The 72,089-nt window shown below is 36.7% G+C and overlaps 1 protein-coding gene across 1 annotated transcript; it reads right to left on the bottom strand.

Annotated features, from left to right (window-relative positions):
- Positions 1 to 17,314: 17,314 nt before the first annotated feature.
- fam20b (FAM20B glycosaminoglycan xylosylkinase) lies at positions 17,315 to 63,299 on the bottom strand. Its single transcript, XM_048208555.1, has 9 exons — positions 63,117 to 63,299; positions 58,042 to 58,187; positions 53,624 to 54,149; positions 50,353 to 50,439; positions 47,208 to 47,317; positions 37,032 to 37,203; positions 25,791 to 25,982; positions 23,297 to 23,356; positions 17,315 to 18,223 (listed from the first exon to the last, which is right to left on the bottom strand). Exons 3-9 carry the CDS (start codon positions 53,998 to 54,000, stop codon positions 17,992 to 17,994), a joined length of 1,230 nt encoding a protein of 409 aa, XP_048064512.1. The 5' UTR covers positions 54,001 to 54,149; positions 58,042 to 58,187; positions 63,117 to 63,299; the 3' UTR covers positions 17,315 to 17,991.
- Between the last annotated feature and the right edge of the window lie 8,790 nt (positions 63,300 to 72,089).

Genomic DNA, 72,089 nt, shown 5'->3' with positions numbered 1-72,089 from the left:
TTTCAAATTTAAGCAAGAGTTTAAATTCACTTTAACACAGTATGATGCTAAAAGCACAGTATATTAACTTAAAGGGTTAGCTCACCCAAAAATGAAAATTCTGTCATTTATTACTTACCCTCATGCCGTTCCACACCCGTAAAACCTTTGTTAATCTTCAGAACACAAATTAAGATGATTTAGTTGAAATCCTATGGCTCCGTGAGGCCTCCATTTCCTCTCTCAAGATCCATAAAGGTACTAAAAACATATTTAAATCGGTTCATGTGAGTACAGTGGTTCAATATTAATTTTATAAAGCAACGAGAATATTTTTGGAGCGCCAAAAAAACAAAATAACGACTTATTTAGTGATGGCCGATTTCAAAACACAAATGAATCAGTGTATCGAATCATGATTCAAATCGCGTGTCAAACTGCCAACGGCTGAAATCACGTGACTTTGGTGATCCGAACAGCAGATTCGATACACTGATTCATTTGTGCTCCGAATCTTACTGAAGCAGTGTTTTGAAATCGGCCATCACTAAATAAGTCGATTTTTTTTTTTAAAGGGTTAGTTCACCCAAAAATGAAAATTCATTAATTACTCACCCTCATATCGTTCCAAACCCACAAGACTTTCATTCATCTTCAGAACACAAATGAAGATCTTCAGATGAAATCTGAGAGCTTTCTGTCCCTCCATAGACAGCTACACAACTGACACTTTGACGCTTCAAAAAGTTCATAAAGAGATTGTAAAATGAATCCATATGAATTGAGTCCAAATTTTCAAAGTCCAAAGAGTCCAAAGAGACTTGATTGCTTTATATGATGAACAGATTGAATTTAGGCTTGTATTCACATATAAACATTAATCAACTCATACATCATTTAGTAAACTGAAGCTCAAGCATGTTTGCTTGACATGCGAGAACCAGTGAGGTTCGTTCTCATGTGTTACGCAGCACGTTTGAGATTCAGCAAGAGTTTTTTTTCTCACACGTCAAGCAGTTTCGTTTGAGCTTTAGTTTATGTTCACTGATCAATGTTTATATGTGAATAAAAAGCCTAAATTAAATATGTTCATCATAAAGCGAAATAATCTTCAGAAAATTTGGACTACACCGGTCAATTCATATGGATTAGTTTTACAATCTCTTTATGAACTTTTTGAAGCATCAACGTGTCAGTTATGTAGCTGTCAATGGAGGGACAGAAAGCTCTCAGATTTCATCTGAAGATCTTCATTTGTGTTCTGAAGATGAACAAAAGTCTTGCGGGTTTGGAAGACAAGTGTGTGAGTAATTAATGACAGAAATTTCATTAACACCTATCATTAAAGGGGCAATCCCACAACCATGGCTTTCAAGCTGGCTAATGACAAAATGCAGAAAGGTTTGCAAAATGCAGGGGAAGTGCCCTTTCACACTTGATTGGTGGTGGCCCTGTTCCTACATTATACTACAAGTAAAGTTCACTCAGAATTAAAGTAGATGTAAAATGACAAAACGTATCAGTTATCAACATTTATTTAAGCTTCGATAGTTTCTAACTATTAAAGGGTTAGTTCACCCAAAAATGAAAGTAATGTCATTAATTACTCACTCTCATGCCGTTCCACACCCGTAAGACCTTCATTCATCTTCGGATTAAGATATTTTTATTCAATCTGATGGCACAGTGAGGCCTGCATAGACAGCAATGCCATTGAAAATCTCAAGATCCATAAAAGTTCTAAAAACATATTTAAAACAGTCCATGTGAGTTCACTGGTTCTACCTTAATATTATAAAGCGATGAGAAAACAAAATAACGACTTTTTTCAAAAATATCTCGTGATTGCCAATTTCAAAACACCACTTTGGATGCTTTACGAATCGAATCAGTGGTTTGAAGTGCCAAAGTCATGTGATTTCAGCAGTTTAGCCATTTGATAAGAGATCCGAATCACTGATTCGAAACAAAAGAATCGTAAAGCAGCTCCGTCGCTTCATAATATTAAGGTAGAACCACTGTAGTCACATGGACTGTTTTAAAATATGTTTTAGTACCTTTATGGCTCTTGAGATTATCGGTGGCATTGCTGTCTATGGAGGCCTCACTGAGCCATCAGATTCAAAAACTTTTGATTCATCGGAATCAAAATATCTTAATCCGAAGATGAATGAAGGTCTTATGGGTGTGGAACGGCATGAGGATGAGTAATTAATGACATTACTTTACTAAAGATGAGCGTTAACTGAAACGTTAAGGTACATCTATTAATAGTCCTTAGTCAGGGTAGCACCATATATTCAATTTTTGACAAGAATGAAAACAAGGCTGTGAGAGATAGAAGTACAGTGCGTTCAATTGATTGTACTGTTGTTTAACAATCCAATTGTTCAGTTGACAAAACATCATTCCGTAACAAAAAGTTGCAAGTTGTGAAAATGACATACAGTACAGGACTTTTATATAGTGCTTGCCATTATCCCTCAAAGTCTCATTTTTATCAGTGTTAAATTCAGTATGTAGTATTCTAACATAGTAATTCTAATTCAGTATTCTAACCTGACTACGGTCTATGACCGTGAATGGGAACCTTAGTCACCATACCTTGTACAGGCAGTTTAAATGTTAAATTAAAAATCAGCTAATAAATTATTAGATAATATTACAATTCTGGCCAATGCCGATAATCATTTTCTTGTTAACTAATAAATGGCCGTAAATATAACTCTATGCTATTTTTTTGTTAAAGGTGCAGTGTGTAAATTTTAGCGGCATCTAGGGGTGAGGTTGCAAATTGCAATATAGAGAAGCTACGGTGGCCAACACAGGACAAAAATGTCTTCGTCTGAGACAGCAGAGAGTAGCCAGTCAAGCAAACACGCTCTATAGAGCAGTTTGTCCATTTAGGGCTGCTGTAGAAACATGTCGGCGCAAAATGGCGACTTAAACCCGCGGTGTATGTACACAGATACGGCTCATTCTAAGGTAATAAAAACAACGGTTCATTATGTAAGGTCTTTATACACCACTGAAAACAGTTATGCATATTATATTGCATTTCTGTCAATAGATCCTCCTAAAATGTACACATTGCACCTTTAAGATAAAATTATTTTAACATTTATTTATAACAAACTTGTTTTAAACGTTTCAAGTGTATAACAACATTACAATGTACAGTATTAAAATAGATATTCATTTAACATTTATTAACAGTATTATGTACAGTAATTATGAATGTTTTTAAAGATGTATTTTTGTGTAAAGACAGCAAAAATAATCTAAATATAAAAACAAGTGCACAATTAAATACAAAAAGCTCTAATATCAGTCGATTGCAATTTTGCCAATATGCTACATATATAATGTTCAAGGTTTGATGGCATATCACTTGTAACAAGTATATGATTAACACTTTAGTTTGAGGAACTTCCTAATACCACAATGAACACATAGGTGTTGCCATTATTCAGTCCAAACAGACTCTCCATTTTTATCTCAACCATGAATCATGAGCAGTTAGTCAGATTACAGAGCAGCTACAGAGAGTGCAAGTGATCAAAAAAACAAACAAAAAAAAACCCCACCACATAATGAGTTCAAAAGTCACTTTTTCATATTATGTGCCATAGAGGCTTAATGTTTGACTTTTATAATAACTGACTTTCTTAAAAACTGAATAATCAACTTTGAGTTAATCAAGATTGAGTTTTTATTAAGAGAATGACCGTTAGAATTGACTATTTAAAGTGCTCCTCAGAAATAGTTTCAGGGTAAGGGAAAACGTGTTTCTTCCTTCGCATGACTCAAGTGCTACAAATTTGAGCCTGATTCCTTGGCTTCAGCCATTCTTATTGTAATAAGGGCTCTTCTGAGAATAAGCAGGGAGAGCTGCCTATGAATCACTTCTTATGCTTTCTCCCAAGTACTCCCTCTCCGCTGCTACTTCATAATAAACACTACGTTTAATGCAGCGTTATCTTGTTAAATAGTTTAAATTATTGCGTGATGATGAACGTCTATACTCACTTCTACCCCACAACCTCCCTGTTACAAAGCCACATACGAGACGTCAGGTGTCATATCAAAGCTTGATATTTTCCCCCAGCGTGTAGTGGGCATACACCTGTTCCACTTTTAAAGAAATACTTCCGTTTCAGATCGATATCAGCAACTCGAAAAACTCTTGAAATGTTAAGACATTGTTTTATTCAGTTCTTTCATGATTCAGTACTTTATTATATAATTATTAAAAAATATTTCAAAATAGTTATTGAAAAAAACAATATACAGTCAAACCAAAAATTATTCAGATGTTTTTTGATATATTTTTACTAGTGGGTGCTGGACACTATAGTTCATTTATGTAAGTGAGGACAGCAAAATAAAGTAAACTGTGACATATTATACTCAAAAATTCTTAATACAGAGGACTACTAGTAAAATTAATAGAAATTTGGAACCAAAAATTATTCAGACACTTTGACCTGACCATGTTTTGCTTAAGTGTTATCTGACATAATTAAGATTTTTTTTTTTTTTTTTTTTTCAGTTTAACGCTGAGATTTTGTCATATTTTATTACCATTTTTTTTTAAACTATAGCGAATAAACTATTAATGAATGAAATGTTCAAGGTGTCTGAATAAATTTTGGTTTGACTTTTGGTTTGTATATATATTTTAAATATTCTACATTAATTTTTAAATATATAAAAAAAAAAGATTATTTAATTTAATTATTTAAAAAAAATCAAAAACTATTATAAAAAAAAGTTTAAAAACCAATTTAAAAATATTCTACAAGTTAAATATTTAAAAAAAAAAATTCTACATTATTTAAAAAAAATATATACAAACCAATGGTTGTTTTAAATGTTTATGATTATAAAAATGATTAAATAAATAAAAATTATTGTTAAAAATAAAATAGTTAAACAAAAAATATTCCAAAATAATTATTATTCAAATAGTCTGCATTCACATTTGATTTTGATCATATGTTGATATGTTGTGTATCGATATGCTTTGTGGTGCTTGGGTGACGTTTTACTGCACTGAAATTTACTGTTTGTTCTGCTACAACTTCCCATCAGTGGGCTCTCAACAGACCACCGGGCTTTCCCCATGCAGTGTATACGTCTCCACCTGTACTAAGAGAATGACCTCATTAGTCAATATCAGCCGTTATCTCAGGCGAGCCCCCTTCCCACAGCCCACAGAGAGGTGGGTGGTCAGGCTCGACAGCCTCAGATGAGCAAGTGCTTTTGAGGTGTCAGATATTTAGGACACCCAGTCAAGTTCAGAGGTGACTGGAGGGAGAGATAAGATTCACTGCGGCAATTGAAAAGACGACACAAGCCACACGTGAACCAACAGAAGCTGTCTGGAAATCCCATGGCCAAGCTAAAGGACAGAGTATGGCAACAAGCAAACAAAAATCAGATTGTGTTGTGATGCGATGTGATGTAAACACTATCAGATAATGAGGTTTGAAAGCAGAGAGGAGTTTTATAACAAAGTGGCATACTCTCTCATTAGGAATATCCAAAAACCTTTCAATCATAACTCTCGACAGTTTCACTGTTAGTCAGTGACTATACGAAATGATTAATTTTAGGCGACTCATGAAACATGAGTCTACTTTTGCAGTTCGTACCAAAAGTTTCCAGTAAACCAACAGAGAGAGATGATGTTGGTGATACATTGGCCCCAAAATGTATTTGATCAAAATATTAAGTCAAAGTCTCACAACTAACAATTTTTTTCCAATGATATAAGGGTGAGTAAATGATGACAGAATGTTCATTTTTAACTTTGAACACGACCCAACATTTGACAACCACAAAGTTTCCAAAGTGTCAGTTGTTTTTAGAGTTTAACTTGAAACTTCTATCCATTCATGCATTTTCTAAACCGCCTGTCCTATGCAGGGTTGCGGGGATGCTGGAGCCTGTCCCAGCCAATGGCAGGATAACTCCCTGGAGTAAGGTAGCTGAATTAGCTCACGTGCAATAGAAGAACAGACTGGTGTGACGTTTTTTTTGTTTTTTTTTTCCCCAAACAAAATCAAGCCTAAACAAACAGCTTGCCAAAGCAAACTTTCCGGAAAAAGAACTACCATTGGTCTGTGGCAGTTGACCCTTTGCCAGGAGTTTGATTGACAGGCGATCTAACCAACCATAATGCCGAATCCGCTGTTTTGTCCGACAAAACAGTCGGGAGTTGGTAGATGACATCAGTGGACTTGAACTTGAAAAATGGTGTGTACTAACATCTTTCCACAGTTGAAACAAGATTCTTTTTGATGTTCATTCATGTTTATTTGATGCTATAAATTAGCCTAATTAGTAGAAAGACACGATCAGTTCATGAGCTGCTTGAACTGAGGTGCCACAGCGATCTTTCAGTATACGTTAAAGAGCCAAAAAATGGTAATTATTGTTTCAATTTCTTTAAAAATTTCAAAATTTTAAATTTGAGACTGTTTCATATCAAAAGTAACCTTCTCTGTCTTGTCACGTTGTCAGTGTCCTCTTTGCTCCGCAATGGATTTTTCATTGCGTGAGAACATGATGTGTGGCGTGAGAGCGGCATGGCTTGTCGGACATGGCAACAGTAACCAAAGGGGTGGGTCTTTGCGAATGGTCAATTACATAATAGATAGGTGTGGCTCTGAGACTCTGCCTTCTTTGACATGGAAATCATCTCCGGTTCATTTCTTCTGTTCAGTCTGTCGAGGTCCGATGCAAGTAAATACATGAACACTCTGGAGAGCAGCTTTACAGTAGAAATTGAAGGCTGCTGTCACTTTAAAACCTCATGTATGAATCTAATATCCACCTTTTTATTATGAGAGTAACTTCCGTTAAACTGTAAACAATTAGTGAAAGGTTCGCTCTATGAATAAAATTGAGCGTTTTCAAAAACTGGGCACAAAGAGATGACATTACTCACCCTTCTTCAGTCAAACTGACGGATATGGATTATTTGTAGAGCAACATTATGATTTTTATATAATTCATCATTTTATTGCGGTTTGGCTGTTCGTCCACACGCAAACGCAGTATCCGGTCACTGAAACCAAACATTTTTGAAAACTCGTGCCAAGGTGAAGATTTACAGAAACTCCGGTTGGGTAGATGGTGAAACCAGAGATTTCGGCTTGTGACGGTGGAACCGGAACAGGTAATAATCTTTTTTTCAGGCTTCTGATTGGCCAGCATGGCTTTACGGTTAGGGTTATATCACCACCTGTTGGTTTGGCATGCTCTTGACAGCGTTTCATAGCGTTTTTGTGTTTTCATGTGGACGCAATTTTTTTTTTTTTAAACAGAGGGAAAAACTACCCGTGTACGTGTGGACTAGGCCTTCCACATACACCCTCACCTTGGACAATCATGAGTTTTTTGTTATGTTTTTTCAAGCTTACCAAAAGCAGATGAACATCATACAATTATCGGAGGGGATTTTAACTTGGGTCAAGATGTATCCCTTGACAGGTCTTACTCTAACCAAATCAGCCAACATTGTGCTGACCTGCGCATCTCAACTGATCAACCATCCTTGGAGATTTAAAAACCTTCAAAGCAAGGCTGTTTCATTCTTTTCCCATGTTCATCATACATTTTCTAGAATTTTCTTTTTGGTAGATAATAAATTGTTACACTGTATTACCACATGCACTTACCACACATTAGCGGTATCTGATCATGCCCCAGTATCTATTGACAGATTAATGTCCACAGATTAATTTTTACTTCAAACTTAATCAGATTCCAGACCTTATGGGAGGCTTTCAAAGCAGTTATTCATGGCCATCAGGTATTTTCATATTCCTCACAAGCAAGGAAAGCCGAAAGACTTAGACAGTTTGATTGCCTCTTATGCCTCTTCACCTTCACCTTCTCTCTATGATAAAAGAGTTCAATTACATTCAGAATTCAACCTTCTGTTAACAGATCTAACAGACAACTTAAATAATGTAGACAGCACTTTTTTGAGCATGGAGACAAGGCTGGGAAGCTCTTGGCTTACCAGGCTTGATTGGCTAGCTCTTTGAGATGGATTTCAAGTATCAGATCCCTGACAGGTGAATTAGTTATGGATCCGGTCTTAATAGACTATTATGCTAGACTGTACACTTCAGAAATACCTCCTTATAATACTACAAATGTACATCTGCTCAACTCGCTTGAATATCCCTAATATTGCTAAGAATCTAGACGACCCAATTACAGAATCAAAGATACAGGTATTGATTAAATCCATGAAACCTGGAAAATCTCCTGGCCCTGACGGCTTTACTGTTGGCTTTTATAAAGCTTTTTCTCCCAGCTTTTTTCTCCCCAAAGCTTTTCAATGACTCCTCTAAGGCGGGCTGCCCTCTTCCTACTTTATCTGAGGCTTCTATTTATTTGCTCCTTTATAAGGATAAAGATCATACCTCCTGCGGTAGTTATAGACCAAAATCACTTTTGAACGTAGATTTTAAAATTCTGGCTAAAGTTTCGTGTTTCTGCCTTGAACGTGTATTACCATCTTTAATTTTTTATGACCAGACAGGCTTCAAGACACTCATTTTTTAACATTGAGACTTTTCAACATTCTCTTTTGCTGCCTATCTGACTCACCTGGAAATATAGTGTCTCTAGATGCTGAGAAGGCCTTCGATAGGGTGGAATGGGGTTATTTGTTTTTTACTTTTTAAAAGTTTGGGTACAACTCTTACTTCATCTCCCGAATTCAACTTTTTTACTCCTCCTCTATGGCATCTGTACATACTAATAGTATGCAATCACCCCCTTTCTCTCTTCAATGTAGGACACGACAGGGAAGCTTCCTCTCTCCCTTCAAAAAAAAAAAAAAAAAAAAAAAAAAAAAAAAAAAAGGATTTTTGCTTCTTTTCTTTTTTTGTTAAATATTATTTCTTATTTTGCTTTTGTCCCCTTTTTTTGACAGTTAAGTTAATGGATTGGGGTGGGGGGTGGATCATGCAAGGGATTAATAATGGACAATATCTTACGGTCTACTGTTTTATATGATGTCCTATTCTGTTCTGTAAGATTTGGAGTGTAGAAATAGAGCACTAAAACGGAAGCAATCCTCAGGAGAGGAAATACAAAATGTTTTTAATTAGACAAATTAATTAGGAGACCATCGTAAAGCCTCGAGAGGGGAAAAGCCAAAACAATAAACCAAAATAGCCAGCTAACAAATTTAATCTCTTACCTTGAAAAGAAACGGGACCAAAAATAATCAACATAACCTTACCTCCATGGCTTACCACAAAACAGGTGAAAAAGGGAGAAAAATAAACAGGGATCCTCCTCCCTACATGGGTCTCTGGGCAGAAAACTAGAAGGGTAGCAGTCTTGGATGTCTCCCTCAGTTGCAAGGGCATAGTTTTAGTTTGAACAATGGGGGGTTGAAGTGTGAAGCGTTTTAACAGGGTCCGAGCATATGCTCCCTTGTGAGGTTTATTTATTTATTTGTTTTTGCAAAATGGTCCAAGCATGCAAATCGGTTAATAATAACTGCAATAAAGTAGCCTATATTTAACAATCACTTGTTTACAAAGTGCCATGGGAAGTCTTTACTTAAAATCTTCTTATAATGAACGTTAATTTCCTGTCTCAGATAATCTCCTGGATTATCTGAAAGCCACGTTTTTCAGATGGGGAAAACCACTTGTTTAGTCAATTTAAGAAGGTCCATATTTTAAAGCTCTTTCTTACTTGTACTCTGCCTTAAAAACAGTTCTTGTAATTGTTTAACTATAGCATTTCTTACAATAAGGATTTAATTACAAGTAAGACTTTTGATGGCTACTCATTACCATGATTAGGGCAATGTTAACTTTTGTATTTCTATTTTTATCAATAGTATGTGTTATGAAAAATATCAACATTTACAAACTATGGCTACATCATGCTACAGTTGTAATATCTTTAGTGAAAAATATATTCCCTTAAGAGATTATCTATTATAAATTCTACAACTAGTCTAAATTTATCCCAACAAATAAAATAGAACATGATAAATTCTAGTAAATGTGGTCATCAGTTTAAAAAGCTTGCAGGATGATATTTTCCCCTCTTTTCATCAGTCGTTTCAGTGTCAGTTTTAGATCATGTTCCGACTTTCTCCATAGCATTTTACTACATTCTTAATAGAATTCAAATGGGTTGCACATTTTATCATTAGCGCCATGATAGAAACGGCTCATGCAAATTTTATCACACTGTTGGAGCACTCTGGTGAACGCACCTACGGTGATTTGCTCACCCCTCAAGCACAATTAAACAACTCGGCTTCAGTCACTATATTGCACAGGCAATTGATCCGTTTAGTTCATACAGCTTATAAAAGCTGTGAACGCGTGATGTATTCTATCAATTAATAGTCTGATTCTGCGTTTCGGTAGGCTCATCTTAAAGTGGCTCAACGGCATTAACAAAGCTGAGACTTCTTTTTCAATTGTACCGTATCTCTGTTGACTACCATTGAACTTTTCTGAAAAGCAACCAACAGGTAGTTCCACATTTGTATCTGATTTATGTAACAGTACGCAACAACTCCTCTTGCATCGACTTGATACCTGTGAAAAAAAATAGTGCCGTTAAAATTGGGGCTTTACATAAGATATCTTTATCTAGTCTAAAAGCAAGTTGGCATTCTGGTGTCCAGACAAAGTTTTGGGATGGTTTTATGAGATCTGTCAGTGGTGTGACTAATGTGGCAAAGTTATGACAGACTCCCCGATAATAACCCGTCATTCCCAAGATACGGCGTGGTTCTCAACGGTTAGAAGGTTGTGTAAACTATTACAGCAATGATCTTTGCATTCACCGGTTTCACTTGCCCTTGACCTACTTACTTTTCAAGGTAAGTAATTGTGGCTTTAGCGAATTTGCATTTTGCCAGATTCACAGTTAACAATGCTCTAGCCAAGCGAGTGAAAATGTCCTTAAATCCATGTCCTCCTCACACGTAGAAGAATACATGACAATGTCACACAAGAACGCTTCACTGTCAGATATGTCCTGCAACACCAGACGCATTAGGCACCGGAAGGTAGTCGGGGCATTCCGCATTCCGAACGCCATGACCAAGTATTGACCAAAAAAGTCTGAAGTCACAAAGGCAGATATTTCGGCAGCTCGCAGAGTTAACAGCACCTACCAATACCCCCTTCAAAAGGTCAAGTTTTGTTACAAATTTTGCTGGCCCGACCTTATCGATGCAATCATCGATTCTTGGAAGTGGAAAGGAGTCAGGCTTTGTTACTGCATCGATTTTTCTGCAGTCTGTACAAAAACGGAATGACCCATCAGACTTAGGTACTAACACGCAGGTTGAACTCCAAGCACTTTGACTTGACACAGCCAACCATTCTGTAAAATACTTAACTTCAGATTTCATGAGCTCTCGTTTAACGGGGTTCACTCAATAAGGACTGTTGTTTAATTAGACTCGTGTCACCCACATCAATATCATGAAATAACGTCAGAGAAAATACTAGGAAACTCTCCAATTAGAGAGACATACACTTACACATCAGTGAAAGAATGTACTGATGCCCTGATAGTGATTTGGGCAACGGGCCCACGCAATCCAAAATTAATCTTTCAAACGGCTCCCCCATAACCGTATAGGGTGTAAGGGAGCCGGACGAATGTATTGGTTAGGTTTACCTGCAAGCTGACATTCCACTACACTAGATTGTAAACCAGGCCAGTAAAAAATACTGAGATATGCGCAGGAATGTTTTATTCTCTCCCAAATGACCGGCCATTATGTGATCATGAACTTTAACTTTAATACTGCTGCTCGAAATGAAGAGTGCAATACGATATGGTACCTAGGGGCCAAGTTAGCCTTCTCATTCACTGCCGAATTCCACTTGCACATCAAAATGTCTTCATCCCAGTAGCATGAATTTCATGCATCCCAGATGCAATAAGGGATTGAGAGAGGTTTACTACCTCCCCGAATTTACTCGTTTGCGAGCGCACAACGGCACAGGCTGGGAACCCGTTACTCGGATACTGCAGAGATATAGTCGAATCACACACAGGGTGCTTAGTCACTATTGGGAAAGGAAAAACTTACCGCAAGATCATTACCAAGCATAACCGTTAACTTTGTTTCCTACCGCATGTGCTACTTTCATTATTCTACATGCATTCTTCTGTTTTCAGGCTTTGCAACCAGCTATAAAATGGTCAGGTTCAAGGCAATAGAAGCAAGAATGCATCTTCTCTGCAATTTTCTCAATGCTTTTTGGAGCGGTTTTTGACCGTGTCTCTAATTTTTGAGTGTTTGTGAACAAGATTTAGATTTGGCACCATTTTTACACTCCGATGTTGACGTTTTCCGAAAGTATTCTTCTAAGTTAACACATATTTATCAGCCAGAATGGCCACCTCCGCTAAGGATGCAATCTTCTGCTAATTAAGATGCACCACTAAGCTTTCAGAAAGACAGCTTTTAAAATCTTCAAGGAATATTAACTCCTGAAGTCCTTCAAAAGTAGTGACTTTTGACGCAGCGCACAATTTCTCTAATATTGTTCTCTGATCTCTGGCAAATTCCAGTTAAGTGTGTTTATCAGATTTACTATAACCCCGAAACCTCTTTCTATATGCCTCAGGTACAAGTTCATAAGCCCTGAGTACAGCAGTTTTTACAAGATCTTAGTTCAGAGCAACATCAGAACCTACGTATCCCTTGGCCAGCTTAATTTCCGAGCAACACATTCAAAAGCTGTGAAATAAGTGTCAACTTCTTTTTCCCTGAAGGTCAGAATGAGATGAACATATCGGTTTATATCAAAATGTTCAGAGTTAGCAGCACCTGTAGCCTGAGAGGTTTGAGCATCTTACTCTCATGCTTCATGCTTACTAACGAGGAGAAGTTCAAATGCAGTGAACATCCCTTAAATGCAGTGAACGATTTTCATGCTTCTGCCGTTTAATTTTAAGTTTTTAACTTTTAACTTCAACGCAATCATTGGGTCAGGTTTACGTTCAGAGTTTAAATTTCCACTCTTTCCTCTGCTTCACTTTCAACCGGAGGTTACTTTGGCAAAATGCCAAGAGCAATCATTTTAGTAAGGTCAGATTTAATCATTTGTGTTGGTGCAGACGACACAACTGAAATTTTGAAAGTGTCCGCAAGCTGCAATAAATCTTCCTAAATTTATCCAGCTGCTCAACAGTCGGATTACCAAGAAATGCCTCAACATCAGGCTACTTCGTAATTATAATGATAGTTTTCACTTTATCAACTCAACTTTTCTTTGGGAAATCTTCTCCGGTTAATTTCTTCTGTTCAGTCCGTCGAGGTCAGATACAAATTATGTGCAAATTATGGGAGTAACTTCTGTTAAACTGTATAAAAAATAAAAAATAAAAAATTTAAAAAAAAAAAAAAAATCAGTGAAAGGTTCGCTCTTAACACAAACAATAATAAGCACTCAAAAACTGGGCACAGTGAGATGACATCTACTCACCCTTCAGTCAAATTGACAGATATGGATTATTTGTAGCACAACCTTATGATTTGAAATGATTTGTTTCAGTCTTTTTTAGTGGAACCTTCAGTAACACTTTAGCATAGAGAACACATATTCACTATTAACTATGACTTTTCCCTCAATAAACTCCTAATTTACTGTTTATTAATAGTTAGTAAGTTAGTTGTTAACTTTAGGTATTGGGTAGGATTAAGAATGTAGAATAAATTAATGCAGAGTAAGGCATTAATATGTGCTTAATAAATACTAATAAACAGCCAATAGTCTAGTAATATGCATGCTAAAAAGCAACTAGTTAAAAGACTCGAAAATAAAGTGTTACTGAACTTTCCCAGACCGGAAGTGCCTCCCTGTTATGAGCTCTGACAAAACTGCTCCACCACAGTTTCCTGTAAGCGCCGCAAAAAATAAATTAAAGAAAAACACGGGTTTAAAAATAGAGCACCTCAAGCTAAACAGAGGTACCAAGAGTCTCATCTCCTACTCTGACTTAACTAAACACGAAAGAAATCCTCAGGACAGGAAATACAATAAAAATTATGTTTTATTTAGACAACGTAATAAGGAGACCAACAAAAAGCTTTGGGAGGGGAAAAGCCAAAACAAACAAAAACAGCCAGTTAAAAATTTTAATCTCTTGCCTTGAAAAGAAACAGGACCAAAAATAATCTACATAACCTTACCTCTCTGGCTAACCACAAAACAAGAGAAAAAGAGGGGAAAAACAAACAGGCATCCTCCTCCCTATATGGGTCTCCAGGCAAAAAACTAGGTTTACACATAGGAAATGATCAGCAATGCAAAAACAACTGAATATTTGACCTGGGAGATGAGAACTTGAGGATTGAACATCCAGACGGCTTTTAAATAAGCTCTGCAGGAACACCATCACCAATCCGCTTCTGACGACAATAACTGGCTGCACCTGTGCATTATTAGAAGAGACAAGCGGGAGAAGGAAACAAGGAAAAAACAAAACATGCACAGCACTAAACGACATCACTTAGAGAAATAAAAACATTACGTAGCACTCCCACAATCTAAAACGCAGTAAGATCGTTAGGAAAAAGTTGGATACTGGCATGTTTACATTCACTCAAGACCAATGTTCCCTCTAAGCTGCGCGCGTGCGCGGCTGCGCACTTCTGATGCCGCGCAGAGGACAAAAATCATGTGTGGGAAAATCGGGGAAAATCCATTCGATTGTAGTTTAAATGAGAAATAAGTGCAGTGCTCTGGTCAACCGCTATAGAGTTATTGTCGCTATAGAGTTAGAACCGGTTTACAGGTTTCATAGAAAGAGAACGATGTGAGCGTGTGTGAGCAGCCGCGGGCCTGAGCCAAATCAGTCGCGGTAAGAATACTGTCACGTTAAATACTTCAATAAGAGAGAGGGAACGCGAAACGAAAAGAAATGTGAAATAAAACGTCATGTTTTAATGAAAAGTGGTGGAAATAACAGATTATTGGCACAGAATGAACAAAACTCTGAGACATTTACAACTACACCCACCACAGGTGAAGCGTGCAAACTCAAAATACATCAGTTATATACCTCCGTTTAAATAGATTATTGTGTGTGATGGTGGTGTGGGTTTCAGGGATGTTTAGACAACTATAAAAGAGTTAACGTTCATTTTTCTTAAAAATATTTAGCTATCAGATCTGTTTAAATGCTTCAGTTTTCATATTATAATATATTAAAACAAAATGAAGCATTTAAACTGATATAATACTGTATATCAGTTTAAATCCTTCAAGATTATAATATATTTTATTATATTATAATGTAAGCCTAATAAAAAAATGATCTCACAAGGGGATTGTTTAGAGCTCCTTGCCACTAAAAATCTTGAAACCTCCTGGTATAGAAAATCTGGGAAATTCATAAGCAATAAACATCTAATTTTGATAGTTTAACACTGTCTGTTGCTAATAATTTACAAAACCATACCATAATGTGTACAAAAACACATTATGGTTGTCCCAAACCATCAGTGTAACTGCTTATATTATTATAAAGAATTTAACTTTCCTTTTTAAATGATTTTTTAAATAGAATTTCTTGGTAAAGACTGGTACAGTTAACAAAGCAATGTGAAAAAATCTCAAGTAACCTAAAATGTGCTTAATTTAGTGACTGAACTGCTTGTTTTCAAAAATATGATTTAATATATCACTAAGTTAAACCAAGGGTCAAATAAAATAGAAATGGCACATTAAAAAGTTAGTTGCATGATAAAACCTTTTTTTTGCGTGTGTGTGTTTACGTTCATTGTACAGGTCTGATATAAAGAATGTTTTTGCTCAGGTGGCCAAAATGTGCGCTCAACATAGAAAAGTTTTGCTCAGCGAGAAAAAAAATTAGAGGGAACATTGCTCAAGACAAGGCTGTGTTTATGACCATAGACGTGCACAAAAACCCCCCAAAGTGGGCTTTTCTTGTCTGTGTTCCACTACTTCTATAATACATCTGCTAGCGCACACACAGAAAGCTTAACCGAATGAAGCACAATAATCGTTTATCTCCATAATTGTCTTTCCTTAATCATTGGAAGCTAAAACTGAAATAACCCTACTCTTCTACAAGTCTTTGAGATTCTGCAGGAAACAGGAGCACCTGGAGGAAACTCAACTCAAGTCAACATGGAGAGAAGATGCAAACTCTACTCAGAAGGTCCAGCAACACCCTATCCTATCCCTAAGCCTAAGGTGCGTTCGACTTGAAGCAGTGCTGCGCAGACCTATTGGTTTATGACATTAAAGTACCGTGAGAGCATTTCAAAAGCATATGGAGCCGTCTGCTCTCTAATCGCTCTTGCGGTACTTTGATGTCAAGTGGAACACTCCTCTAATTAGGTTAAAGGTGCTAAAGAGGATCTTTTCGTCGACTGAGAAACCAAAGAATGTTAGTGAGTTTTTGAAATGAGCGCATGCGTAAGAACAACCCCCCTCCTTCACAGCTCATTTCGAGGGAACGCCTCCCAAAACTCGCGCACGAGTATTGGAACACGAGTGTTTACCACCGGCATTCGCTGTGTCGTGTTAGTGGATTCATTATGTCGGACTCACCGCAGGTAACTCGTAATCTGCAGTTGTTACTCCTGTCTCCTGACAAAAACATTGCATGCGGCGCCTGTGGAGTGTGGAAAGTTACTGGAGCGCGCAGCCGCACACGTCTCGCACAAGGAACGTAATGGCAGTGATTGACAAGCCAGAGGGCCAATCGTTTACGCAATGATCGCGTAAACGATTGGCTGATGTTTTTAAGGCCCTACCTCGTGCACAGATGATGTATATTAATATTATTCCTTTCAGTGCACCTAATAAAGAGTCTTTTATCAGTTAGTAAAGACAGTTTCAAGTAATATTGCAAAAATGTATAAAACAAAACATCCTCTTTAGCACCTTTAAGCTTCACCCATTAGGTCTTCAGAGGTGGAGCTGGACTAGGTCATGCTCCACCCATTACATCCAGAGAGGGTGAGCTCTGCAGTGAGCACCACTTGCTCAGAAAGGCCTCCTGGTTAAGTCAGGACTCAAACTGGGCACCTTCTTGCTGTTTGGTGACCGTGTTTGCCACTGAGCAATCGTGCCACTCCCTAACAAACACTTAAAAAGTGTGCTTGTGCCATTCACTTTAGCTGTTCATACAGCAGCAAACAGAAGATCAGCATCAGTATAGACTAAAGAAATTCTGCGGCAACAGCATGATGCTTAACCACAGGTTGCTGTCCCTCTCATTTGTATACGGACTTGTATTGGGGGGGTGGTTAGTTCATACACACAAACTTTTGTAAGTTTAAATATTAATTTTTAATGTTGAAAATGTCTCACAGCAATATCACAATGCTGTTCTCTTCATCATCTTTTCTGAACATCAGTAGCAACAGCCGCCCAGCTCTGTACAACACTGTATTCATCCTGAATCTATCATAACTTGATTTAACTTTAGATCAATAATATTATTACTCCGCATTATTCAAAAGCTTATTCTGTATTTACAATCTGGGTAAAGAGATCATCAAAAAGTCTGTTAATAGTCTTCTGGATCTATCATGGTCACTTTCCAGCTTCCGGAGTCTAATTAGGCCAAATATCTCATTCCAAGTTCCATATCTGTGAAAGACCGACTGAAAAATCGTTAATCCATCCTCTTGCAAATGGTCTTGGATGGCCACAATTAAAAAAAGAAAAAAAAAAAAAAAAAAAAAAGGAACAGTTACAGGAAACAGGTGTAGTATATTCCACCTACATGGTGTCAAGGCCTCTTCACTTCTTCCAGAGAGCAAGAGAAAACGGTGTCTTGGCATCTGTGGTCTGTCTTGAATGAATCCAGTGAATCAAACTCCTCCAAGTCGGCTCCTAAGACTTCTTATGGCCTTCGGGTCTCCGGCTCCGTAGCAGGAAGGCAAAAGGAGCCTGTGCATCAAGAGTCAAACACATTATCACTTCCCTTGTTTCTCCAGTGTGTTTAAGGATGAGGCAGGTTCATGCGGTCCTCGATCAGTGTGTTGTCCGCGCCCTGCGTCTCCATGCATTGCCGCACGGTGGCCAACACTCCGTTGAGACGGCGGTCGAGCGCGGCGAGATGCGGCTCCGTCAGCACTGGAAAGGCGGGATCGTGGGCCGTGGCCTGTCGCATAGCTGAACTCAACACTCCACCTTTCAGCAGGTTCAGCCTATTCCAGGTGGAGACGCGGACCCTTTTGGATACAATCAGAAAGAGACAGAAATAACCTATCAAATCCTTGAAAAAAATAAAATGACAAGATGCAACTAAGGAACATCACCAAGGGACACTGTTGCTCTTGACATCTCTTACTGAAAATGAATGATTTCCGTTTGATTTGTTGCTTCAAAATCGGTGTCAGTGGGAGCAGTATTTAATTCAGATTTAGTCAGGGCGCAAGTCTTTAAAAACAAAAAATAAAAAAATTCTCTCATTAATTACTCACCCTCATGTTGATCAGCGAACATAAACAGAAGCTCAACCGAACCTGCCTGATGCGCGAGAACAAACCTCTTTCGGAAGCTCAAACGTGCTGCGTAACGAGAATGAACCTCATTGGTTCTCGCACGTCAAGCAAACATGCTTCAGCTTCTGTTTGCCACAACTGATGTGTGAGTATGTGTAATGCACATGTACTGTTAAAGCAGCATAAGGCTTTTCATTTGTTAGTCAATCAATAGCCACGTTACTATTACCCTTTAAATTACGCAAACTGAAATTGCCATTTGAAACATGTCAATTTCTCAAAAACTCGCAAAGAAGTTTACACGCTCACTTGAAGTGGTTTTTCAGGCAATTCGAAAAAGGAATATCTTGCAAAACTGCAATGGAAACAGTTTTTTCACATTTACAGGTCACCTGACGTATGTAAATTTAGATCATTCTTTAACCCTCTGGAGTCTGAGGCTGATTTGGGGCTTGGAGAAGTTTTGACATGCCCTGACATTTGTGCTTTTTTCAGTTGTTCATAAACATATAAATGACAAAAGTGTCATTACACTGTATTCAGCACAAACTAGGCTACAATAATATATGAGGAACATGTATGTACATGTTTGTATTTTTGAAGGAATAACGTTTATGCGTGGTTATTGAAAAAACAAAAAACTTAAGTCACTGAAATAAGGCCAAAAAAAGTATATTAAATCTGTGTTCACAAGACTTTTGGGTATTGGAGGTTGTAGACTAGAGTTTTTGCTTCAGAATTATGTAAAAATTATGCTGCCTACTCCTTCATATAAAACAATATATTGATTTAGTTTTTGTAAGACACTTTTTGTCAAGAAACAGTATGCGTGGAGGCGTGAATCTGCATGAATAATGCTTCTCATTTACACCTGAGAAGACAAAAGAATTGCATAATAATGACCTGAAATGACTTGCATATTAATGAGGCCTTTCAGTCAGGTAGGCTGTGAAAAAAACCCTCTGTAATAATGTCTCAGCTCATCATAAACAGCAATACTGTGAAATATTATTACAATTTAAAATAATGGTATTCTATTATATTCTTTAAAATAAAATGTATTTCTGTGATGCAAAGTGTCTGAACAATTATGTTACCTCTATGGCATTTCATATAGGCTTTTAGCTTAAAAGCATGCACATTTGGAGAAATATTGATGGATTCTTATATATTTATGTCAATTTTCTATACTGAGAAGTAATATTTATTGTCATCACCATGAGTGCTGGATACTGTTTTTTCAATTCATACTTGCAGCCGGAGGGCGCTCTGTACACCTTTAGTCCACAAATTATTCTAAAGAAGAAGAGGACATTTCAGGAATGGTGTTTTAATTCATACTTGCAGCCGGAGGGCACTCTCTGTACACCTTTAGACCACAAATTCATATAAAGAAGAAAAGGAACTAGGAACTAACGGCATGTCTTATAGAGATCACTAACCGTTGCTTTAACATCCAAATAAACACTTTTCTAGACAATAAATACACGATTGAGACGATGAATGCATGTATTGCCTCTGAATTTGCGTCTGAATAGCGCTGGCTCCGTGGGCGTGGCCGCATTAACGAAAATAATGAGCTGAATCGTGGATTTCTGACATGGCTCTCTTTTCATACAGATTACATAAACACAGAATGTTTGTTTTCGATTTGACTTGCACAATTTAAAACCTGACATTTCAACGTTTCCTTAGACGTAAGTGTCATTTTTTTTGTCATTAGTATTCATAAGTTACAGTTCGTTTTCTGAGAACTATCAGATTGGACTTCGTTCAGAGGGAGAGGAGAGATCACGCATCATGTTAGTTTTCTTTATTTTACAAAAAGCACAACATTGTGTTTTTACTCTGAGTGTAAACAAATAAAAGAAGACATTCTATAGTTTCAATTGATATATTACTTATGTCTCTATGACAAGAAATGACGGAGTATTTTAAGTCTGTTTTGCTGCAATGTGAAAAAAATCCTGCAAAACGCGCCGGCGCGTTTTCAGACCTCAGGGAGTTAAAGAGGGCACGGTATGTTTGGACAGAAGATGAGAGTTCTTCATTAAACTCATAAAAGACAAAAGTATTATGGGACTACTGGATCCTAAACAACAAAGAAATGCCACAATTTGAATTTATCAAGACCTCGAAGCAGATAGGAGGGAGAAACACCCAGAAACACCTCATACGTGGCCACTCTCAAATATAAGGGGCTTTCTTTGCCATAAATGCTTGGATAACATGCCTACGTCTCCTTTGATTAAATATAATGGCTAGTGCAGTGGCTGGTACATACGTAAACCTACCAACATCCATTGCCATGATTTTTGGAATGACTTATTGCAGGAGGAAAAGAAACACTTTTTAGTCGCATAACAATCAGTTAATGGAAACAACATCATTTCGCAATAGTTTTTATCGATATTTGGAAAATATCGCAAAAGTTTGGCACAATTCTGTAATGGAAACACGGCTACTATCTCATTAAGGAGATAATGAGTATGTAGAGCACTAAGGCATCCAGGAGGATAATTGAAGTATCAAATATCTGCAAGAATGCCTTATTCCGAAGAATGCTAAATTAAAAGTTTGGGGTTTTAAAGACATTAAGACATATTTTTTATGCTTTTGAAAGAAGTCACAAAGTGCTCACGGAAGCTACAGTAAAACAGTGTAAAATACAATTTGACAATGGATTTCTATTTTAATATATTTGAAAATATAATTTATTTCTGTGATGGCAAAGAAATAAACTGATGACATTCAGCATATGCTGATTTGGTGCTCAAAAAAAATTTCTTATTATTATCAATGTTGAAAACGGTTGTTCTTAATATGCATTTTTCAGGATTCTTTGATTAGTAGAAAAGTTCAATAAAGAACAGCATTTATTTAAAATAAAATTTCTTTCTAACATTAAACGTCTTTACTGTCACTTTTGATGTGTCCTTGCTGAATAAAAGTTTTCCAATTTCTGACCCCAAACCTTTGAACAGCAGTGTATATATTTTGAAGCAATGTTAAAATGTTTCACATCACTTAGATGTGGCTGGTATTAAGTAAAATGTTGATATTAAATACAGCATGAATATCAAGTGGAAACAAAAAATTAAATTGGACTAAAAAACCCAGAAAAACAGAAAAGTCACTTTTCTTCCCAATTCCACACAACTGATGGTATCATTCGTATACATTTTAAGCTAAAAAACAAAAAAACGACCGTGTGAACTACCCACATAATCACGTTCCAGAGGAAACCTTGACTCATACACGTTAACACAAAAACTCTCAAAATCAGACTCTTAAAGCTTGTTTTGTGTAACTGAAGTTCAACAACATGTTAGTGGCTAGACCACTGTTTATATTTAAAACACAGACCGGGAAGCATTCATCACCACAGCTGACAAATGAAGACCGAGGTTAGGGACTGTCTGAGGCCTGTCATTTTTAGAAACCAAAAGTGGTTTTATAAGAGGAATTTAAAGTCACCCAGAAATCAATACTGACAGTTTTTATTCTTTTATGGAATATTGCAGTATTTTTTATAAATGATTTATCCGTGCACATCAACATTATTATTTTTTTTTTTTATAATTCAATGGCCCTTGCAATCTTTAATAAAAATAACTTCCCCTCCCTCTTGCAGCGACATCTCTTCTATGATGACGTGTTTACTGGTGCTAGGGCGGGACAACCTGTCACTCACACGAGATCCACCAAGAGCAAACCACAACCATCCAATTCATTAGTTTTCATATGACGTCACACCCTTATAAGAATGCCCACCTGGAGGGCAGAACAAGGCTTTCCTCGATTGCATGCCAGTGATTTTTACCAGGTTTGTATTAAGTACTAATGAAATAAGATACACCACATTGATGATGCATACTATTTACAGGCAAGCAGATGAACCCAGAATATAAACGTAAAACACAATTTCTCAATGAGTGTTTTTCCATAGAAAACACTTAACCATTTAACACGTTGCATTCATATTCTGGGCTCATCTCACCAGTATATAGTATTCATCATCAATAAGGTTTATACCTGAAGTATATACTAAGGTGTATACGTTTTAGAACATCTCACTGTTTTTAGTGATTAAAATACTGAAGCAGGTGCTGTATATGGATAACAAGCGCCCAAAACTTTTAAAGCATTTTATTCACATATTTTTGTTTTTCTTTGTTGAGATGGAAAATTGACAGCCATGTAATGCAGTTCTATAGATGTTTTGCCCGCCCGGTCTCTGTGCCAGTCATGTCACTGAAAACTATGAATTACCAATGGACAAAATCTAGTCCCTCTCTACATTGAAGATCAGATTTTTTTACGGAGACACACACACACACACACACACATATATATACACACACACGTGTCTCCGTAAAAAAATCTGATCTTCAATGCCTGAACTATATGCAAATTTAATATGTTTAATATTTAATATGACGTCAATAAAAGCAACAGACGTGCTGCATTTTATCTATCATCAGCTAACTTCAAGATCAAAGAATGCAATTGGACAAAAAGAGCGGAATCTGCATCATTTAGTCACACTGCATTTTAATGAAGAGCTTTGAGCATCTGCGACTTGCTTTCAGTTTCATTTGCGGCAGTTAGCACGTCGGCTTGCTCAAGACACACAGCTACTCATCTGTGGCGACACGTGTTGCAGTAGAGCCGTCATGTAAGGCTACTACATGTCATTACAGGGCATTTACACCTGGTCGTTTCACGATCGGATAGATATACGATCAGATAGACATACGATCAGAGAAAAGTGATCACTGTGTTTGTGTGAGTACTCACATGCAGCACTGATAAAGAGGGGCGAGAATACTCCTCTCATCCAGAGCGGGATTCCCAAAACTGCAGGAGAAAACAGTTTAAAATTGTTGTTAAAATTTGTAAAATTATCTTGCATCATGCCCAAAAAACAAAACAAAAAGCTTTCTCTAGATCACTGCTTTTCAAACGTTTTCAGGTGTAATACCAGTGTAACAGACTGATGTCTGTTGTAGACTTGTACATTTTATACAGGGGTGCACATAAGTTTTTCATTCTGGTTCTCATGAGAGCACCTGGAGATTCGTTTTGGTGCTCACACTGAACAAAGTGTGACCCATTAAATATAACTATAAAAAAAATAGATAACTATTGCACTTTATTTAGTTAGCTTTTTTAATAAAATAATAAAGTGTGATAATACCATTATATTTTAAAATAAAAAAAGATTATTAAATAAAAATACAATTATTTTATAGTACACTTAAAAAAATTCAATGCTAATATTTAGCTGTTCAATTTTTTTCTTGTTTACTTTAAAAATAATAATAATAATACAAATTTGAATGAATTTTCAACATTTTCAAACCTAAAATCAACAAGCTTTTATTTTGCCGGGTTGACAGGAAGGACAGTACAGTATATGCACTGCCGAGTGAAGCACGTCAGTGAATGTCAGTTATATATATAAAAAAAAAGTGTGAACCACTTGCAGAATCTGTGAAAATGTGAATAATTTTAGCAAAATAAGAGAGATCATACAGAATGCATGTTATTTTTTATTTAGTACTGTCCTGATTAAGATATTTTACATAAAAGATGTTTACATATAATTCACAAGACAAAAAAAATGCTGAATTTATTAAAATAACCCCATTCAAAAGTTTGTGAACCATTGATTCTTAATTCTGTGTGGTTACCTGGATGATCTACAACTGTTTTTTTGTTTTGTGATGGTTGTTCATGAGTCTCTTGTTTGTTCTGAGCAGTTAAACTGAGCTCTGTTCTTCCAAAAAATCCTCCAGATCCTGCAGAGTCTTCAGTTTTCAAGGATTTTTTTGCATATTTGAATCCTTTCCAGCAGTGACTGTAGGATTTTGAGATCTGTGTTTTCACACTGTCCTCAATTGAGAGACTCAAACACAACTATTAAAAAAGGTTCAAACATTCACTGATGCTCCAGAAGGAAACACGATGCATTCATTTTAAATATCATTGTTTTTCTTGTTTTTAGTACTGCCCTTCGGAAGCAACAGAAGATACTTGCATGTTTCCTGGAAGACAAATTAAGTACAATTTACCATATTATTATAATTTTTTATTAGTTTTCACCCCCACATCGTGTTTCCTTCTGGAGCATCAGTGAATGTTTGAACCTTTTTTAATAGTTGTGTTTGAGTCCCCCAGTTTTTCTGAAGAACAGAGCTCAGTTTAACTGCTCAAGACAAACAATGGACTCAAGAAAAACCATCAGGAAACAAACAAACAAACAAAAAAAAAACGGTAACCACACAGTATTAAGAACCAATGGTTCACTAACTTTTGAATGGGGTTATTTTAAAGGTCTCGTTTTTCGTGTTTTTTTTTTAAGCTTTGATTGTGTTTATAGTGTGCAATATAACATGTGTTCATGTTTCGCGTGTAAAAAAACACAGTATTTTTCACATAATTTACTTATCTGTATACCGCTGTTTCCACTGTCATAAAAACGGGCTGATGACTTCCTTGTTCTATGAAGTCCCTCCTTCAGAAATACGTAACGAGTTCTGATTGTGCCAGCGGTTCCTGTGTTGTGATTCGACAGCAGCTTAGCAAACCCAGAGCAAACCTTGCCCGGAAAGGTCACGCCTCTTACCATTACGTGGAGATGCACGCGCTCAGTGTTATTGTAAACATGTCTTTAATTTTACCCTATCAATTTGAGCCGGAATCAGACCCGGTGATTGAACGACGACGACATGGACATGGCGACAAACACACTCTACAAACGCAACTCTTGTGTATTCCTGTGGGCGGAGGTTAGTCAAAAAACTGTTTTAGTGACGTCATTAAAGAAGGAAGTAGAGGGATGTAGTCCAAACTGGCCGTTCGATGTAGGAGACTTCTGTTAAATAAAATATCTCGCTTGGCATTGAACTTTGAGCTTTAAAATTTTACAGATTTTATTTATACTCTAACAACAACATTACACACTAACTAAAGTTTGAAACATGGGATCACGAAGAACGGGACCTTTAAGAAATGTAGCTATTTTTTTGTCTTGTGAATTATATGTAAACATCTTTTATGTAAAATATCTTACTCAGGACAGTACTAAATAAAAAATAACATGCATTTTGTATGATCTCTCTTATTTTGTTAAAATTATTCACATTTTCACAGATTCTGCAAGTGGTTCACATACTTTTTCGTGCAACTGTATATATAACAAATATTTCTATAATTACTTGGGTCTATCAACTTGTTTGTAGGTGACTAGATCTCTATATTTTTCATCTGTTTTTTTCTTTCTTTCTACCTTTTGGCGTTGTCCAGAAGGATGAGCATACTGGCTCCTCCATCATCTTGGAAACTCTCATAGTGATGGCGGTCAGCATTGCCGATAAGGTAATCAAAAATGGCTGTGTCGATAACATCCAGGAGCCTTGGACCGGCATCATAAGGGGGCATTTTCTTCACGGCCTCGCAGTAGCTCTCATCATACTCCCACCTAACACACACAACACAGCCATTGATCGACACAATCAATAAAAACAGACACATCCTCTTGAACAGTGTTCATCAATTCACTCCATCAGCTCTGGATAAATGTGAATTTCTCTTTTAAGTCTGGGAGAAATCTCATTCTCACTGTGTTCCAGGTGTCTGATGCTCAGCGCAGGTTTATGGGCTCTGAAAACCCATCAGGTCACCTGGCAACGGCTCAGAAACAGAACAATGACCACTGCGCTCTGCAGGGGGCTGATGGGATGTTCAAGAGCACAGCGCTCTGTCAATGTCTACACTGAGTCAGGACATTTAATAAACATACAGATAAAGATTCCATGCGGTTCATGTGAAAAGGAAACGGAAAGACAGCATTTGGGAAAAAAGGACTGATTTTCCTTTTTGAAAATCTGATTTTCTTACCATTTACACAGTAAGACCCAAATGTATGAGCAAAACTTCCCACACCGCTACATCAATAGGGATTTTTAGGGGGCCACCCAAGTGAAATCTAATTATCTGATGTGATTTGTGATGCAACCCTGTTGTTTTTTAAATTAAAAAAATGCTCAATTTAGAGCAACTTAGAGTACACAGATGAGGAAAGAAGAAGGATAACACAGAAAATCTGCAAAATGACACTTCTCTTCCTTAAATAGAGTGCTGCAGAGATGACATTTTTTTGTAGGCCAAGTAGCATTGCCCTGGTTCCCAGAACAAAAAGCCAATAGGATTTTTTGTATTACTGTAGAAAATAAGCTCTGACTGTGACCAACAAAAGTTGGTTTCTTACACATTTTGTTCATCAAGATATTCTTCAAAAATTTACAAAAATTTCTCATGACTTCACCATTAGGCTTCCAACAACTTGTTCAATATTTAATAATTAATATGTACTCGTAAAGTTTAAAGGGATAGTTCACCCAAAAATGAAAATTCTGTCATCATTTACTCACCCTCAAGTTGGTCCAAATCTGTATAAATTTCTTTGTTCTGCTGAACAACATTTTGAAGAAAATTTGTAACCAGGCCGCTTTGGGGCACCATTGACTTTCATAGTAGGAAAAAAAAAAATACTATGGAAGTCAATAGTTTCTCACATTCTTCAAAATATCTTCCGGAACAAAAAAAATTATAAAGGTTTGGAACAAACTGAAGGTGAGGAAATGATGACAGAGTTTTCATTTTTGGGTGAACTATCCCTTTAAGTTGGAATAATTTGCACGAGCACAAGGTACAAACAGAACTGAAGAAACGGACTAGTAAATAGATGACAAGCCACTTGTTAGTAGGCTTGCTTATCATCAGTGTTACTGGTGTTACACAGTGTTTGGCCATACACCGATTACTTTACTTGCCCACTGCGGCCACCCTGTCCTTTTGTTTTTTTAATGAAAATAAAAACCATTTAGTTCAGTTGGACATCAGATTCTACTGAAAGTGTGTGCTCCGCTTCATATACAGCACGAGCTGCAGAGTCGCAGCACAGTGCAGCAAGAGTCAGATTTCACTTATGTGACGAGAATGGTGGTGGAGGATTTGGTGCGCAACAAGATTTGCAGTGACATGCATATTTGACATCCCTACCCCACCATGACATCCCTACTTGTTAGCAACATCCTTTTTCAAAACAAAACACATAAAAGTCTAAAACACAAAATTAAAAATAATAATGAATGTGGTGTTCCTGATGTATTTATGTCATAGAATAAAATATGAAAATATCTTGAGCTTGTGTTCACCACAGACCTTATTTCAGGTATTCAACCAAAAACCCATTTTTAAAAAAAAAAAACAACCCAGTGAGTTTGAGATGATGGAACCAGCAGTGCAAAAATACTACCTTAAATTTCCAAGTTTTAGGTAAACCTGAACATATGAACAAGGACATATTTTGTACAAACAGATAACCGTAATGCATTTCAGTACCCACCCCCCTCCCTTTTTTCAGGTTTCAGAGAACTACAGACCAAAATAATTTATGTGTTTTTTGCTATTTAAATAGTAGTCACAATATGAACTGATTAGTAATAGCCAAACTAGACTCATGTTTCAATAAATGGCTACTAAAACCAAAAGTTTCCAGTAAAGTGTCAAAGATAGAGATAAGGTTAATTATATGTAAAAGGGTTTCGTGCATTTTATACTGATCTGTAGCATCTAGTAGCAGCAAACAGAGGAAATGCCCTCAATATTTTCCAAGAGCTCTTCAACCATGGGTCCAAGATGAACATGCACCAAAACACTATCGACTAGAAAATGCCATCAAAACTTTTCTGAAGTCACTCAGTTCCCTTCACAGATGCATTCATATAAACTCCCACCCTCAATTCAATATTTATATTTTTCTTCCAATATTTCAAGCATCACAAACAGTGAGCTTGCTGTGCCTGGTACAGTGTTTGTGCTCTCCTCTTTACATCTGTATTCAGAGTGTCCCGCCTCTGGTCTGTTAATGTTCTGTTTACAGAATTTGTAATATTTTCCACATAGATGACATTTTGGGAAATTACTGCAAGGCAGTTTGTGTGCAAGTCCAAAGAAAACAAAAACAAAAACAGTTGACTGGTGCATCTCTATTTAAAATTGAATTAGAGCCCGCCATGAAAAGACAGGAGGAAATGAGACTGGGAACATTCTAGAGACCAGGGGCTGGATTCTCTTTTTAAGAAAGAAGCTAAGAAAATTCTTAAGATAAATTCTAAGAAGTTCTTAAGAATGTTCCAAAGTGCAATTCTTAAAAAAATGTAAACAGTTCTGAAATATTTCCTTAAGACTTGATCTTAATTTTTACTTAAGAAGAAATTGAAAGGTGTTTATTTGATTTAAAGGGGGGTATTGCTGAAGACTCACTGGACGAAACACACCTCAAAGCTCGTCACTGCCTGTAGTTTATCGTAGATATAGTAAGAACGCAGATTATTTTCGTTGTGATTGTTCGACTGGAGTTAATCACTCAGCATCGTGTTTTTAATGCACCGTTAAAATTGTTATTTTAAAAGAGCCTGTCTCAAGATGCAGCGTTCGTTCCCATTCATTTGTTGTCTTTTTCATGCTCTTTGTAGAGTTAATGCATCCTGTATCTGTGCAAGTGGACGATTTACTTTTTTCCTGCATGTCATGTGCGGGTCTCTGTACTAGTTTGAGTGAGCGCATCATATGCATTGTGTATGCGCAAATGATCAATCAGTCTAATTTCAGACTTTAAGTCTGGAACACACCAAGCCGACGCCGACGAACTAGTGGCGACAAAAGCAGACTGCCGGGTTGGCTCACGTCGGCAGCGTCTGGGTCCAAAGTCGCCCTGACGTGCCAAACCAACGCTCGACACCCGACGGCCAAGTAGCACATCCGTTGTGCGCCTGGGTAAGAAGAAATGCCTTTCCGTACCAGCAGGTGGCAGTAGCCGAACAGCCAATCAGAATGACTGACTGACGAGTTCTGACGCCGACTCAACATGTCGAATCAGCCGAAAAAAGCAGATGAGGACCAATTTCAGCCGACAGTGTGGAACACACTGAGAAAACTGGCCAAAACTTGCCAAAAACTGCCCGACGGCCGACCGTCGGCTTTGTGCGTTCCGGGCTTTAGAGTGCTCATCCACATTCATGGTACTAGTAATATGTATTATAATTTGGCTAGCCAGTGTTATTTTGTAATGCTTAATATTTAAAACAACCCAATAAATTTATTAAACATTTAAGACAGGTTGGAGGTTATCCTAACTTTAAGAAATGATTTACTATGATTAATTATTTATTATGATTTTTAAGAACATTCTTTTTGGGAATAGGAATACTACTTAAATTTGATCTTAAGAACAATCTTAAGAAAAAAAGATACAAACATTCCTAAGAAAAGTTTTTGAGAATACAAAATATTCTTATCTTTTAAAGTTTGAAAATAAGAAGAAATCGGCAGTTAAGAAGAATTTTATTCTTAAGAATGTTTCGTGGTGTACGCACAAAACGGGGCTGGAAACATCCGTACACAACTTCCAACGCAAAGGTTGTGATCTATTAAAAAAAAACTTGACGGGAGAATGTGTGCACCAGTAAGTAAACTCTGTGTACGCACATTCTGGAGAAAAGGGGAATTGGCGACACAGATGGTGAGGTGGTGAACTGAAGTCAGATTGTAGAAAGTAAATGTGAGAAGAACAATTATAAGTATTGATGTCTCACACACATTTAATTTCACTCCATACCATATGTTAGATCCACGTTATCATGAAGATGAAATCCAGCAGTGTTATTCGCGCTTGTACTGAGTGATAATTGTTGCATAAAAACCTTCTTGTTAAGTCCAACTTAAATCTTAAATCAAAATCTGCGCTGTCTCACCATCACATTGTCCACTACGGGAGCGCAGGAGGAGGAGATGGCCCGACTGCATGGAATACAGGAGAGCATAAAATACCCTACCATTAGATAACTGCAGAACACAATGTAAATAACTAAATATTTTGAATTAAAATATTATTTGAACAGTGGAAATGAATGAATCAACTCTATTCTAAAAACAATATCTGAGAAGTATTTTATACAATTTTGTTTTTTTGATATATTTATTCTAAAACAAAAAGGATATTTGATGATTTTCAGCCATGTAATACACTGTGTGCAGAATTATTAGGCAAGCTAACTTTCTGATCATATTTTTTTTACCAACACATTTTACCAATTTCAATCCACATCAATCTTAATAACTACTATTAATAATGTTTTTAATCATTTATAAGTGATATATAATTGTTCATGAAGGCGGGAAATGAAAAATGCCTTATATTCAGGTGTGCAGAATTATTAGGCAGGTTTGCTTTTACAGGCAAAATGAGCCAAAAAAGAGATTTAACTTAGACTGAAAAGTCAAAAATGATTAAATACTAACGAGAAGGACGCAATACTAATGCAATACTAGAAATTGCAAAGTTAAAGCATGACCAATGGACAGCAAAATGCTCATTGGGTCAGCGGGGTCATACAAAAACAGGTGGAAAAGAAAAGACACGTTAACTGCAAAAGAGTTAAGAATTAAGGTGAAGAGTTAAGTGTGAAACCATCAGGAACCTTTTAGTCTCCAGCGCCACCATTTTCCAGAACTGCAACCTACCTGGAGTCTCCAGAAGTGCAAGGTGTCTCAGAGACTTAGTTAGGTTAGCTAAAGAATCCTAAAAAATGACCCGCTCTTAATAAGAATCACAAGCTGAAGTGTTATAAAATACATGAAGACTGGGTTTTTATAGGCCTTATAGACAGACAGATTGAGAGTGACTCCTGAAGGACCAGCACCACATCCTCTTTTACCACTGTTTGAAGAATTTATCTTCCAGAATCTGGCAGTAAGTTTTGGAAGATCATTTTTAGTCCATCTCTGCAAGACGGACATTTCAGGATAAGAGAGGGACTAAAAGTAAACTCCCACACCTTACTGCCAGATTTTGGAAGATAAATTCTTCAAACAGTGGTACAAGAGGATGTGGTGCTGGTCCTTCAGGAGTCACTCTCAAGCTGTCTGTCTATAAAGCCTATAAAAACCCAGTCTTCATGTATTTCACAACATTTCAGCTTGTGATTATTATTAAGAGCGGGTCATTTTTTAGGATTCTTTAGCTAACCTAAGTCTCTGAGATCCTGACACCTTGCACTTCTGGAGACTCCAGGTAGGTTGCAGTTCTGGAAAATGGTGGCGCTGGAGACTAAAGGGTTCCTGATGGTTTCACACTTAATTCTTCACCTTAATTCTTCAATCTTTTGCAGTTAACATGTGTCTTTTCTTTTCCACCTGATTTTGTATGACCCCGCTGACCCCATGAGCATTTTGCTTTCCCTTGGTCATGCTTTCACTTTGCAAATTCTAGTATTGCATTAGTATTGCGTCCTTCTCGTGAGTATTTAATAATTTTTGACTTTTCAGTCTGAGTTAAATCTCTTTTTTTGGCTCATTTTACCTGTAAAAGCAAACCTGCCTAATAATTCTGCACACCTGAATATAAGGCATTTTTCATTTCCAGCCTTCATGAACAATTATATATCACTTATAAATGATTAAAAACAATATTAATAGTAGTTATTAAGATTGATGTGGATTGGAATTGGTAAAATGTGCTTGGAAAAAAAATATGATCAGAAAATCAGCTTGCCTAATAATTCTGCACACAGTGTATGTATGGAACAAATGGCATTTATAGTCCATCGTAACATTTTTCCATTTCTTGTACCTTTGATGGTGTTAAACATGGTGTCACGTGGATGGGAACATGCATGGAAATGATATGCAGATGAGGTTAAGCATAGTAAAACTAGGCATCGTAAGCTCCATATATGGTGATTTTGGGGAGGAGACAGCGTGGAGATGCACGTACGCACAATCTTCCACTGACTAGGATTTATAAATGGATTTTTGGTTTTGGTTCTGGCGTATGTGTTGTTTTATAAATCTGAAAACTATGCAGAATATAGCTTTTGTGTGTATGTCAGTGGCGAGGCCAGAAATCTTCAAGTGGGTGGACCTTGGTGAAATAGGGTGGACCCTATATTTTATATATATATATATATATATATATATATATATATATATATATATATATATATATATATATATATATATATATATATATATATATATATATATATATATGTTTATTTACAAAACGTTTTTTGTACCTGCATCAGCAAATTATTCACAGAAAGTAAGCAAAAAGGTTTGCTTGTTGTTTATTTACTCATTTATTTAACAATTCACTTGATTTTATTATCACAGGAAATGTCATGGCCGATATGTGAATCAGTGTCCATCATTTTGCGAGCAACTGGTGATAAAGAAAAATACCACGTCGTAATATTGAAAATATTTCCATTTTAAACCATGAAGGCGAGCTAGTGGATATCACACAATCAATGTGCAAACTTTTGGTGAGAACTATGCGGGTGAAGAAGTCTCAAACTCCAGTCAATTATTCACTACAGAAACTGAAAGTAAAAACCGACTAAGCTCTTGGCATCCGAAGCTGAAATAACGGCGCATATTCTCTTAGAGACAATGAGAGATGAATTTTATTTATTTTCTTCATATTTCTCTTGTGGCCCATAGTGAGAAAAAAAATAGTATTTTTGTGAATCAAGATGTATTTCGTGTTAAACAAGTTGTTCTTTAAATGAGGAGTAAGCTATCTAATATTTTATTGTCATCGCAGGACGTCGGTTATGCGGTGATGCTTTATGATATCGCAGGGCAAATGAATTGCAATTTTAATTTAATAATAAAAGAAGCATTATAATAAGAAAAATAATTTAATATCCCGGCATGCCCGTCCGCTATATGCCACTGTGAAGGGATAAACGGCGTTTGGGCACGGCATCAAATCGATTAACTGTTTTATCCAAATCCTGCATGGACCGTTCAGTGTTCAGTATTGTCTCATGATGTTTCTCATGTGTTTTCAGTTGACGCAAGCAAGAAAAGTTTACTAGACTGTGGACTAGTTTTGACTCTCTGCGCAGCCGGATTTTTATGGCCATGGACGGTGCGCGTATGCATGCAACGAACGAATACTGAACCAAAGCTCGATTTAATTTCATTGTCATCACTTCATTTTTAAATTGTTTAACACACAGGTGACAATGCTACCATAGAATAAATTGTTACTGTATAAATTGTTACTGAAAAAGGCTAATAACAGTTAAAATGAAACAAACCGGCACACATAAGGCTATTATAAGCACGAGTCATTCAGACGCTGCATAGAAACAGCTGCTGTTGCGACTCTGGAAAGCTGAGTTTACCGAGGTGAAATAAAAACATATTATGTATTTTTAATAATACATTTTTCAAATTATATATAGGCATCACAACAGATATGACTATTTCCAGACTAAAGTAGAGTCTGGAAATAAAACAAAATATTCTGGCACCTTTGATTGGGTGGGCCAGCCATCAATCTGGGTGAGCCAGTGCCGCCCTGGCCCTTCTGTAGCCTCGCCACTGGTGTACGTACATGTTTAAGGTGAAATCTACAGAAAGTTTCATAAATGAGACCCCTGAACATTGCGGTAACCTCATGGTTTTTCCTAAAATAATAATGGTAATAAAAAATAAATCTAGAAAGGTAAGCATGATATTCAGGGGCCGTATTCACAAAACATTTTTCTCCTAAATAGCAGTAAAAGTTCTTAGCTAAGAGTTTTCTCTTAAATTCCCTATTCACAAAGCTGCTGAGACCAACTTTTACTAAGGAATAGACTGAAGTCTTAAGAGTAAGGGCGGGGTTGACCTCGTTGCTATGGAGTAAACACACAGTGATTGGCTGATGGGGGAGGAGTCAGCGATTTAATCATAGAAATATTGTAGAATGAGGTGTCGTGTTTCCATATTAAAATAATGGTTTTAAAATACAAATGTTGCCCTATTCAAATAAAGGTTTTAAAATACAAATGTTGCATTATTCAAATACATTTTTAATAAAAAAGTTGCCATAGTCAAAATAAAATGTTGCCATATTGTTGCCATAAAGGTTTTAAAATGTAGGCTAAGTGTCACTAATTAAACTAGTATATACAGTTAATTGTCCACCTCTTGGAAGTTTTTATCTCAAGGGAATGCAGAATTCAAGCGACAAATTACGTTTTATAAACAAAGTTTGGGAGGAACACATTCAAACAGTCTTTCTAATCAGCTCGAGAGGAGGTATATACAGACGAGAGACAGTTTTCTGCATCCCTCCGCCAACCCGCTTCTCACTCTCGGCTGGGGATCTGAGGAGAACTCTGGATTTGGGCTAAATTCCTTGGACAGCACGCCAAATACGCTTATTATATATATTTTTTTACTCTATTCAATCATTTGTTCAAGTCAAATCAAGTGTGAACTCATGAAAACCATTGCCACAGGTAATCAGACAATATTTATTTATTTGTTAAAGTTTTTTTTTTTTTGGCGTCTCATCGTAGATTCAGATCTATAAATCAAAATGTATTGCATTTATGAGGAAAAGGTTCAGCACCCAAGGCTCTATCGCTATTGCCTCAATGGTGTTCAGTGTCTTTGGGTGGATTAGGACTGTTTGTGATTTGCTCTTAGTGATTTAGGAGTCCTCTTGACTAATTTTAGCGTTTCGCAGATTTAGGAGCTAGTTTTAGTGCTAAAATGCTATGTGAAATACTCTTAAAGCAAAAATGTAGGACTCCTAAAATTAGGACTGACACGCCCATTATTTTTAAGAGTTTCTCCTAAATCGGCAAGTTAGGAGCTACTTTTAGCCTTAGGATGTTTTCTGAATACAGCCCCAGGGGCCGTATTCACAAAACATTTTATCTTACCACTAAGAGTTTTTCTTAAAACCTATTCACAAAGCTGCTGAGACCAACTTTTACTAAGGAATAGACAGAAGTCTTAAGCTAAGAGTAAGGGCGGGGTTGACCTCGTTGCCATGGAGTAAACACACAGTGATTGGCTGATGGGGGAGGAGTCAGCGATTTAATCATAGAAATATTGAATGAGGTGTCATGTTTCCAGATTAAAATAAAGGCTTTAAAATACAAATGTTGCCCTATTCAAATAAATATTTTAAATAAAAAATATTGCCATATTGTTGCCATAAAGGTTTTAAAATGTAGGCAAATTAAACTATACAGTTAATTGTGGACCGCCTCTTGGATGTCTTCATCTCAAGAGAATGCAGAATTCAAGCGACAAATTATGTTTTATAAACAAAGTTTGGGAGAAACACATTCAAACGGTCTTTCTAATCCACTCAAGAGGAGGAATATATACACAGACGAGAGCCGACTCGCCTATAGTTACTTCGACAGTTTTCTGCATCCCTCCGCCGTCCCTCACTTTCGGCTGGGGATACGGGAAGAACTTTGGGTTTGGGCTAAATTCCAAGCTCTGAGCCCTCGATCCCCCTGGACAGCACACCAAATACACTTATATATATATATATATATATATTTTTTTTATGCATATTTGGTGTGCTCTCCAAGGGGATCGAGTCAAATGATTGACTCTATTCAAACATTTGTGAGCGTGAACTCATGAACACCATTGCCACAGGTAATCAGACAATATTTATTTATTTGTTAAAGATTTATTTTCGCCGTCTCATCGTAGATTCAAATCTATAAATCAAAATGTATTGCATTTATGAAGAAAAGGTTCAGCACCAAAGGCTCTATCGCTATTGTCTCAATGGTGTTCAGTGTCTTTGGGTGGATTAGGACTGTTTGTGATTTGGTCTTAGTGACTTAGGAGTCCTCTTGACTACTCCTAACGTTTCACAGATTTAGGAGCTAGTTTTAGCGCTAAAATGCTTTGTGAAATACTGTTAGAGAAAAAATGTAGGACTCCTAAAATTAGGACTGACACGCCCATTATTTTTAAGAGTTTCTCCTAAATCGGCAAGTTAGGAGCTACTTTTAGCCTTAAGATGTATTGTGAATACAGCCCCAGGTTTACAATGTTATGGACAGTCTGCTCTAATTAACAAGTTTGGCTCTTTAATCAATTACTATGAAGTAAAAGCCAAAAAGACTTGCTTTTCTTTTGGCTGCTTTTATTACATTTTACATAGCTAAATGTAAAATGCATTGCGCATTACATTTAAAATCACCTGCTCAAAACTATAAACCCAAAACTTAAAGCAGTGTTTGGTTTTGGTTTTGTGTTTGTAGGTTTAGGAAAAAAGTATGTCTCATTTCAGGAAATGTGTCTTAGGTGGTGGGAAAATCAAAAACCCTACAGTTTTCACTGAGAATTTCATTTTTCTGTGCTGTTCTTTCATTTTGATCAGTTCCTGTACTACAGCCAGAATGTGTGAAAATGGCATGCTGGACCATGCTATCCTTGGCTAACCCAAAGACCACAAGTTTAGTAACGCTCAGTGAAAGTCCCCATTGACCATTAGATACTCATAAACAGCCCCACCACAAACTTTCAGGCTGAAACTACGCTGAACCACTAATAAACATATCAGCGTTCACCTGTACAGTCATTTGTGTCAAATGTTAAAAATAGATGGTGAAGGGAGAGAACTAGTGAAAGACAGTTACTATACCTGGCGAGTTTACCCTCTCGATATGTCCGCCCCCACGGGTGTCTGTGTTTCTGTAAGGGCCAGACATCAGGGAGCCACAGGGTAACCGATCCCTCCATTACATCCCCTTCTGCACACGCAGGCTCAGTCTCACGACAGTAATAACACTTCCCATAGAAACATGTATTATTTCCTACAAGAAGAGAGAAGTTATTATCAATTACCATTGATAAAAAAGATGAAAGATGGAAGGAACTGTGCTGCTCGTGAGAGGATTGTTTTGAAGGAAAGAACAGCTGGTTATGAATCTTTTTTTTCCACAGGGAACTCAAAAATACTACTTGACTGAAGCAATACTGTTCAACAATATACCTTATATTATGTGACATTTATCAATGGAAATTCAATGGAAACTGTCCATTCAATGGGTTGTACTTCCTTAAAGGGTTAATTCACCCAAAAATGACAATTCTGTCATCATTTACTCACCCTCATGTTGTTTCAAAGCCGTTAAAACTTTTGTTCATCTTCTGAACACAAATGGAGATATTTTTAATGAAATTTGAAAGATTTCTGTCCCTCCACAGACACTTTGACACTTTAAAAATTTAATAAAGAGATTGTAAAACCCGATCGCTTCATATGATGAAGAGATTTGATTTAGGCTTTTATTCACAAATAAACATTCATCAAAGCACACATCAGTTTTGGCAAACGGGAGCTCAAGCATGTTCGCTTGACGTGCAAGAACCAATGAGGTTCATTCTCATGTGTTACGCAGCATATTTGAGCTTCCACAAGAACCAATTAGGTTCATTCTCGTGTTACGCAGCACGTTTGAGCTTCCGCAAGAACCAATGAGGTTCATTCTCATGTGTTACGCAGCACGTTTGAGCTTCCATAAGAAACAATGAGGTTCATTCTTGTGTTAGGCAGCACGTTTGAGCTTCTGCAAGAACCAATGAGGTTCATTCTCATGTGTTACGCAGCACGTTTGAGCTTCCATAAGAAACAATGAGGTTCATTCTTGTGTTAGGCAGCACGTTTGAGCTTCTGCAAGAACCAATGAGGTTCATTCTCATGTGTTACGCAGCACTTTTGAGCTTCCACACGAACCAATGAGGTTCATTCTTGTGTTACGCAGCACGTTTGAGCTTCTGCAAGAACCAATGAGGTTCATTCTCATGTGTTACGCAGCACGTTTGAGCTTCCACACGAACCAATGAGGTTCATTCTTGTGTTACGCAGCACGTTTGAGCTTCCACACGAACCAATGAGGTTCATTCTTGTGTGTTACGCAGCACGTTTGAGCTTCCACACAAACCAATGAGGTTCATTCTCATGTGTTACGCAGCATGTTTGAGCTTCTGCAAGAACCAATGAGGTTCATTCTCATGTGTTACGCAGCATGTTTGAGCTTTTGCAGGAACCAATGAGGTTCATTCTCATGTTACGCAGCACGTTTGAGCTTCCACACGAACCAATGAGGTTCATTCTTGTGTTACGCAGCACGTTTGAGCTTCTGCAAGAACCAATGAGGTTCATTCTCATGTGTTACGCAGCACGTTTGAGCGTCCACACGAACCAATGAGGTTCATTCTCATGTGTTATGCTCATCACGTGTGTTATGTGTTATGCTCATCATTCTCATCACGTTTGAGCTTCTGCAAAAACCAATAAGGTTCATTCTCGTGTGTTACGCAGCACGTTTGAGCTTCCGCAAGAACCAATGAGGTTCATTCTTGTGTGTTACGCAGCACGTTTGAGCTTCCACACGAACCAATGAGGTTCATTCTCATGTGTTACGCAGCACGTTTGAGCTTCCACACGAACCAATGAGGTTCATTCTCATGTGGTACGCAGCACTTTTGAGCTTCCGCAAGAAACAATGAGGTTCATTCTCATGTGTTACGCAGCACGTTTGAGCTTCTGTAAGAACCAATGAGGTTCATTCTCATGTGTTACGCAGCACGTTTGAGCTTCCGCAAGAAACAATGAGGTTCATTCTCATGTGTTACGCAGCACGTTTGAGCTTCTGTAAGAACCAATGAGGTTCATTCTCATGTGTTACGCAGCACGTTTGAGCTTCCGCAAGAACCAATGAGGTTCATTCTCATGTGTTACGCAGCACGTTTGAGCTTCCACACAAACCAATGAGGTTCATTCTCATGTGTTACGCAGCATGTTTGAGCTTCTGCAAGAACCAATGAGGTTCATTCTCATGTGTTACGCAGCACGTTTGAGCTTCCGCAAGAACCAATGAGGTTCATTCTCATGTGTTACGCAGCACGTTTGAGCTTCCACACGAACCAATGAGGTTCATTCTTGTGTTACGCAGCACGTTTGAGCTTCCACACGAACCAATGAGGTTCATTCTTGTGTGTTACGCAGCACGTTTGAGCTTCCACACAAACCAATGAGGTTCATTCTCATGTGTTACGCAGCACGTTTGAGCTTCCACACGAACCAATGAGGTTCATTCTTGTGTTACGCAGCACGTTTGAGCTTCTGCAAGAACCAATGAGGTTCATTCTCATGTGTTACGCAGCACGTTTGAGCTTCCACACGAACCAATGAGGTTCATTCTCATGTGTTATGCTCATCACGTGTGTTATGTGTTATGCTCATCATTCTCATCACGTTTGAGCTTCTGCAAAAACCAATAAGGTTCATTCTCGTGTTACGCAGCACGTTTGAGCTTCCGCAAGAACCAATGAGGTTCATTCTTGTGTGTTACGCAGCACGTTTGAGCTTCCGCAAGAACCAATGAGGTTCATTCGTGTTACGCAGCACGTTTGAGCTTCCACACGAACCAATGACGTTCATTCTTGTGTGTTACGCAGCACGTTTGAGCTTCCACACAAACCAATGAGGTTCATTCTCATGTGTTACGCAGCATGTTTGAGCTTCTGCAAGAACCAATGAGGTTCATTCTCATGTGTTACGCAGCATGTTTGAGCTTCTGCAGGAACCAATGAGGTTCATTCTCATGTTACGCAGCACGTTTGAGCTTCCACACGAACCAATGAGGTTCATTCTTGTGTTACGCAGCACGTTTGAGCTTCTGCAAGAACCAATGAGGTTCATTCTCATGTGTTACGCAGCACGTTTGAGCTTCCACACGAACCAATGAGGTTCATTCTCATGTGTTATGCTCATCACGTGTGTTATGTGTTATGCTCATCATTCTCATCACGTTTGAGCTTCTGCAAAAACCAATAAGGTTCATTCTCGTGTGTTACGCAGCACGTTTGAGCTTCCGCAAGAACCAATGAGGTTCATTCTTGTGTGTTACGCAGCACGTTTGAGCTTCCACACGAACCAATGAGGTTCATTCTCATGTGTTACGCAGCACGTTTGAGCTTCCACACGAACCAATGAGGTTCATTCATGTGTTACGCAGCATGTTTGAGCTTCCGCAAGAACCAATGAGGTTCATTCTCGTGTGTTACGCAGCACGTTTGAGCTTCCACACGAACCAATGAGGTTCATTCTCATGTGTTACGCAGCACGTTTGAGCTTCCGCAAGAAACAATGAGGTTCATTCTCATGTGTTACGCAGCACGTTTGAGCTTCCGCAAGAAACAATGAGGTTCATTCTCATGTGTTACGCAGCACGTTTGAGCTTCCGCAAGAACCAATGAGGTTCATTCTCATGTGTTACGCAGCACGTTTGAGCTTCCACACGAACCAATGAGGTTCATTCTTGTGTTACGCAGCACGTTTGAGCTTCCACACGAACCAATGAGGTTCATTCTTGTGTGTTACGCAGCACGTTTGAGCTTCCACACAAACCAATGAGGTTCATTCTCATGTGTTACGCAGCACGTTTGAGCTTCCACACGAACCAATGAGGTTCATTCTTGTGTTACGCAGCACCTTTGAGCTTCTGCAAGAACCAATGAGGTTCATTCTCATGTGTTACGCAGCACGTTTGAGCTTCCACACGAACCAATGAGGTTCATTCTCATGTGTTATGCTCATCACGTGTGTTATGTGTTATGCTCATCATTCTCATCACGTTTGAGCTTCTGCAAAAACCAATGAGGTTCATTCTCGTGTGTTACGCAGCACGTTTGAGCTTCCGCAAGAACCAATGAGGTTCATTCTTGTGTGTTACGCAGCACGTTTGAGCTTCCACACGAACCAATGAGGTTCATTCTCATGTGTTACGCAGCACGTTTGAGCTTCCACACGAACCAATGAGGTTCATTCATGTGTTACGCAGCACGTTTGAGCTTCCGCAAGAACCAATGAGGTTCATTCTCGTGTGTTACGCAGCACGTTTGAGCTTCCACACGAACCAATGAGGTTCATTCTCATGTGTTACGCAGCACGTTTGAGCTTCCGCAAGAAACAATGAGGTTCATTCTCATGTTACGCAGCACGTTTGAGCTTCTGTAAGAACCAATGAGGTTCATTCTCATGTGTTACGCAGCACGTTTGAGCTTCCGCAAGAACCAATGAGGTTCATTCTCATGTGTTACGCAGCACGTTTGAGCTTCCACACGAACCAATGAGGTTCATTCTCATGTGTTACGCAGCATGTTTGAGCTTCTGCAAGAACCAATGAGGTTCATTCTCATGTGTTACGCAGCACGTTTGAGCTTCCGCAAGAACCAATGAGGTTCATTCTCATGTGTTACGCAGCACGTTTGAGCTTCCACAAGAGGTTTGTTCTCGCACATCAAGCAAGTTCGGTTAAGCATCTGTTTGTTTGCTGATCAAGGTTTATATGTGAATAAAAGCCTAAATTACATCTGTTCAGCATATAAAATGTTCATGTCTCTTCAGAAAATTTGGACTAAACTGCTCAATGCACAATCTCATTAGAAACTTTTCAAAGCCTCAAAGTGTCAGTTGCGTAGCTGTCAATAGAGGGACAGAAAGCTCTCAGATTTTGTTTAAAATATTTCATTTGTGTGCTGAAGATGAACTAAAGTGTTATGGGTTTGGAATGACATGAGGGTGACAGAATTTTCATTTTTGGGTGAACTAACCCTTTAAGCCTTGTTCACACCACCAGCATACATTTCAACAGAGAGCTGGCGATTTCCGACGACGAGTGACAGTTGGTGGCAGGACATAAGTGATACGACAAAGTGGAGAAATGTTTACACTTTAAGCAAATTAAGAGCTACTTTCAGGAGTGACAGCCAATAGGAGTGAAGACTGTCAGTAGACTTCGACCATCTGAAGTTCAGACAAAACAGAACAGCTATTTTACAGAGTGATTTCACAGTTCTTTATGATTTTGTCAGTAAACACATACAGTACATGAATAAAAAAAAAATTAATTCATACGTTGATAGTTCCTAATTATGATATAATGAGCAGTTGAGCATAGATGCAGTTAATATTAAAACAGTGTTCTCTTCCTCCTAATGATCTTTATTAGGGTCAAAAAAAAATAATGATTTGTCAAATTCACAAGACATTTTGGCAAACGAGCCAGTTTAAATTCTTTTTGATAGTCATCTGGTTAATGATTTAAAGGGGACATCTCATGAAAATTGGTACCTCTACCAAACCAGAAAATGTGAAAAAGGACAACCCAGTAACTTTGTTTTGGTAAGCCTTTCTTTTCAAGCAGTGAAAAACGAGCCGCTCAGATTTGGCTCCCCTAGTGACGTAGGAAGGGGATCTTATAATATTACCGCCGCTTAATTTGCACGTTTCCTCCCATGGCGCCGCTATTGTTTTCACAAGTGACAACCGCGTACCAGTTCTAATGCCATGGCAAAAGTTCGAGCAAAGCATGCTATTTAGAGTCTCAGCCTCAGAAGAGAGCAGTGGATTTATTTTCAATGAAAATCCCCCAGAAACAGTAAGCAAAACCTGCTTGTGTGCGCTAATCAATTCAAGCTACAGTGCTTTCTCAACCTTGGACAGTACAAAGTCAGTGCTGACTTATATGTTTGTACTGTACATTTTACCAGTGACTGTTTTGAGGACAATTCACAATACGATACTCAGGGTTTTTCCTGGCTCTAAATGAGGCGGAGGTGGTAAAATCCTGACCACAAAACACTTTTACAAGCACAAATTTAAGTTAGTTTAATATTAAGAGAATAAGATTTGTATTTTGAGAACACTATCATATATACAGTGTTTTCCACAGGATTGTGTGTTTTCTCTGGTGGTTGTACCTCTGTCCTTATAGGGGGGTTCGGGGGCATGCTCCCCTGGATGAAAATTATGTACATTTTAAAAGATAAATTCATTAATCTGGTGCACTTTGAGAGTTCAAAATTAAGAGCTCCAAACCATGTTCAGTGTGCAAACTGAACAAAGAAAAAGTTTTTACCTGAACTTTAAAGGGGACTCTATAGGGCTTGTATGACATTTAGGTAGGCTGCTTTTAAATAAGTACCTAAAATAAAAGTTCTTTGACAAAATTACATTCCTTAATAGCCTATGAACAGGTTTTACTCCCTTCAAACTAAAATTGTTTCATTACATCATTGTTGGAAAACACTCATCAGAATAACTTCTGTTAAGCTTGTGTATATCTCATCCACCCGCAATTACTTGGAATGTTATTTTGTATTACTTGGCCGGCCTAACCCGCCGGATTATCCGATGCGGATATAACCGCGATCCATACATCACTTTTGTGCACTTTCGCAGAATGTCCTGAGCGGCTCCAATCGAGGCCAGCAAGTTGTAGGGCCGGAATGAAAGTGATTTTCTGCAGTGGGGACGGGCGGAACGGTTCGAGAACGGACACAGGCCGGGAAGCTGCAACGGAACTGTGATAAAGGGGTGTCTGAGCATGTGACTGCCTGTCTGAGTTTTGTGAACACCTGGAATGAAATTTGACGGAGGCGGCCGCCTCGTAATTCTCTATGCAGGAAAAACCCTGTACTGGCTTTGACCAAAAACTTTTGCTCAAAGGTCAGGAATCAACTGTTCTAGAAATCAGCAAGGACCCTTCAAACTGTAAGTAACGCATTTAATTTTTAAACCAGTAATGACAGTTCAATTCACAATGAATAATCCTAGTATTTTTTCTTCAAAGAATGCTCTCTTTATAATGGCTGAAGCTGTTGATTTCTGGACACTTGCCAAAACTCCCATTATAGTGACGCTCTTACACAAAAAAAAAAAAAATGAATCTCTTACTGTATTTAAATCGTGTTTGCATCGTTAGTTACAGTGAAAGCATTCCGTGAAATAGCAGAAATTGCGTTGCAATGACGAGATCACTGCCTTCACACGATTAACAGACTGTCATCTGCTCAATGCTCATCACTGCAACCTTCCATGTGATAGGGAATAGATCTAAATATAATGCAATAGTCAACACTTTTCACAAATCGTTAATCTCAACAGCTGTAATAGTAAAAACGTGGTAAAAGTATCCAAAAAGATTCCATATGTAATACTTATTTCCACTGCAAAGATGTCATCCAATCACAGCAGTGGGTGTTCAAGTCTTACAGCAGACACGCCCCTTCAAACAGGGTGCTTCTCAATATCCCTCCTTGTTTCCTCGCTCCTCCGTCCTCCATCCTATGACCCGGAAACCGATTGAGCTCAGCCATCTTGAAGGACATCTCAATTCTCTAAATGCACCACGAGTAGGCGAGGAACGAGGAGTGAGGAAGCTTCCCAAGGAGTCATGAGCGAGGATACACAGGTGTATCCTTTGCGGAAGTCTTTCTCGTAGAGAAACCTGACGCATGCATAAATTCTCCTCCCCCTTCATATCTGTAACAATAATTTAAATGTATTCTTTAATGTATGTAACTTTACATGTCACATATTTCAACGGGGCATCTTGCTTTATTAATATTTATTATTATTTTTTAAAATAACCAAACTTTAACAACATTTGAGTAGATCCCTCGAGTGCAGCTGATGACGCTTTGAAGTGACGCTAAAGGGAGCAAGGATATATCATTTCACTTGATTCAATTCCTCCGTCCTCACTTCTTTTCCTTGCGTCCTTCCCTCGCATCCTGGAGGGGTGGAGCTAAGACGTGAGGAAAGGAAGCAAGGAAAGGAAACGAGGACGCACAAATAAGAATTGAGAAGCACCCACAGTGTTCAAATCAGAGGGCTAAAATCAGGGTAGGAAAATTGCCTTTTATTTCTAAATTATGACAATTTTTGATGTAAAAATCATATTAACATTTTAAGTGCACCTCAGGAAACATAAAATAATAAAAAATCCATTTCATGACCCCTTTAACATATACAACAACACTCTCCATCAGCAGACAACTAATTCGTAGAACATTATATCTTAGTTTTACCCTCAATATTAATCATCTGTGATCACATTTTCTAACCCTATGTCCAGACGTGCAGTCTACCAATAACACTAGAGCAAAAGCACTATGAACACCTACAAGTGATCTGCATCGACAAAGTCGCTGGTAGTGTGAATAGGGCTATAGAGTCTTGTATCATGAGTAATTTCCATGTTTCCATCACCAGGACACTTTTAGAAAGATGCATTTTCACATCACAACATCTATCATTCATAGCATTCTCTTTTAAGTCACCAAAAATTATACATAATGCCACTTCGGCAAGGGTTGATTATTGTGGTTTCAATGATCAACAAAACTGTGGTTGGTTGTTTTACATGTTGGTCAGATAGTATATAAGGCCGCATTTACACTGCAGGTCTTGATGATCAGTATCCAATTTGAATCCGCAGTTGTATAGGTTTTTTTACTCAAAACTAAAATGCGTTCATCAGTGATTGTATATCAAGAGCAGGGACATGTTTGTGTGTATTTTATTTTGTGGTTTCAATGGAACGAATGGGTAGAGTCTCCACAACGGGGCTGAAGCGTGCATCTGTGCATGAGACGCCATCACTGACAACAGTGGCAGCGAGCACTCAGCATGATTTCAAAAGCAACACATTTCAACGTCAGATTGCCTTTTATTTAACAAACTAACAAAATTAATACTATGCTAGTCAACTAATGTTTCATTTGTTATGCCAGCAGTCATATCACCCTGTTGTTCAAGACTGGTTGCCCACTGAAGCAAAGCAGGGCTGAGCCTGGTTAGTACCTGGATGGGAGAACTCCTGGGAAAACTAGGTTGCTACTGTAAGAGGTGTTAGTGAGGCCAGCAGGTGGTTTTCACCCTGTGGTCTGTGTGGGTCCTAACACCCCAGTATAGTGATGGGGACACTATACTGTCAAAAAGCACCGTCCTTCGGATGAAATGTTAAACCGAGGTCATGACTCTCTGTGGTCGTTAAAAATCCCCGGATGTCCATCGAAAAGAGTAGGTGTGTAACCTTGACATCCTGGCCAAATTTGCCTCTGGCCTCTGTCTATCATGGCCTCCTAATCATCCCCATATACTGATTGGCTTCATCACTCTGTCTCCTCTCCACCAATAAGTTGGCGTGTGGTGGGTGTTCTGGGTCAATATGCCTGCCGTCGCATCATCCAGGTGGATGCTGCACATTGGTGGTGGTTGAGGAGATTCCCCCTTCCATATGTAAAGCGCTTTGAGTGCCCAGAAAAGTGCTATACAAATGTAATGAATTATTATTATTTACTATTGTTATAGGTATTTCCGTACCGCAAAATATAAAAAAAAAAAAGAGTTGTATTTACACGGGGAATAACCGATCGACTAACAAGGCAGGCGCAAATGCACGTATCTGATTCATATCATATATATTGATATATTTCCACAAATAAATAAGGCCTGAAATGGTGAATATCAGAATCCATGCGCTTTTTCCTGCTTACATGGTAGTGGCTCATATTTGGCTCATACTAATACAAGCTCTAAATTGGACTAATCTTTATTATGACAAACAAATGTCTGTCATAATAATAAAAAAAAAAACAACAACATCTAAACAATGAAAGTACTTTGGGTTGAATATGCTAATAACAAAATTCATCCAAAGTGAAGCACTTCTGTTTTTGCTACAATCTCAAAAGTGGTGTTAAGAATTGCAAAATTGTACTGGTATCTTATGTACAATTGAAATTTAGTAAACAAACTAGAAAATTGCTGTATTTTCTTTTTTATCCATTTGGAGCGCAACAATTTGAAAATGTAATATCATGAAATCGCCAGGTGTGGAGCACAATTTTCTGCCCCAGAACCTTCTTTTCTGTGTCGAAATGTATGAAGCGGTTCCAGAATGGAGAACGAAGATGAGAGAATGTGAAAGAAAAGCAAGAAAAGCAAAAGGGTGAAACTGACCGTGCATCAGGAAAGTGCTCAGCAGTTGATCTGTAGCTACTGGCTTTATCTCTGTTCGCAGATTCATAAACCTCCCCACCACCAGGGGTGCTCTCCTAAAGCCCAGGATCCTGTTGGGAGTTATCAAAAATCTCATGACTCATACAGTAACGACACATCAGCATACAGTTGGTTATCACGCTAGGTATAAATGCCATGTAATATGGACAGGTTTTTTTTGTGCACTACATGTGATAGTGTTTCAATGACATAATGAATCATATATTGATCAAGATTACGATTAGGAATTTTCAGTGAACTAATTGTGCACCTATGTCAACTAGAGCAGGGGTTTTTGAACTTGGGTCTGGGACCCCAGGGGGCTGTGTGGGTCAATGGAAAAGTTCAGAAAAATATATTATAATAAATAAATATATAAAATGCAGATTTACATCATCTGACATTATTACTGTTGACTCTAAAGACATCATGAGATTAATCAATTATTTTATTCTATTGGCAGCTACAGTTAAGCATATTCTAATATTCAAATTTTCCAGATAGTATTTTACACATTTTCATTCTCCATAATCATTAAAATAGACTACCGTTCAAAAGTTTGGGGTAAAATTTTTTTGAAAAAAAGTTATCTTATACTCACCAAGGCTGCATTTATTTGATCAAAACATACAGTAAAACAGTGATATTTAACATCATTACTCAAGTCTTCAGTCACATGATCCTTCAGAGATCATTTTAACATGCTGATTTGCTGCTCAAGAAACATTTCTTATTATTATCAATGTTGTGTTTCTTAACATTATTGTGGAAACTTTGATATTTTTATATTCTTTAGTCATCATGGAATGATGGAATGATGGAATAGTTGATAGAAAAAAAAAAATCTAACTGACGCTGCGTTCGTTCGTTTGGCGGAAGCACATCATTTGTTTATATAAAGCATATTTATTTACATTTTTTTCCAAAATAACCGATCGTTTCGCTAGATAAGACCCTTATTCCTCGTCTGGTATCGTTTAAAGCCCTTTGAAGCTGCACTGAAACTGTAATTTTGACCTTCAACCGTTTAGAGGTCACTGAAGTCCACTATAAGGAGAATCCTCCTAATAATTTCTTTTCGACTGAAGAAAGAAAGACATGACATCTTGGATGACACGGGGGTGAGTAAATGATCAGGAAAATTTTATTTGAAAGTAAACTAATCCTTTAAGCCATTGCGTTGTTCTTTTGGCGGTATTTTTAGGATCATTGTCGTGTGAAAGGTGAATGACCTCTTCAGCTGTCTAGCAGAGGGACACAGATATTCCTCAAGAATTTGGATGTACTTGGCAGCATCCATTTTCCCTTCAATCCTGACCAACCACCCAGTCCCCGCTGAAGACAAACACCCCACAACATAATGCTGTCACCACCTTGCTTCACAGTAGGTATGGTGTGTTTTGGGTGGTATGCTGTGTTTGGGGTCAGTAAGTATACTTTTGAACAGCAGAGTAACTAGCTGCCTATATTTTAAGAAGCAATATATTGTATTTGGGGTTCCACATTAAAAAGTTTGAATCTCCCAGCAGAAGAGCATGTTTTACTACTGTATTGACCCAAGGTTTTATTTACAAAGTTTTTCTAGACAAGCTGAGCACTGTAACCAATCACAGACATATCAACTGTGTCCATGCATGCAGAAGTGAATCTGAGGCCTAAAGGGATTTTTTAAACTCTCATGTCTTTCCAAGTCTGCATGCAGTTATTTTTCTTGTGGAACACCAAAGGGCTTCAATTTCAATCCGTTTCTCACACAAAGCTATCGTACTGCTTCAGAAAACATATAGGACACCAACTTCTTTTATGATAATCCAGTGGTGTTTTTGGAGCTGCGTAGCCATGGTCACTAAAAACGTTTGTATGGAAAAGAGTGAACAACTTTCTGTGTGCCACAAAAAAATTAACTTATTGGTTTTGGATTGAGTCATGACATGAGAGTAAATTCAGATTAGACAATGGAAATAAGAAACACTGCCTGACAAGAAGCTTTAGTGAAAAGCAAAGTTGCATGTTTGTGAACAGTCAATAAGCTCATGCTGAACAGGAAGTCATTCTAGTTTTGGTCAGTAATATCGTTTACAAGTATAATTTATTCTAAATTTGATTATCAGGATTTTTATGCTGTGTTGATTTTCTGATGTATAAAACTGAAATTATGTTTTTCAGAAGCTTAATTCCCAGCTTTGATGTTTTGAAGGTGTATACTGAGCATTTCTGGACATGTCCCAGGGGTTAAATGTTATTGAATCCAACAGATTAAATTTTTGTTATATAAGGGTCACATTAAAAATGTCTTAAACATTTTTATTTATCATGCCTTTATGTACTACTTCAAAAGTGTTTTTATGTATAGATTTTATTGTTTTACCCTTGTCCCAAACCAAGACTTTTAATAAAAAAAATGCATTACATAATTACATACAACTAATACAAACTTGATCAAAACAAAAAAAGTGAATCTAAACAAACCATTTCAATATTTGTTGTTTTGAAAATTCAGTTTGATGCACACTCTGAACCACTGATTCAAAACAAAAGATTTGTAAAGCTTCGAAGCTTCATGAAGCAGTGTTTTGAAATTGGCCATCACTAGATATTGTTGAATAAAGTCGTTATTTTGTTTTTTTGGCACACAAAAAGTATTCTTGTCGCTTCATAACATTAAGGTTGAACCACTGTAGTCACATGAACTGTTTTAAATATGTCTTGAGTAGCTTTCTGGGCAGTGTTAATTGTCTTGCTGTCAATGGAGGCCTCATTGAGCCATTGGATGTCATCAAAAATATCTTAATTTGTGCTCTGAAGGCCTTACGGGTTTGGACAGACATAAGGGTGAGTAATTATTGACATAATTTTAATTTTTGGATGAACTAACCCTTTAATCGGACTATTAATAAGCAGTAATTAGGAGTTTATTGAGGCAAAGTCATAGTTAATAGTTAGCTAATAATGAGAATTGGACCCTAATCTAAAGTGTGACCAAAGTTGTTGTTTTTTTTTTTGTTTTTTTTAAATCAAGATAATTATCCCCTAAAACACTGCCCAGTTGGAGAAATGCACAATTCCTGTGTGTGTGTGTGTGTGTGTGTGTGCAGGTGTACATTACCTGTCCAAGTGGAAAGCAGCGATTTCTGCATTATGCCGATCGTACCCTGCATAGGGCTCTCCCTCGACCACATAATCTCTAGTGTACCTAATAATGAGAGACAATAAAGTAGAAATACATATAACACAGGCAGACAATATAAGAGAAAAGCAAAAGAAGACAAAAAGATGAAAACAAAAAATCTTGTTTAGCCGTGTCCTAATGAGCTCAGGCAATGTGCAAGCTTAAATTAAATTATTTGTTTTTGCCTTCATGTCTCAATGTCTGTAGTGTTGTGTTGTGTATACACACCCAAACTGAATTCTCATTGGACAAAATTCCACTGTATTAAATATCAGATGTTTGATTATGTTCTGACTGGCTGTAATCGTGAGGTGTCACACAGCATTTTCACATTCAGTATGGACACTGTTATGATTACAGTAATTAGTATAACTAGTCAATCCACTCCTGACATAAATGTACACACACTCCTTTACTTTTATTACTTGTCCCTTAAATAGCAGGATGTAATGAGCAAATAATAGTTTCAATAACCCAGGACTGATACCTGGACAGCATCCAACACACACAACGCCCACATAAGTCTTAACACAAGACCGATTTTTCAGCACACACTTGTTTGGCAGACTGTACATTATTCTATTGATAAAACTGCATATAATGAAGCGGATATTACACCCACAGAAGACATGTGGCCACGCCATGCTGCCTGGAAACCTGGAATATTTTTTTTTCCTGTTCAGAATTTATTGACTTCATTTAGACTAAGAGTGCTGCTGCCGCCAAAAAAAAAAAAAAAAGAAAAAAAAAAGTAAGGTAAACACGCAGTCAGCACGCAGACAGCATATTCTTCCAGGTCATTTTGAAACTACTGACACTGCAGCAGATTTTTAAGAAGAAAAAAAAAAAAAAGGCTTTATTATAAAACCTTATTTCTTAATCTTGCTCCAGCAAAGTGCAAAGCTCAAAGCAAAAAAATAAAAAAAAAAATAAAAAAAACTAACGCTGCAATCCATTCAATGTTATTCCGACTTTCTAACCTCCTATTTGGAAGATATCCCACATTCCACGTTGAATGGCACACAAGTGGCATGCCCAATTCAGCTGTTTGGGGCCAAAATGTTCAGTGCAAATGGATTGTGTCTGGATGTGAAGCCATTAGAGATAAGGTGTGTCTGATCGATGACCTTAGAGATTAAGGACACCAGGAGAGTTTCCTCACTTATCTAAAGTCCCTGTAGATCCATGATAACTCTAATTGGCTCAGACGAGAGCAGGCAGCTGAACTCACCTGAAGTAATGACAGATCAGCTTTGTGCTTTAAGTGCACATGCTACATTATTCTAGAAATATATTGGTAATATTTTACAAATACCTATGCATCAACTAAACATCTTTTACAATGTTTATTAATGCAGGCTGATGTTAATTTACAAATAATGTACTAAGTTATTAATGTTCATTTTTAATTCATCTAATTTTTATTAATACAACTTGAAATGTTAAGAAATTAATACTTTTGTTCAGCAAGGATGCATTAAATTCATCAAAAGTGACAGTAAAAACTTTTATAATGTTACAAAACATTTCTATTTCAAATAAAAGTTGTTCATTTAAACTTTCACTTTGAGCAGCAAATCAGCATATTAGAATGATTTCTGAAGGATCATGTGACACTGAAGGCTGGAGTAATGATGCTGAAAATTCAGCTTTGAATCACAAGAATAAATTACAATTCAAAATATATTTAAATAAAAACACTGTTATTTTAAATTGTAATAATATTTCACAATATTAAGTTTTTACTGTATTTTTGATCAAATGCAGCCTTGGCGAGCAGAAGACAAAAAATTAAAAACATTTTACTGATCGCAAACATTTGAATGGTAGCCTATATGTAGAAAATACATTAAAAGTTTTGTTTACTTTAAGTTACCCTTAAAGTACCTTACAGGTTCCTTCAGTGAATCACACTGTCGTAAATACTCCAAGCGCAGCTCTGGACTACAATGACTACAACGCTCACCAGCGCAGTAGTTTTGCAAATACAGTACAAGAAAGAGGAGGTGGGTAATTTGCAAATACAGTACACTCGATGGAGGTGGGTAATTTTCAAAATTGTCTTATAAAGTCATAATATATACATCGTTTTTGAATTACCGTAAAGCATTTTGTCACTCTCGCGTGAACATGAGGCGAGATTGTGTCGGGTCGGCACAGCTCAACTTGCAAGTGCTGTATTCTGGCATAGACGTGCCAGAGGGGGTTAGTGCTCGCCTCAAACACACCATTACAAGTCAATTAACCATCGTAAGGACTTAGAAAACTATTTATGAAGGTAAAAAAAAAGTTACTTAGTTCTGCTTTAATGAATCGAACCTCATAGTAAAATTTTATGTATGTCCTAAACCAGACAAATCAGAAAATTCCTTTAAAGTAGGCATGAAACTGAATATTATTATTAATTGATGTTTAAATAATATTATTTGAATTACTTATTAGGAATTAGATATTTTTTGTATTTTTTTCTTTTTTAATTTCTTGTATTGTGTAATTGCCCTAATTATTATTATTATTATTTTTTTTTTTTACTTTATGTGTTGGTGGTGTGTATTACCACAATAGGAAAAAAAGTGAAAGGAAGAGAACATAGAATGAAAAATAAGATCTTTTTTTGGTAAAAAATATGTCTTTAAAGGAAATGTTCATTTGTATAATTGTATTAAATGTGTTTGAATTTAAAGACATAATAAAGTATAAAAATGCATGGGCATGAAACTGAATTTAGTCGTTTCTTCCCTGTTTCACTGTTGGAAACGGCTTCTCGAATGACAAAATGATTTTGGACGGTTGTGGTTTGCTATCGCAACAGGAAATGTAGGTCATTGGCGGTATGTCTTTCAGCTTCACTGCACCTAAACCCAGGCTAACAGTTGGTTTGTTATCAATTGTTTGTGTCACATTTTCCGTTGCTTCCTGTTTGTATTTTTGTTTCATATTCTACTACTCGTTATGCTCTTTGCTTTGCTATAAATGCTCAGACAGGTCTCTGAAAGGTGCAGTATAAATAAAAAGGCCTATTATTACATCTCTTATTCATTCATTTCTTTTTCTATTTCACTCACCAGGTTTTCATTCTCTAATTTGCTCACTCATTCTTCCCCTCACTCTCCCTTTCGCTAAATCACTCACTCCTTTCATTTTAACCTCATTGACATTCTCATTACTTTCTCTCTTTCGTTCCCCATCTTAATCATTTTCTCCTCACCTCTTGGGTTTGAAAACCACTTTCTGTCCTCCGTCGAGCACCAGCAGAGCCTTCAGCTGGGTGCCTTTATAGCCCACATCCGCCCTTTCCACGTGAGCCGTGGCCAAGGCGTTCAGCACGGCGGCTAGCTCGGGTGTTTCGTCCGGGTACACCTCCCGCGGACCCACCCACTGGGCGGCCACTTCCCAGGGCGACTGCAAGGTGTGTGTGAGGCGAGCTCCTTTGGACAGGGCCAGGCTGGCTTCCATCTTGCGGAAAGCCCGGAGATCACGCCGGCTGGCGGCCGATCCCTCCCCTCCATCCAGCAGGAAGACCTTGGCCAGGCCGAGGAGAAAGAGCACAGCGCACAGCACCACCACACGCTGCTTCAGCTTCATCACCTCCCACAGCCAGACGCCCACCGCGGGCCCACCACGCCTGAGTCTGCCAGGAGACACGCACTTACGCCTGGGACATGGCACTGCCCGCTGTCTGACCAACACCACCACCTGTCAGACTGGACAGGAGTGAGGACGGAAGACACTTCCTGTGAGAAGAGAGAGCATGGTTGTCATTTTAACAGAGCACAGTTTTTGACTCAGGATAGGTCTATCATGAGCCAGTGCTGTTATTTATCAAGGCTTTGAACAAAACTTTACTGAATAATGAGCCTCCTTATGAAGCTTTGTAAAATTTGAAGTAATTTGAGCGTAAAATTGACCTTCCTGAAAACTCTCCTCCGGATTCACAAGTCCGAGCGTTGCCTATCAATGACGACATACCTGCATTACGTCGATTTCCGGTTTTATTTTGTAGAAACACTAAAAACACTTTAATTTATTGTGTGTTTTAATAGACAGGTGAGCAGCTGTTTGGATACATTCATTGACAGAAAACTAATCATGTTATATAGCTCAACACAGTAAGACTTGATTAAATCTCGTTTTCTTGATTTACCACGAGTACCATGTTTTACCATGACTAATATTGATCTAGCTTACTGCAGTGTGCAACAAGTGTCTCATAGCAGCCGCCGAGCAAACGCCGAGTAGCATTATAACAACCCCACATACGCTTGAGCGGAAGTGCTCGTCTGCGGCATAATCTCGAGCCGTGTGTCACGCTCGTCTCTCATTAGCAATCGCTCCAGCGGTCTCATACTACAGTAATATTAATAAATCTTTAATACATTAGCTCATCCATGAATATGATTTCTGCCCAAATCCCATCGGATTCTTTTCTACCGGCTGTAGATGTGAAGACAACACCTCCCATGATTCCGCGAAATCAAGGCGTCATCAAGCTACGCCTTTGTTTTGAATAAGCGACCTCTAGTGGCGAAAACTACATAGGGTGCCTTTAACTTCTCCATTGTTGTTCATTCGTTGTACAAGTAGGATATTGGTCAGTGTAGTATTTGTCCCGCCTCTCCTCCACTGTGATTGGACAGCTGGGTAAAAAGAGACAGTGATGAGCATTGCCTATTACTCAAAGTTGAACCGTAAAAAAAAAAAAAAAAAAAAGACAAAATTTCAACTTGTGAAATATTATTATGGTACATAGTGCATCAAAATGCTGTGTCATCAATTTGCCTAAAAGAACAAAGAACGTTCAAATGTTTTACGCACCATTAACGTGTAAATTTCTTTAGTACCAACCAGGGCTGTCACGATATTAGATTTTTCACACCACGGTTATTGTGGCCACAAGAATTCACGATATCGATATATATCGTGATATCTATAGAATCCTTGGGGGGAAAAAATGTATCAGTCAAATTAATTTTTACTTTTTTTATTTAGTTTTTCGTTTTCAGGGTTGCTTCACATTTTTTAAGTCAAAATTTAAGGCTTTTTAAGACCTTTTTTAAGACCTGAAGAAATAAAAATTAATACTAGCATAGTAGCCTATAAATTAGGGCTGTTACCAATCAAATGAAATCATTATCAACAAAATCCATCTTTGCAATAGAGGTGACACAGAATGAGAAGTGGCATTGATATATTTACACAGCATTTACAATTTGTCTACATAAATTTAATTCAATATTTAAATATGGAATTATTTCTAATTTTAACTTTTTAATTAAAATGTAGGTGGCAGCAAGTCACTGTCTTAATGAGTTCATTCATTCATTCAACCGATTTGTTCAAATGATTCATTCATTCAGGAAGGAAGCAAGTGACCGTCTTTATTGAATAGGTCATTTAATCATTAATTAAACTGATTCGTTCAAAACGTGGATTCAGTTAGTATAACAAAAACATTTCTGTCTGTTGCACGACACTCTTGCTCATGTGATATTGTACATCATATCATATAAGTTAATGACAAAAACTCATGTATATTGAATTTTGAGGGCATATAACTGCATGCATATCTACATCACGCTGAGTAAGACGAGTAAAGAAAACACAGTACTTATTAAAAGAATCACCCTTTATTTAAATACATGAACACAGAAAATCGCTGTTAACAGTTTAATATAGCGTAACATTTCCCATTCCATGACTAGTAAAATAATCGCAACTTACTCTCTGTAAAATGGCGTAATCCGCAGGGTGATAGACACGGAGGTGGGTAAAAAGGTTGGTGGTGTTGCCACCCTTCGCACTGATGTAGCCAGGCAAATTCTTTGAAGCTGAAAAACTCTCATACTGTTGAGCTTACTTTATTCGGGTGTGGACAGAGCCTCTCACTCTCTTCTCGGAATAGCTGTGCGCGCTTGCGTCTTCTTCTTGTTTGACAAGTGTCAGCGTTAAGGTGCAATACTGCCACCTGAGAGCTCAACCAGGTACTGGCGCTGGAGTATTTACGTGTCATGATATCATTAGAGTCCTATTCATTTTAAATATTGTGGTTATCGCCAATACCGGTATATCGCCACACCCTAAATTAACACGATGTCGATATTTCATGCATTGAATATCACGGTTATCGTCAATACCGGTATATCGCAAAACCCCTAGTACCAACTAACATTTTGAAAATACGAACATTTTCACGAATCTGAAAATTAATTACAGAACGGCTTTACACTATTTACACAAAAATTTGTTCTGCTCATGTTTCATGAATGAGGCCCATGAATGTGTAGCGCGCCTCCTATCCAATAACTGCGATAATCTTTGTGCTTTGTTACTTTTGATATGAAACAGCTTTCAAATTCTGTCAATTTTATTATGAATTTCCAACAAACATCATTTGAAAGATCGCTGTTGCGCCTCGTGGATTGATCATCTCTTCTGCTTTACTACTAGTAATATCACGAAACAAACATGTATGAACATCCGAGGGTATGTTAAAAGATACAGTACAACTTAACAAAATCTGTATCATGTCATATGTACAGGGATAGAAACTCATAAGGGGTGAAAAAGGTGACAAAAATGTGAGACATCTCCCCAAGAGGCTCTAGACGGGCATACCTAAAGTGGTTTGCAGAACTTCACACACTGGATGTAAAACTCCACGTCTTTAAATAAGAGAAACAAATACATTTTAACAGTCACTGGTTGCCACCTACTGGCATAACAATGTAATAGATACAATCTTAACTTGAAGCGTAACATTATTTTCAAAGGTCATTTACTCCTTTTGATCGTGATTACGCGCCACAGTTGAATTTTACCCGCATTTGGTGGGTGTTCATTTAAAAACCTGTCATTATGAAATTGCATAGAACATCCTGTGTGTGTAAAAGCAAACTGTTTAATTACGTTGTGGTTATGACAGTGTAATAGTAGCGCTCAACTAAAGTTGTATTTTCTAGGAAAATGGTAATGTTAGTGGTGTTATACAAGTTGTATTTGAAATACAAGTACACTAGCAAACCTTAGATTCGGTGGAAATAATGCTAACAACATTACATAAAAACAGGTCGGCCATGTCAGGCTAATTAACAGTCCCAAGCTTGACATATCGTTACTCATGCCAATAAAGGTTACCATAACGCTACTTTATGTGATTTTTATGTTAAGGCATGCAGGCAGATCTCCCAGAGATGGCTCTCTTCAGTCATGTTCACTCTTTCCAGGAGCGTTGCACAGGCGAAGCCATTTTAACCAGCTTACATTTGAACCTTTAATATTAAAGTAATGCACCAAATGACAGGGTTTCCTTTATAGTTTACAGTATTAGTTCAGAGATTTTTTTACATGACAAAAATTGGCATGTACTGTACCTGATATATACTTATCGATATCAAATTGAATCAATATTGGAACTGAATCGAATCAAATCATGAAATTTGTGTCGACACCCAGCACCTGTTGGTACTGTCTGACTGCCGTGAGTCAACACAGACAGACATGACACTGACAGGCGCAGAACAAAATCAGAGCACTTCACATAAGAGCACTCACTGATGCAGGAGAGCTTCCTCAGTTATATAAGACTCACCCGGATGTGTCTGCGTTAGCGTTTCACATGACACTCACCAACTCAAATCCTGCGAACGTATGATTTGGAGTCCAGCCCAGCGTTGTGTTCAGGGTGGGGCTGCCACCTGTCTGCTCAGGTGTGTCTGTCTGTTACTGTCTGGACGAGACTGCTTTCTGGGGCATCTCTGAGCAGTCTTGATCTCCTTAAAGAAAAAGAAAGACAAAAATAAGAACACAAAGCTTCCAGTGCATCAATAATTACAGCTAAACTAGGTGGGTCAATGTAGTATTAGTTTATTCAAAAAGACATTAAAAATGCAAATCATACATGCATTAATTTGAATGCACCTCTTTTATGATGAGCATGTTTTTAACTTCTGGATTAAAATTCAAAGATATATTTTGGGAGGAAAAAGAAATGTCAGGGTGATAAAGCAGATCTAATATCATGTAGAAAAAATGCAAATAAATAAACCATTAAAGGTGCAATATGTAATATTTTATGTCTGCCAGAGGTTGCTAGAGGCCTATTCAAAACAAAGTCATAGCTTGATGACGCCAAGTTTGAGCGCGGAATCTTGGGACATGTGGTCTTCACTTCAACAGCCGGTGGAAAAGAATTGGGATAGGACTCGGGAAGAAATCATGGTCATGGATGTGATTATTAACGTTACTGTAGTATGAAGCAGAGCAGGAGCGAGTGTTGTGGGAGCTGAACGAGGCCGCTGGAGCGATTGCACAACACACGCCTCACGAGCAGTGGATCTTTTATTATGCCACAGTCGCCGGCGCCGCTTCCGCTTTTCAGGTCATGAGTATGAGGTAACACAGCTCTGTTTATCATATTAGATACATTTGAGTGTGTTGAAAATGATGTTATAACGTTACTCTGTGCGTTCGCTCGGCAGCAGCTGTGAGACACTTGTTTGAGACACACTGCAGTAAGATAGATCGATTTTAAAATATTACATTAAATGCTGGATGGCTTGTGTTGATAAATGGCATGCAATTAATTTTAAAGGTGCCCTAGAACGTGTTTTCACAAGATGTAATATAAGTCTAAGGTGTCCCCTGAATGTGTCGGTGAAGTTTCAGCTCAAAATACCCCATAGATTTTTTTTAATTAAATTTTTTAACCGTCTATTTTGGGGCATCATTATAAACGCGCCGATTCAGGCTGCTGCCCCTTTAATTCCTTGCACTCCCTACCCCCGAGCTCGCGACTGCCTTAAACAGAATAAACAAAGTTCACACAGCTAATATAACCCTCAAAATGCATCTTTACAAAATGTTTGTCATGCATGCTGCATGCATGCATCGGATAGTGTGAGTATGGTATTTATTTGGATGTTTACATTTGATTCTGAATGAGTTTGAGGCTGTGCTCCGTGGCTAATGGGCTAAAGCTAACATTACACACTGTTGGAGAGATTTATAAAGAATGAAGATGTGTTTATGAATTATACAGACTGCAAGTGTTTAATAATGAAAATAGCGATGGCTCTTGTCTCCGTGAATACAGTAAGAAACGATGGTAACTTTAACCACATTTAACAGTACATTAGCAACATGCTAACGAAACATTTAGAAAGAAAATTTACAAATATCACTAAAAATATCATGATATCATGGATCATGTCAGTTATCATCACTCCATCTGCCATTTTTCACTATTGTCCTTGCTTGCTTACCTAGTCTGATGATTCAGCTGTGCACAGATCCAGACGTTAATACTGCCTGCCCTTGTGTAATGCATTGAACATGAGCTGGCATATGCAAATATTGGGGGCGTACATATTAATGATTCCGACTGTTACGTAACAGTCGGTGTTATGTTGAGATTCGCCTGTTCTTCTGAGGTCTTTTAAACAAATGAGATTTACATAAGGAGGAAACAATGGAGTTTTGAGACTCACTGTGTCATTTCCATGTACTGAACTCGTTATTTAACTATACCGAGGTAAATTCAATTTTCGATTCTATGGCACCTTTAAAACATATTGTATGGTGGAGAAATTTCTATATTACTGTTAACTAAAAATAAAGCTGCATCTGATTATGCTGTTAGCTACTTGACAAAATAGTGTTTTTCTCTGAGGCATGGTAAAGCATGGTACTGGCAAAAAAAAAAAAAAAAATCAAGAAAATTTGATTTAAACAATAAGACTAAACGTGTTGAGCTATATAACAACAATTAGTTTTCTGTCTATAAATATATCAAAACCGTTGTTCCCTTGTCTATTAAAACATGTAAATATTAAAGCGTCTTTGGTGTTTCCATAGTGTCTGTCTACAAAAAAAAAAAACTGAGGGTAATACGGTTATGACGCCATTGACAGGCGACTCCTCACACGTCCCGGAGCCTTTGTTAAAATTGAAATTTTCTCACGATTTACAATTAGTTGGAAACATTTGGGATGTTGTAAGTACTCAAGTGAACAAAATATATAACACTGGCCTAGTGGTTTTTACATATTTTACTGCAAAATTCTTTTTGCATCTTTAAAGTGTGTGCACGCACTAAAACATTCCTTGAAAATAGTCTAAAAATGAATATCTTGAAAAACTTGTTACATATTTTAAACTAGACTTTAGTGACTTTTCCTTTTTTTTTTTTTTTTTTAACATTTTACACCGAACCTTGTATGCTAACATTCAAATGATTGGGGTTGGTAAAAAAATTTTTTAAAAGAACTCTCTACATTTATTTGATAAAAAATATAGTAAATACAGTAATATTGAAAAATATTATTTATTTAAAATAACTTTTTTTTAAGAAGTCACTTATGCTTATCAAACCTGCATTTATTTGATCAAAAATACAGAAAATACAGTAATATTTTGAAATATGAATACAATTTAAAATAATGGTTTTCTCTTTTAATATATTTGAAAATATAATTTATTTATGTGATGCAAAGCTGAATTTTCAGCATCATTACTCCAGTCTTTAGTGTCACATTATCCTTCAGAAATCAATCTAATATGCTGATTTGATACTCAGTTATTATCAATATTGGAAACCGTTGTGCTGCTTTGCATTATTCATTGATGAATAAAAAGTTACAGAACAACATTTATTCAAAATAGAAATCTTTTCCAACAATATAAATATTTACAATATAATATAAATATAATAATCACATATTTCACAATATTACTGTATTTTTTCTGTATTTTTGATCAAATAATTGCAGGCTTGAGAGACTTCTTTCAAAAACATTAAAAATAGTAATGTTAATGGTACTGTATTTTGAAATATAATTTATTCCTGTGATGGCAAACAAGAATTGTGTGCAGCTTAATATTTTTTTTGTGGAAACCGTGATACATGTTTTTTCAGGATTCTTTGATGAATAGTAAGTTCAAAAGCCTTTGAAAGAAATTATTTTCTAACAATGTGAATGTCTTTTCTGTCACTTTTGATACGTCCTTGCTGAGTAGTGTAATGTATAAAAAAAACCTTGATCGAAAGATGGATTAGATAGACTGTCTTATAACAACAAGCCTGCAACATTCATGACGGATCTCAGGGTCTAAATTAAAGAGAAAGAGCCACCCAAGCAGAAGCATCAGTTTCGGCCCAAACTCTGCAATGCTGAGCCCTGGCAAACTCTCTCTCAGCACTTCCTGATCTCAGCCTGGGGCTTATCTGTGTGTGAGAGCTCTGGCACTCCAAAGACTTCTACTAAACACACACAGACCTTTACTACAGCGCTCTGTGAGCTTATATACAGTATGTGGAATCAGCCCACTCAAGACAACAGCATGCAGCCAATCGTTTGGCAGACATCCACAAAATACATCGCTTTGATTATATAACATAAGACGAAAATCACAATGCAACATTTTTTCCTCATGCTATATAGATGTGTCAATTCCCTAAACATTTCTTTAGACCTGAAACAAATGCTCATCCAAGGCTCAATGATAAAGATGGCCTTAATGGAGTCAGTTTGAGAGTTTCAGGTGTGTGTTTTTAATAATGCATATAAATGGGTTTTCTGTAATGCTCAAAAATTGCGAATTTTGTTGATTTAAATATGTCACCAAGGTCAAGTTATCTGTCATTGAGTTTCATTATAGCTATAGAATCTCCAGCTATTATTGCAGTTCTGGTTCTTGCATTTGTTTGGCCAGCGATATTCCAAGAGTGCCAATTGAACTGAAATTGAGCACAGAGGAGTGGAAGCTGAGTGTTCAAAAGTTTGGGGTCAGAAAGATTAAATGCTTTTAAAAGAAGTCTCTTCTGCTCACAAAGGCTGCATTTAGTGCATACAGTTCAACAGTAATATTGTAAAATATTACTACAATTTAATATAACTTAACATATTTTGAAATGGAATTTATTCTTGTAATTAATTTTCAACATCATTACACCAGTCTTCAGTGTCAGAAATCATTCCAATATGCTGATTTGCTGCTCAAGAAACATTTCTTGGAAACAGTTTGTTTAACATTTGTACGAGTGATCAGTCCAAAAACATGTTCATCATCAGCCACATCCAGGTGAGTATTTGTACACTCATCCTGAGAACCGGACCGCCTGCAGCATATCCTGTACACGCAGGCACTAATGATACACAATCCGCCATTCATATGAGCTCCAGCTAGACGCTAACACACGGTTATCACACCTACTACACAAACAGGTAACGTTAGAGTTGTACATGAAAACAGAGGTGCTTTTACATATAAGATAGTCAGCAAGGTACTACTCGACTGACTGGACCACTGCTGTCATGCGTTTAAACACACCTAATATTGACTTTTAATACATTTACGCAAATAAAATGACATAAAACAGCTTGTTTAATATCCAAAAGTTAATAAAAATGTGTGTTTTCCCTGTCAAATTAAGCTGTCGCTCAATTTGATGTATTTTATGAGCAATAGTGCTAACGGCGGTTAGCCAGCTAGCTCATAATTCCCTCGTTTTCTTCATATTAAAGCCAAAAAAATGACCACAGATATAATCCAACGACAGCTCTGAGCACACTAAGGGTGTCCCCTCTATATATGAGTGTGAGCCGTTGCTGTGAATGAGTTTGAGTCATAGTTTTTAGTCAGAGCAAACCCGCACGGCTAACAAGCTAACAGTGAAACCGTGACATTTAAACGTATCGACTCACCCTTGAGATACTGACGAAACATTCAAACAGAAAAACCCCGACGGTCAGCCGCTCGCACTTAGACACGTTTATCGTCGATATCCAGCCGCCTGTCGGTCAGGCTCCATTCATTTCTGCTGCTGGCGCGATTTGAGTGTCTGGTTCTCTGCGCGTCTCTTCCTGACTGTGTGTGAACACACAAACACACACGAACCCTGCGCGTCTTAAAGTGAACACGGCATATTAGTGTTCGTGGCTACTTAGTTACAACAGAATTAAAAATAAATCGAATAACTATCCTCATTTGGGTTTCAAATGTCACATAAATTAACAATAAATGCAACAACACTTCTATATTGTATACATACTTATATATTTAATACAAATTCAGAATTTATAGTTGATATAACATTGGTTATCTATCCGTCCGTCCGTCCGTCCGTCCGTCCGTCATCTATCTATCTATCTATCTATCTATCTATCTATCTATCTATCTATCTATCTATCTATCTATCTATCTGTCTATCTGTCTGTCTCTGTCTATCTATCCGTCCATCTATCTATCTATCTATCTGTCTGTCTATCCGTCTGTCTGTCTATCTATCTATCTGTCCATCCATCCATCCATCCATCTATCGGTCCAACCATCCATCTATCTATCCGTCCATCCATCATCTATCTATCTATCCATCCATCCGTCTGTCTATCTATCCGTCTGTCCATCTATCATCCATCTATCCGTCCATCATCATCTATCTATCTATCCATCCATCCATCCATCCATCCATCCATCCATCCATCCATCTATCTATCTATCTATCTATCTATCTATCTATCTATCTATCTATCTATCTGTCTGTCTGTCTGTGTCTATCTATCCATCTATCTATCCATCCATCCGTCTGTCTATCTATCCGTCCATCTATCTATCTATCTATCTATCTATCTATCTATCTATCTATCTATCTGTCTGTCTATCCGTCTGTCTGTCTATCTATCTATCTGTCCATCTATCCATCCATCCATCTATCGGTCCAACCATCCATCTATCTATCCGTCCATCCATCATCTATCTATGTATCCATCCATCCGTCTATCTATCCATCTGTCCATCTATCATCCATCTATCCGTCCATCATCATCTATCTATCTATCCATCCATCCATCCATCCATCCATCCATCTATCTATCTATCTATCTATCTATCTATCTGTCCGTCCGTCCGTCCGTCCGTCCGTCCATCATCTATCTATCTATCTATCTATCTGTCTGTCTGTCTCTGTCTATCTATCCGTCCATCTATCTATCTATCTATCTATCTATCTATCTATCTATCTATCTATCTATCTATCTATCTATCTATCTATCTATCTATCTATCTATCTGTCTGTCTGTCTGTCTGTCTATCTATCTATCTATCTATCTGTCCATCCATCCATCCATCCATCTATCGGTCCAACCATCCATCTATCTATCCGTCCATCCATCATCTATCTATCTATCCATCCATCCGTCTATCTATCCATCTGTCCATCTATCATCCATCTATCCGTCCATCTATCATCCATCTATCCGTCCATCATCATCTATCTATCTATCCATCCATCCATCCATCCATCTGTCCATCTATCTATCTATCTGTCTGTCTATCCGTCTGTCTGTCTATCTATCTATCTGTCCATCTATCCATCCATCCATCTATCGGTCCAACCATCCATCTATCTATCCGTCCATCCATCATCTATCTATCTATCCATCCATCCGTCTATCTATCCATCTGTCCATCTATCATCCATCTATCCGTCCATCATCATCTATCTATCTATCTATCCATCCATCCATCCATCCATCCATCCATCCATCCATCCATCCATCCAGAGTTTCCGTGTTTTATAGGAACATTCCATAGACAATGATTTTATACAAACTGTAGGCCTATATTCTGTCATCTAACCCTTAAACCTACTTATCACAGAAAGCTTTCTGCATTTTTACATTTTCCAAAAAACAAACAAAAAACATCACTTAGTATGATTTATAAGCTGTTTTCCACCATGGGGACCAAAAAATGTCCCCACAAGGACAAGGATTTCGGATATTGCCATCTTTGTGCCATTTTGTCCCCATATTGCAGGGTTATGGGGACAAACCCTGTGTTTCGGACACACACGGACACACTCACCTTTGATTTTCTTCTTGTCTGTCTCTCGGTGAACAGCAGGGGGAGGTATCACACAGTGTAGAGCTCCATTAGTGTCTGTGTTATACATGAATATACAATTATCATTAATCTATAACAGTCCTATTATATTACTGTCATGTTGCGTTTAATCACAAACATGTGAAAAACTCTTAAAGGAAAAATTATACTCACCCTCACATACTTCCAAAGCTGTATGACATTAAAAAAAAACATATTTTGAAGAATCCTGGGAACCGGTTTTGGTGGTCAGTGACTTAAAAAAAAAAAAAAAAAATATCTTGAATGACATGAGGGTGTGATGAGTAAATTATGACAGTCTTTTCATTTTTGGGTGATCTAAACCTTTAACCCCTCTTTAAAACAATAATCCTGTCTTACTCATCCTCATATTCATATTTTTAATGTGTACATAAACAAATTCAGTTGTTGAGCTTTTTTTTAAGTGAATGACTTCAATTTGTTGCATGCTCACAAAAAAACCCTTCATGTGTCTTCATGAGACTGTTTTTGTCCTTTTTAGTGCTCGACAGCTGTCGTCACCACCCTCTGTCAGAGTATTAAATGAGCAGCCTGGGGGATTGTGTTCTACAAAAATTGTGTAGTGTTCACTGGAAAAACAAAACCTTACTGAAGCCCTTTCTGTGAAAAAATGTAGCTTTTCACACAAAAGGACATCAAAAACATTCTTCCTCTCATCCACCTCCCCATGCCCATTCTTTGAGTACAGTACGGTTCTCACATCTTTAATGAAACTCAGCTAAAAATACCTCACTGAAAGATAAAGGATCACACATTTAAAAGAGCAGCACATCCAGATGCAGAGATTTTTATAGAATACTTGTTTTAATACAATACTAGAGACTAGTGAGATTCAACACAAGCTTAGGTGTAAACACAATGATCAGAATGAAATACTAGCATACTGCTTATGAGTGTTGGAGTTATATAATCAGATTACTTTTCTCAAGTAACTATAAGTATTGCATTGCTTTTAAATTGACAACAAAATATCAGAGTTACATTTATTGACTGACAGCTCTCCTGTCTCCATGTTGAGAGAAATAAAGTTGTTGTGTCCGCCATGTAAACATGATGGTTATTGTAGTTCTAGACTAAATATGAGCATGCAAAAACAGATTCAGTATTCCTTAAATAAATAAAAACAGCAAACTGAGATTACATAAAGCTGCAATAATTAATGTTATCTAATACAAATATACTTAAGGGATTAGTTCACTTTAAAATGATAATTACTCCAAGATTTACTCACTCTCAAGCCATCATATGACTTTCTTCTTTCTGATGAACACAATCGGAGTTATTTTAATAAATATCCTGACACATCTAAGCTTTAGTCTTTGTTTCTGACCATCGATGATCCAATTCAACCATACTAGTTAGCAAAAATGACTATTTGTGTTTAATTTTTTTATTGCAGAAATAAGAGTGTCCTATTCTTCTGTGATCCAGAATGAGAAGTTTGTTTCAGCTGTGCATTTCTTTTTGTATTTGCACTTTTCACGGTAAAGGAACATTACAATTGCCCAATTGTATACAGTATGCAACAATAATTAATAGTAATATGGCACATTGCCGTCACATGACCTCAATGTTGCATGCTTAAAGGGTTAGTTCACCCAAAAATGAAAATTCTGTCATTTATTACTCACCCTCATGCCGTTTCACATCCATAAGACCTTCGTTCATCTTCGGAACACAAATTAAGATATTTTTGTTGAAATCCGATGTCTCAGTGAAGCCTGCATAGGGAGCAATGACATTTCCTCTCTCAAGATCCATTAATGTACTAAAAACATAACGCTCCAAAGCCTCCTGAAGCAGTGTTTTGAAATCGGCCATCATTATATAAGTCATTATTTAGTTTTTTTTGGCACACCAAAAATATTCTCGTCGCTTTATAATATTAATATTGAACCACTGGACTCACATGAACTGATTTAAATATGTTTTTAGTACATTAATAGATCTTGAAAGAGGAAATGTCATTGCTGTGAATGGAGGCCTCACTGAGCCATCGGATTTCAACAAAAATATCTTAATTTGTGTTCTGAAGATGAACGAAGATCTTACGGGTGTGGAACGGCATGATGGTGAGTAATAAATGACAGAATTTTAATTTTTGGGTGAACTAACCCTTTAATTCAGTGAATGGGATCAGAGATTGTATCCAATTAAATCTGAAATAAAAACTTTTTTTGCATTTTATGTTTAAGTCAGTGTGCAGAGTGATTATCATTAATGAAAAATAAAACAAAAATCAACTGAAATTAAAATAAAAACTACATCTTCATACAGTTTGTTAAATAGATAATGTGAAATGTAAAATAGCTGAGAACAAATCCCTAATGTGATTTTTGAAAATATTTATTTTTTTATACTTTAATTTTTAAACAATAAGATACTGTACTAACAACTGTATCTGTAATGTAAGTGATGAATCTAGACTAAAATTTTCATAACTCCACCTGCCACATGATTGCCACTAAATAGCCATTATAACACTAGATTGTGCTGAGAAATGTAATGGCATTAAACATTTTTAAATGAAACCAGTTTTCAGTTACGACAGCACTAAAATACTAAAACTACAATAAAAACTAAAATTTAACTAGAAAAGGAATATAATGGAACGTTACACCATGTCCTAACTAGACGCGATGCGATAACATTCCAGTGTCTAATCACACCAGATAAGATACGACGCGACTATGAGACGCAATAAAGTAATCAAAAATCAGAGCCAATCAGAAGAGCGCGTGGGCGGGCTCTCTCGGCAACGAAATGGATAAGTACCATAATCAAATTCATGAATATTACACCATTTTATCATTATTAAAAATACCTACCGAGTTACTGAAACAATCTTTGTCGTAGAATACACTTTCAGTTGTCAGTTCACAATGAGTTGACAGTTTGAACATTCTTGTTTCCTTTTATTTATTTTGAAGATCTGAGGTGAACTGTCCATTGTTGCTTTCAGTACGGCTATAAAAGACACACAAAAATAGAATCGTCGCGGCTAGTTAAGACAAAAAAAATTCTATAAAACTAATAATAACCCAGGTCTTATCAAATAATGACTCAACAAAGAGATGTTAAAAATCATGACTGATAAATGCAACTTGGGTTTGTATGTCAAAATGGAAATACCAATTCAGGCCAAGAGCAATGCATTGTGGGATGTTCTCTTATATACTATCTTTAGGCAAAAAAAAAGTATGCATACAGAAAATTCACATACTACATACTAGTGATGTCAAAAGTACAGAATTTTAAAAATCTGACGCTTTGAGCGCTGTTGAGCGGGATCGTAAACACATCTGATTGGCCACTGTGTTCAAGCACTCATCAGATATGTCTGTGATTGGCTACAATGATCAACGCATGGATACGGAAGAGGATTAGGGCCAAGCAATAATAAAAAAATAAAACCATCTCGAGATTAAAGTTGTTAAATTTCGAGAAAAGTCTAAATAAGTGTTGAGAATAAACTCGTTAAATTACGAGAAAAAACTCGTTAAATTTCGAGAAAAAGGTCAAGATAAAATGTTGAGAATCAAGTCATTAAATTACGAGAAAAAAGTAGTTAAATTACGAGAACAAATTCGTTAAATTATGAGAAAAATGTTAAATTTTGAGAAAAAAGTCGAGATAAAATGTTGAGAATCAAGTCATTAAATTACGAGAACAAATTCGTTAAATTATGAGAAAAATGTTGTTAAATTTCGAGAAAAAAGTCGAGATAAAATGTTGAGAATAAAGTCATTAAATTATGAGAAAAAAGTAGTTACATTACGAGAACAAATTCGTTAAATTATGAGAAAAATGTTACATTTTGAGAAAAAAGTCGAGATAAAATGTTGAGAATCAAGTCATTAAATTACGAGAACAAATTCGTTAAATTATGAGAAAAATGTTGTTAAATTTCGAGAAAAAAGTCAAGATAAAATGTTGAGAATAAAGTCATTAAATTACGAGAAAAAAGTCGTTAAATTACGAGAACAAATTCGTTAAATTATGAGAAAAATGTTGTTAAATTTTGAGAAAAAAGTCGAGATAAAATGTTGAGAATAAAGTAATTAAATTATGAGAAAAAAGTAGTTAAATTACGAGAACAAATTCGTTAAATTATGAGAAAAATGTTAAATTTTGAGAAAAAAGTCGAGATAAAATGTTGAGAATAAAGTCATTAAATTACGAGAAAAAAGTTGTTAAATTACGAGAACAAATTTGTTAAATTATGAGAAAAATGTTGTTAAATTCCGAGAAAAAAGTCGAGATAAAATGTTGAGAATAAAGTAATTAAATTATGAGAAAAAAGTAGTTAAATTACGAGAACAAATTCGTTAAATTATGAGAAAAATGTTAAATTTTGAGAAAAAAGTCGAGATAAAATGTTGAGAATCAAGTCATTAAATTACGAGAACAAATTCGTTAAATTATGAGAAAAATGTTAAATTTTGAGAAAAAAGTCGAGATAAAATGTTGAGAATCAAGTCATTAAATTACGAGAACAAATTCGTTAAATTATGAGAAAAATGTTAAATTTTGAGAAAAAAGTTGAGATAAAATGTTGAGAATAAAGTAATTAAATTATGAGAAAAAAGTCGTTAAATTACGAGAACAAATTCGTTAAATTATGAGAAAAATTTTGTTAAATTTCGAGAAAAAAGTCGAGATAAAATGTTGAGAATAAAGTCATTAAATTATGAGAAAAAAGTAGTTACATTACGAGAACAAATTCGTTAAATTATGAGAAAAATGTTACATTTTGAGAAAAAAGTCGAGATAAAATGTTGAGAATCAAGTAATTAAATTACGAGAACAAATTCGTTAAATTATGAGAAAAATGTTGTTAAATTTCGAGAAAAAAGTCAAGATAAAATGTTGAGAATAAAGTCATTAAATTACGAGAAAAAAGTCGTTAAATTACGAGAACAAATTCGTTAAATTATGAGAAAAATGTTGTTAAATTTCGAGAAAAAAGTCGAGATAAAATGTTGAGAATAAAGTAATTAAATTATGAGAAAAAAGTAGTTAAATTACGAGAACAAATTCGTTAAATTATGAGAAAAATGTTAAATTTTGAGAAAAAAGTCGAGATAAAATGTTGAGAATAAAGTCATTAAATTATGAGAAAAAAGTAGTTACATTACGAGAACAAATTCGTTAAATTATGAGAAAAATGTTACATTTTGAGAAAAAAGTCGAGATAAAATGTTGAGAATAAAGTCATTAAATTACGAGAAAAAAGTCATTAAATTACGAGAACAAATTCGTTAAATTATGAGAAAAATGTTGTTAAATTTCGAGAAAAAAGTCGAGATAAAATGTTGAGAATAAAGTAATTAAATTATGAGAAAAAAGTAGTTACATTACGAGAACAAATTCGTTAAATTATGAGAAAAATGTTACATTTTGAGAAAAAAGTCGAGATAAAATGTTGAGAATCAAGTCATTAAATTACGAGAACAAATTCGTTAAATTATGAGAAAAATGTTGTTAAATTTCGAGAAAAAAGTCAAGATAAAATGTTGAGAATAAAGTCATTAAATTACGAGAAAAAAGTCGTTAAATTACGAGAACAAATTCGTTAAATTATGAGAAAAATGTTGTTAAATTTCGAGAAAAAAGTCGAGATAAAATGTTGAGAATAAAGTAATTAAATTATGAGAAAAAAGTAGTTAAATTACGAGAACAAATTCGTTAAATTATGAGAAAAATGTTAAATTTTGAGAAAAAAGTCGAGATAAAATGTTGAGAATCAAGTCATTAAATTACGAGAACAAATTCGTTAAATTATGAGAAAAATGTTGTTAAATTTCGAGAAAAAAGTCGAGATAAAATGTTGAGAATAAAGTCATTAAATTATGAGAAAAAAGTAGTTACATTACGAGAACAAATTCGTTAAATTACGAGAAAAATGTTACATTTTGAGAAAAAAGTCGAGATAAAATGTTGAGAATCAAGTCATTAAATTACGAGAACAAATTCGTTAAATTATGAGAAAAATGTTGTTAAATTTCGAGAAAAAAGTCAAGATAAAATGTTGAGAATAAAGTCATTAAATTACGAGAAAAAAGTGGTTAAATTACGAGAACAAATTCGTTAAATTATGAGAAAAATGTTGTTACATTTCGAGAAAAAAGTCGAGATAAAATGTTGAGAATAAAGTCATTAAATTATGAGAAAAAAGTAGTTAAATTACGAGAACAAATTCGTTAAATTATGAGAAAAATGTTAAATTTTGAGAAAAAAGTCGAGATAAAATGTTGAGAATAAAGTCATTAAATTACGAGAAAAAAGTTGTTAAATTACGAGAACAAATTCGTTAAATTATGAGAAAAATGTTGTTAAATTTCGAGAAAAAAGTCGAGATAAAATGTTGAGAATCAAGTCATTAAATTACGAGAACAAATTCGTTAAATTATGAGAAAAATGTTAAATTTTGAGAAAAAAGTCGAGATAAAATGTTGAGAATCAAGTCATTAAATTACGAGAACAAATTCGTTAAATTATGAGAAAAATTTTAAATTTTGAGAAAAAAGTTGAGATAAAATGTTGAGAATAAAGTAATTAAATTATGAGAAAAAAGTCGTTAAATTACAAGAACAAATTCGTTAAATTACGAATTTGTTCTCATAATCTAACGACTTTTTTCTCGTAATTTAATGAGTTTATTCTCAACATTTTATTTCGACTTTTTTCTCGAAATTTAACAACTTTAATCTTGAGATGTTTTTTTTATTTTTATTATTATTGCTTGGCCC

This window comes from Megalobrama amblycephala, linkage group LG11, assembly GCF_018812025.1.
Source record: "Megalobrama amblycephala isolate DHTTF-2021 linkage group LG11, ASM1881202v1, whole genome shotgun sequence".
Classification (NCBI taxonomy): Eukaryota; Metazoa; Chordata; class Actinopteri; order Cypriniformes; family Xenocyprididae; genus Megalobrama; species Megalobrama amblycephala.
Note: the sequence above shows the minus strand (reverse complement) of the source record. Positions and strands in the feature narration are given on the sequence as shown.

Coding starts and splice junctions, on each gene's coding strand:
- fam20b (XM_048208555.1), bottom strand. CDS start 54,000: ATGAAGCTGAAGCAGCGTGTGGTGGTGCTGTGCGCTGTGCTCTTTCTC. Junction 47,318..50,352: donor GCTGCTTTCCACTTGGACAG/GTAATGTACACC, acceptor AACTCCCAACAG/GATCCTGGGCTTTAGGAGAG. Junction 25,983..37,031: donor CGAGAGGGTAAACTCGCCAG/GTATAGTAACTG, acceptor TGTGTGTGTTAG/GTGGGAGTATGATGAGAGCT.